At 35.6% G+C, this 72089-nt stretch overlaps 3 protein-coding genes and 1 long non-coding RNA gene across 4 annotated transcripts; 2 read left to right on the top strand and 2 right to left on the bottom strand.

Moving 5' to 3' along the window:
- Nucleotides 1-34855: 34855 nt before the first annotated feature.
- LOC113282456 (trithorax group protein osa-like) lies at nt 34856-39049 on the top strand. The gene is made up of 3 exons (XM_026531459.1): nt 34856-35284; nt 36184-36462; nt 37569-39049. Exons 1-3 carry the CDS (start codon nt 34979-34981, stop codon nt 38667-38669), a joined length of 1686 nt encoding a protein of 561 aa, XP_026387244.1. The 5' UTR covers nt 34856-34978; the 3' UTR covers nt 38670-39049.
- Nucleotides 39050-39975: 926 nt separating this feature from the next.
- On the bottom strand, nt 39976-42705 carry LOC113279467 (ubiquitin-conjugating enzyme E2 13-like). Its single transcript, XM_026528161.1, has 5 exons — nt 42690-42705; nt 42319-42357; nt 41788-41879; nt 40348-40497; nt 39976-40065 (listed from the first exon to the last, which is right to left on the bottom strand). The coding sequence occupies exons 1-5, from the start codon at nt 42703-42705 to the stop codon at nt 39976-39978; spliced, it is 387 nt and encodes a 128-aa protein (XP_026383946.1).
- A 1467-nt stretch (nt 42706-44172) lies between these two features.
- LOC113277718 (zinc finger CCCH domain-containing protein 27-like) lies at nt 44173-48307 on the top strand. The gene is made up of 6 exons (XM_026526737.1): nt 44173-44355; nt 44464-44582; nt 44754-46092; nt 46363-47145; nt 47429-47771; nt 47949-48307. Exons 3-5 carry the CDS (start codon nt 45631-45633, stop codon nt 47765-47767), a joined length of 1584 nt encoding a protein of 527 aa, XP_026382522.1. The 5' UTR covers nt 44173-44355; nt 44464-44582; nt 44754-45630; the 3' UTR covers nt 47768-47771; nt 47949-48307.
- Nucleotides 48308-58339: 10032 nt separating this feature from the next.
- LOC113277717 lies at nt 58340-60314 on the bottom strand. The gene is made up of 3 exons (XR_003325091.1): nt 60236-60314; nt 60020-60081; nt 58340-59945 (listed from the first exon to the last, which is right to left on the bottom strand). It is a non-coding gene; the product is annotated as an uncharacterized LOC113277717 (long non-coding RNA).
- Between the last annotated feature and the right edge of the window lie 11775 nt (nt 60315-72089).

The following is a 72089-nucleotide window of genomic DNA, read 5'->3' as shown; positions in this document are numbered from 1 at the left end:
ATATATTTTTTATATATGAAATTTAGTGATTATTCGTTTATATTTCTATAGAGTCTTTAAGGATTAATTTTTTTTTATTCATTAATGCATTAAGCGAGATTATTCATTTATCCCCTTGACCCAAGTCGGGACCGGAAAAAATTATTCATTTGGCGAGGTTATTCATTTATCGAACATTCGTTTATCGAGGTTCGACTGTATTGCAGAAAGTGGTTGGAGGATCTACAGTTGAGATACTTACAACACCCTTACTCGACAACTTCTTTGAGTACTTTATAAAACGAAAAGTTACCATCAGAGCATCTACCCACATATATCATGAACTTTTTATAATGATCAACGCATTTTAAATAATTTTTTGCAGACCAACCATTACTCTTTTTACATTTCATAGGCGAGAAATTCTAGAAAACAAGTTGAATATACTTGTTCGGTCGTCCAACCCTTCATCTAGTAGCAAAGCATGACATCTAAATTGTTCCACAAATTTATTCAAAGTCCCCCCAGATGAAAGTAAGAGTTTTCATCATCTTTCCACAAGAATACAAGAACATCTGAATAATACCAGGTTTCAACTCATAATTAGCCGTAATGGCAGGAAATTTAATGCACGATGGTCGGTTGGACCTAGTTGGGTAATAAAATCTTTCACAGTTGCCATTGCTGGCATAGTCGAAGTACTATGGGTACTTCCTCACTAAGAGACAAATTCTCAAACCTGAAATTTTCAAAAACAGGGCTCTCAAAAGAAGAGTCTTCGAGTTTCCAGTTTCCATAAGAAGAACTACTAGGATTTTTACTAATTAAATGGCCTAGAGTATCTCTTTTCCAAGCCCGCTCTCTAACGACCCCAGGAATACACTAGAAAAACTAAAAATAAATATCCTAATTGGAAGGAAAGTTCTAAGCAAACACAAGCAAGGAAGACTCAAATCAAATCAAACCTATTAAATCTAGCAAAAACAAGCATGATGGTTCCACATAAATTATTTCTAGGCAGCTTCTACTCCCCCAAAATGCAACCAGTTACAATTTTAGCAAACCTCTTAGAACGATCTGAATTAAAGTAAGTCGAAGAGAAGCAGGATAAGATTTAAGGAGCTTGAATAACCCTGCCTCTTTGACAATATTTCCTCGGGTTACAAGGCGTCTCTTATCGACTTACAATAATCTTCCTGTTCTTTGAGTCAAGCTAACAAAGTAACAAATAATTAAAATTCTTTATGACTTTCCAACAAGCTCACCACCCTATCGATCTCGTTTTAGTCAATATATAAAGGCTTAGGTTCGCATTGGGAAACAATGATGAAATACGAGGCGGGCAAGAGGGAAACAATGATGAAATCCGAGTCCTTATCTTATATAGCAAATCATTTCCCTTTACTAGAAATTAAAACTGTTTTCAGAACCTCAACATATATGCATACAAAGACGTCCAGTAAACCCACTAACAGGGGATTCGTGAGTGGTTAGAATTCTTACCTTCCGTTCCATATGGGGGATGAACCGCTGAGATCGACTCGGGCTACCGATTCCTATATCACCGTGCGAACCCGAGGAGCCGAGACAGTATAGTAAGATTCCTAACTGTCGTCCTTCTCTATTGCAGTTTATATTCAAATTTTAGCCTTCCTTAGAGTTTTAAAATAATAAAGTCCAGTTTCCAAAAGTAAAAAAAAAATATAAGATTTCCTAGTATAGTTTCTAAAAATAAAATCTAAAAAAGTAAAAATAAAATCTAATTAAAAAAAATCTTCGTTTTTTTCTCCGTTCTTTTAGCTTTAACATTAGCCCTAAGTTTTTATTCACCAAAATCTTTGGCTTAATTTCTTTTCGATCTAAAATCCAAACCTGTAGCTAAAAATATACAAAAAAAAAACGTAAAATAAAACAAAGAAAAAATACTACTAAAAACGAGAATAAAAACTTAAAACTCCAAATTAAGACAAGTCCGCGTCGAGGCGCAAAAAATTGATGTGGTTGGGATAGTGGTAAGAGAAGTTCAGTGCTCAGACTTGTAAAAGTTGATTTTACACCTAATTTTAAAACTAAAAATAGTAAAACTCAGACAACGATGATATCAGGATTAAAAGAATACGTGGAAATTTCTGAGGAACCCAAATTTGGTTCATCTCTCTTTCAGAAACCCATCATTAAGATTGCATATATGTGTAGTCCAAAAAGTAAGATCCACGGTTAAAAATGATAGTTTTAGATTAGATTTGTATTTTCACATTTTGGAATGGACTAATTTAACCTTAATTAGTTATGAATTATTAAAAAACAAACTTTTAATAAAATTCAAGAGTCACTTAGTCATGGACGTTTTTATGGGCATTTTTTCCGTTGACTATTGACGGTAATTTGATGCCATTATTTGTGGCGGAAGTTACTCTTTTTTTTCTTTGTATACCAATAGTTATGACAATAAATCTATTTCTTCATTATGAGATCCAGAGAGAGAAACGGAGATCTAAAATTTAAGTTCCTAACAGTTGTGGAAGGTCTGATTACCAATGTCAATACGGAATTACGGATCACTAAAGAAGAAAGAGGCAAGATTGTAAAAGATTACTAGTATATAGTTGTTTCACTTATGTAAGCAAATTAAATTGCATGACCAAATTCTTCTCTCTTGCTTTTATCTTATTGTTACTCTCTGTTAGGGATGATTGTGATACATCCTTCTGTTACTCCCGTAGAGGAGTTGATTCTAAAACACTGTGTTTCTGTTAATAAAATCCTTGTATCTTTTTCAAACTCAATCTAATCTTGTATTATTTTAGATGTTGTTTGTTGTTTACATCTATCCTTATTTTCTGATTATTGGAAGTAAAATTTGATAATTTGGTCTTTCACCTTTTATATGGATGAAGATTTGATTTTTCACGTTACATATGGATTATAATATGAATTTTTACATGAAAATTAGGTGACAGTTGGAACAACATCCGTTTCGGAGCATCCCGATTCCTTTTGAATAACAACTACCTATTGAGGAACCTTACTCTTTGTACGCATCATACTATGTACAGTGTACTACAAGTTTTCTCTTAACTGAAAAATACAACTTTCATCATCCATTCAAAAGTCAACATTCAAACTTTCACTTTTACTCATGTGAAAAATCAAAATTTTATCCATTACTTAAGCAAAAAGATCAAATTTACAAACATGTTGTGTGCATCTTTGTGTGCATCTTTCTGTTGATAAAAAGATAACTTTCCCCATTGTATTGAGGTCCTGTAGTAGCTTTTCCCTCTGTAAATTCGATTTCTAAAACAAACACATCGATCATAATCCTTTATAATTCTGAAACACTCCTAATTCTCAAACACATCGACCATATTCCTGTAGTAGTTTCATCCTATTCAACACATTATAAGAGAAAATGGAGCAACAGTAGAACAAACCTTGCCGTCAGTAGGAACTGGTACCGTCAAGGCTCAAACATCATGGGTGTGAGCTCTTACATAACCAACGTAGACCCAATTCTTCACCACTTCTGTAGAGGAACTAACATTGCCGGGACTCGATGGTGTCACTAGAGACCACAGTTCGTCACTTCTCTATTTGCGCATATTTCATGTGAAAATTTCAATCTTCACCATTTTTTTGTGTGTAATTTTCGATTTTCACCGTTTTATCATTAGGAAAATTTCGTTTTTCACATTTGTTATAAGCGAAAAAATAAGTTTTCAAATTTATTTTGGGGTGAAATTTTTTGTTTTCAATCTGCCTTAAGGTTTCGAGTGAATAGTTGTTTTCTTGACCTGTATTTGGGTTGAATGTTTTCACATTTATATGTCTTATGATGATATGATTTAAGGATGAAACATATATCCGATTTTTCACCCGGAGAGAGAAAATTTTTTGTGGAGGGACACAAGAGAGAGGCTGAAAACCAAAATAGTCGGGAGTAATTTTAGGAACATGAAAACCGAAACTAATTAGGAGTAATTTTAGGAAATGAAGACTTTTATAATTAAGAATGGGTAATTTTAGGAAAAATAGAGTTTTATTAGTTGTTTTCACGACCGTTTTCTTTAACTAAAAGAATTAAAATTAATTTCTAAATTTGAGTAAAAGGTTAGTTTTGTAACTAGCCTATAAACATAACTAACTTTGGGTTTTCAATATATGATATCTTATTGACGGGTTTCTAATATAAAAAAAAAGTCTTTTGGGCTAGAGAAAATCTTTCCCATATCGAGGCTAATACCACTATTTATAAATTTTCAAAGTGATTCTAAAATAGTGCAACAAGTAGATTTTCATAATAACAAATGTAAATCGAAAGCATGGGATATCAAAAACCCTAAACTAAGCATATACCGTTAATAGAAATCACAACTGCTAAACAAAAATCATTAAATCGATGTTTTAACCATAGCAAATAATCATAAAAGAATTGCACAAATTAAATAAATAAAATATACAACCTTTTATTGAGAAAATAGCTTCCTCTGTCGCCTCATCAATGGAGTTTAGCTCCTCATGTTGGAAAAACACTCAAAATATGTATTCATGACTCAAAAGTGCTTATAAATGATGAAAAAGAATGAAATAACGAAAAAACAAGTGTTGCAGTTACAGAATCCCAGTTACAAAGCAAGTGTTGCAGTTTGAATATAAACGTTGCAAATAACGTGTTACAGCTACTGTTGAAAAACAATTGGTTTTAGCAGTCTGTTCTTCGTGTTCTTGAAGTTCTTCCTGCCAGTGAATAAAAGCTCTGCAACTCTCAATTCTTAGCTTTGTTCTCTCGAAAACTTCTCTGACGTCTCCCTTACCCCTTCTTTAACTCATGTGAAGCCTTTATATTCACTACAACACCTCCATCTCTCTCCAATTAATCTGAGCACGCTTAATATGCAGCTCAATCACTCCAAACACGTGAATACTAATCTCAGAAGATGTTGAACACGCTATAGCCTCAAGCAAACCCTCCAAAGATAAAGAAAAATCCCAAGAATATCTTACGGGAATATATCCACCTTGTTTTCTTCCAATTGAGAATATATCCTTCCTTTTACGAAAATAAAACACTTACCAAACATGTTTTGCTGAAACCGGATGGTATCTTTTTTTTTTTTTGAAGCATAGGATGGTATCTATCCAAAGGAACGATTTAATCTCACCAAAACTCTTCAAAGATCTAAACACAAAAATGTGCAGGTGACTGGTTTTTTTCACATGAAATTTTCCCGCCAAAAACTTTTTCTCGTGAAGAAGGGGCGCCCTTAGAAATTTTAGGGGTGCCCTGAGTAATAGGGGGGTTATCACTCTTTCCGGGTGCCTTGAACACTCTTTTCGAGCCAATTTTTCCAAAATTGTTTCTTTCCCAAAAATACCTACAGACACATTAAACACCATAATGAATACAAAAATGAGCAAAACAGTATACATAATTGAGACAAGTCAGACACAAAAATGTGTCTATCAATACTCTGCTTGTAAGATATTTTGAGAACTCTTTGAGGCATAAAACCTTATTGTGGTCATGTTCTCCCAATGACTCCATAAAGCGCGAGACATGTTTACGAGCGTTTCCGGTTAAAAAGTACAACGAGAAAGGAGAAGAGGTGTATCCTATGGATATCAAGTGGATAAGGAGGCCGGTGTTGATGAAGTAATAATATCAATCCTTCATTTTTTGTCTTGCAAGAGTCTTTCTAAATCCTCGAGAATGACGAAGCTAGATTGTGGACGCTTCCCTTTCTCAGATATGATAAAATAAGAGATTCATCGTCATTGCGAAAGTGTACCCTAGAGGGAGTGACATCATCGGCCGTCGGAGTATCTCTAGATTTCTCCATATGTGGTTGTACTTTTTTAGGTGGTAGATGTGCTGTCAAAGTCTTAAGAAAAGTGAGAACTTGCTTTGCGTATTCGTTATATCAACCTGACTTCTAGTGAGGGATTCTTCTCCTTCCGCCAGACTTTCAAAATTGTTATAAATTGTAAAGTTCAAACAACAGTCAAACATGTTTGAAGGATCTAATGCTTGATGTGGTTGTGATAGTGGTAAAAAGTGATTCGATTCTCAGACTTATACAGATTTGATTCTAAATTTAAATTCTAAGATTAAGAGTAACAAATTCAACCAAAAGTTTGTATCAAGAGTATTGAGAACAATGAGGCTAGGATTTTCCAATTTTTATGCGATTCAATATTAATAATTATCGTGCAATTCATATATTCAATTGATTCTAAAATATTACCAATGGTAGATTTTCAAAACACTAGTTGTTAATCTCAAGCATGGAACATCAAGATCCCTAAGCTAAGCATGCACCATCAAGTGAAAACACAACGAGTTAATAAAAAATATTATTTCAATTTTTGATTCAATACAAATAATCATAAAAAGAATTGCAGAAATTAATTAAATAGATATTACCATTTAATTGTTGGAAAAATAGCTTCATCTGTCGCCTCAGCTAAGGGGTTTAGCTCCTCATATTAATCACTTGCTCAAAATTGGTGTTCATAGATCAAAATTTGATTAAATGAAGAAAAAGATATAAAGCAGTGGATTCACAACAAATAAGTGTTGTGGAACTGACTGTTACAAAGAAACATTTATATGTGTTGCAGATTTGAATTAAACGTTGCAAACTTTAATGATGCGTGTTACAATTCTTTGTCGTTGTCATTGTTGATAAACGACAATTTGTTCTTCGTGTGATTCACTGCACTAGCAGAAACAAAATTTCCTACAACTTGATTTTACGCTCCGTTCTTGCTTTAAACCTCTCCAAAACTCTACGTACCTTGTCTCTGACTCCCAACAGCTATTTATATTGCAACAACAACCCTAAAAACTCGATTTAATTTCCTTTTTCCCTTCGCACCCAAGTCATGGGATTTTCTCTGCCAACTTCCTTCCGTGTTTCAGTTCTTTCCAAACTCTTCATTGATACCCTGTAAGGAACTAACTGAATATCTTGTCCCATTCCAGCACGTAACTTCCAAGAATAACTCAACCAAAATCTCATAACTTTCCACCTCCTCTGTTTTTCCAAAAATAAGATAAATCTTATTTTTTAATCAAAACCTTCCCTGTTTCGGTGCATTGGATAATTCCAAACCAAATCTGTAGAAAATCAATCGCCCAAATCTTTCCCAAAAGCTCACGTAATTTCCACAAATAATTCAGCCAAAACCGAGAACTTTTATTTCCCTGTTTGATCCCAAACTCGATTAACTAGCCAAATCTTGTTGAATCAATTCACTATACCAAGCCTGTCTACTCAATTCAAGTCCAGCCCAACCGATTCTGGCGATTGAAACTCGTTAAATCCTTTCCAAATTTCGAACCCTAAAATCTATTCTTTTGCTGCCATTTTTTCCCGCCAAAACTGAAAGTAATTTTCCTAATCCATGCCTAGGATCCCTTTAGTACATGCCCTAGGGTGGAAATAGTAATTTTCCTGGATGCCTTTATCAACTCCTCTGGGTGCCAATAACGCATTTCTGGGGTGCCTTTAGTAATTCCTCCAGGGGGTGCAAATACCACTTTTCAAGCCAATTCCTCCACACATATTTATTTCTCGAAAAATACCTACAAAGATATAAAATACCAAAATAAGTACAAAAATGGGTACTAACAATATAGAAAATCGAGATCAAAATACAAATAAATGCGTTTATCAAATACCCTCAAACTTATTTTTTGCTAGTCCCGAGCAAATCAAATCTACAAAATAAAATCCTAACTCACTGTCGCAGGCATCGCAATTAAACTTAGCGTGTGCAACAAGCCTTTAAACCTCTAGGTGGCCCTAGTGGCCGATTTATACTCTCGGGAGGGGTTTACTAGAGATTTACCCATAAAACCTTTACTCCAAACCCCAGATACCTATGCAAAACCTTGGAACGACACTAAAGAATCTCCTTGGTTGGCATACTCTCATTGACTACAGGAGGAGCACCTCGATGTGAGTGACAAAGCTCTACTCAGATAGTTGCATCCAAATTTGGAATCAAACAAATCACATGGATAGATTAAGAAGATGGATATAGAGAAAAAATAGACGTTTTTCGATGTTGACTAAGGTGAATGGTGTTTCCCATATCTGTATGAAGGCCACTGCCAAGATGAACCTATCCTAATGGACTGAGATACTAGTCTGGACTAATATCAACCCAACTGGCATATACAAGGGAACCAGTGGTCGATAATCTTAATTCTAGATCAACTCAGCTGGCATATACAAGGGAACCAGCAGTCTGTTTATTCATTGAAAATTAACAAACATTTTTTTTAAAGAACTAACAACATGATTAGATCTTGCGGATCCAAGCGCATGCTTCTTGTCAGCAGAATTACATGGTAATTCCCGTGGATCCTGCATTCCACGCTTGTTTAGGCGATGGAGACAGAGAAAACACACACATATTGCTATCCAAGTGTTAGTTATTTATTTTTTTAGTTTTTTTTTTGATAATTATTATGTTTGGTCTGATTGGTCTGGTATCTTTATTTTATTTTTAGTAACTCAATCATTTTATTTCATCCCACTGGTGGTAACAATTCGATGCGTGTACCCCACTAAATCACTTAGAGAAACATATAAGTTTTCAAAAATAAATAAAATAAAAATAAGTGATAAAGACTCAACGATATATGGAAAAACTATCATGTTATTTCTAACACCCGAGCTCTGTGCTTTTAAATTCTATTTTTGGGTTCCTCAACTACTACAACCAAGATGCTTCCATCCACTTAGATTGGTTAGTGTTGTCCTTAATTGACACAAATTTCTAGGCTCTGGAGTTTAATAATGTAACTAAAAACTTTCTCCCATACCCCCAAACTTAAATCTAACATTGTCCTCAATGTTCTAAAGATAAAATTAAAAACATGAACATGGAGAAACTGTTACCACTTGAAGCAAAAGAGTTACGGAAAGATATTACCGTGTTGCATGAGCATGGGTTACCTCCCAAGTAGTGTTAAGTTTTAAAGTCTTTAGCCAGACGTCAAATACCAATAAATGACTAATTTCCTTTAAAATCATATATTAATAGTCGAAACAATTGTGGGTCAACAAAACCAAATAAAACTACCACAATTATGAGACAACTGCACCGGATTAGATAAATAAACAGACATAGCACAACCCGATCTACAAATTCTTGCAAGATAACTGGGTTTATCTGTGGCGCTTACTTGGGATTCATATAAGTGTCTTGACAAATTTATTCATCCGAACAACGGGTCTCTAATAGATGGATTTCCTCTTGGACAGTATCAGGAGGATCGGGTTGTGGAGTCCGGAGAGACTCAAGTAATACCTCAGGCACACTAGGCTCGATTCCCAAGTTAGGGACTTCTAATGGGGATACTTGACCATCACTACCCCCAAACTTAGGCTAGTCAGTATTCTCAGACAAACCTTTAATTATTGTTTTAATTTACGGATCCTCTGGGTCTTTAATATACTCAAGAGTTTCTTCTAGATCACTACCCCAAACTTAGGGTCATTATTACTCTCCATAAGACCTAGCACTATGGCTTGAATTTTAGGGTCCTCGGAATCTTTAAAGCATTCGAGAGCCTATTCTAGTTCTACAGTTTGGTCACCTATCTTACTTAAAATAATTTTCTCATCAAATTCATCCAAAGAATCACCCAATAAAGTGTCGTCCCGATTATCCTGAACTAAAGTATTAATCATATTCACTTCTTCTAAATCATCAGAAGGTTTTCTAGTCACATTAAAGATATTTATTTCAGTGGTCATATTCCCAAAGCATATGTTCATAAGTCCGGTCCTACAGTTGATGACGGTGTTAGATGTAGCAAAAAATGGGCGACCTAAAATCAGTATTTGAGCACTGAGGTCCTGAACATGCTGGGTATCTAGAACAACGAAATCCACTGGATAAATAAACTTATAAACCTCATTCAGAACATCCTCTATGACACCAGAGGTACTTTGACAGACCTATCCGCTAACTGTATGGTCATTTTAGTCAGTTTCAACTTACCAAGACCTAGCTGGTTGTAAACATGATACGAGAGTAAGTTAACACTAGCTCCTAAGTCAAGCAATGCCCTATCAACTGAGTGATTACTGACTATACAAGATATAATGGGGCATCTAGGGTCTTTATACTTAGGGACTATTTTGTTCAGAGGATTGAACTTAGCTGACCAGCTAAAAAGGCTTTCTTATTAACATTAAGCTTACGCTTTCGTGTATAAAGGTCCTTAAGGAACTTGGTATAAGCAGGCATTTGCCTAATTGTTATAATAATGGGATGTTAATGTTCACCTTCTTAAATGTTTCTATTGTCTCGTTGAAAGTTGACTCTCTCTTTGTTGGAGCTAACAACTGTGGATATGGGGCTCTAGGAACAAAGTTGGACCTATCAGGAACTGAATTGGCATCACTAGAAACTTTGTCAGTCTCTTAAGCTAGTGGCTCCTCTTGGGAACTAGAAAATGGATCTACAGTATGTCCACTACTAGGTTTGTCTACCTTGTTTTCTACCGTTTTTCCGCTCCTAGGGGTTGTGACAGAATTCACTTGATTAAATATTTTATCTCCCTTGGGATTAGGATTGGTTTGACTATGGAACTTTCCGTTCTCTCTCTCACTTAGAATATGAGCTATTTGACCTATTTGAAGTTCTAACTTAGCAAGAGTCTTGGCATTAGTTTGAGAATTTTGCTCGGTTTCTTTTTGAAAAATAATATGTCTCGTTGCTAACATTTCTTGTGTCTTTGTTAACGTACCAAAATATTCCTCTAAACGAGTCATTTTATTCTCAAGAGGGTTTTGAGAGTAAGTTGGCTCTAATGGGTTCTTAAAATAACTGAACCCTGGTGGATCTTGGAAATTACTAGTGTAACCTTGATTTTGACCCTGGAACCATGATAAATTCGGGTGCTTCTTCCAACCTGGATTATAGGTATCTGAATATGGATCAAATTTTTTATGGTTATCAAATCTAGAGTTGTTATAAAGAGCATATATAGGCTTGATCTTCAGTAATCTGTCCTTCGCAAAATAAGTTATTGGGGTTTATTCCACAACTAGAGACTTGAGAGGTTCTAATCCTATCATCAGTTTCAACAAAAGCCTTATGTTTAGACTGACTCAATAAGGATTTTAACCGTCTAGATAAGGAAGCGAACTTAGCATCTGACTCAAAGATTAAGTCTACCATATTGGTAGTGTTTCTATTTACCAAAAGTCTTTTAGGGGGTTCTACATATTATTCCCACTGTAGGTATTTGTCAGCTACTTCTTATAAAAAGGAATATGCTTGATCAACAGTTTTATTCAAGAACCCACCAACACATAATGACTCAACCATGACTTTGGTGGAGTAGTCTAACCCGTCATAAATAATCTGTACTAGGATTCATTTTCTCAAACCCATGGTGGGGACACTGCGCTAAGAGTTCATTGAATCTTTCTAAGAACCTATAAAGACACTCTCCTTCTTGTTGCATACTGGCACCAATTTTCTTCCTAATACACGCGGTTTTATGTTTTGGGTAAAACTTTTGGAGAAAAGCAGCAGTAAGTTCATCCCATGTTATTATGGACTCTGATAATAAATTATGAAGCCATGACTTAGATTTATCTCTTAAAGAAAAATGGAACAATCTAAGTTTTAAATTTTCTTCACTAAGGTCTTTAATTCTAACTGTTCCGCAAATTTTTTCAAAATCCCTTATATGAAAGTAGGAGTTCTCATCATCTCTCCCTAAGAATACATGGATCATCTGAATAATACCAGGTTTCAACACATAATTTGTAGTAGTGGCAGGTAATCTTATGCACGATGGTCGGTTGGACCTAGTTGGGTACATATAATCTGTCACAGTTGTCATTGCTGGCTCTATAGGAGTACTAGGGATACTTTCCTCACTAATATGCGGACGTTCAAAAACAGGACTCTCTATATTAAGATAGTCGAGATCCTTATTTCATAAAATAGAACTCATAGGTTTGTCACTGATAAATTGACCTAGAGCGTCTCTCTTACGTACTGGAATAATTCAACAAAAACTGTGTACATGCAAATGTTGGGCTAACTAATTTAAGTAAGCTTGGGTTACCTACATCAAAATATACCTACAGTCAAAGACTGTCACGGGTACAAGGCTGAGGTTTTTGGACTTTCAGCTGGTAACTCCCATAAGGCCCACGACACGGGTTCAACTTCCTAATCCACGAGTTTTCCTAAATTCGGTAGTCTGTCGAAGATGCAATTGGTGTGTGCAAGTGTTTTTTTTTAATTTTTTACAATAAATAAAATACTAAAAAGAAACAAACAAATTAATAAAGATTACAAAGAAATAAAGAAACTACTAAAAATAAAATAAAAGTCCTTAAAAACAAAATCTTCAGTTTCTCCCTTTTTGTAAAAGTCCTTAAGAAACTACTAAAAATAAACAAACAACTTTCCACGTTTTGCTTCAAGCCAATCCTGCACAGCAAAAACAAAAATGCCAAAGGCGTAAAGTAGAACAGAAACAATCTAACCAAATAAATAAATATAGAAAATACTACTAAGAACAAAAGTACAAACCCTTAAAAAAATAAAAAAATAAGTCCCCGGCAGCGGCGCCAAAAATTGATGTGGTTGTGATAGTGGTAAAAAGTGATTTGATTCTCAGACTTATAAAGGTTCGATTCTAAATTTAAATTCTAAGATTAAGAGTAACAAACTCAACCAAAAGTTTGTATCAAGAGTACTGAGAACATTGAGGCTAGGATTCCACTATTATCCAATTTTTATGCGATTCAGTATTAATACTTATCGTACAATTCATATATTTAATTGATTCTAAAATATTGTCAATGGTAGATTTCCAAAACACTAGTTGGTAACCTCAAGCATGAAACATCAAGAGCCCTTAGCTAAGCATGCACCATCAAGTGAAAACACAACGAGTTAATAAAAATCATTATTTCCATTTTTGACTCAATGCAAATTAATAAATAGATATTACCACATAATTGTTGGAAAATAGCTTCCTCCGTCGCCTCAGCTAAGGGGTTTACCTCCTCATATTTATTTGCTCAAAATTGGTGTTCATAGCTCAAAATTTGATTAAAAGAAGTAAAAGATATAAAGCAGTGAATTCGCAACAAATAAGTGTTGCAGAACTGACTGTTACAAATAAAACTTAAGAAGTGTTCCAGATTTGAATTAAACGGTGCAAATTTGAATGTTGTGTGTTACAATTCTATGTCGTTGTAATTGTTGATAAACGACAGTTTGTTCTTCACTGCACCAGTAGAAACAAACTTTCATGCAACTTGATTTTATGCTTCGTTCTTGCTTAAACCTCTCCAAAACTCTACGTACTATTTCAATCTTGGCGAACCGTTGTACCAATTGTCCTGACAATGTTTAGCAGATGCTCAAAGACTTATTATTTTAATATGTTTAGCATTGTTAAAACTCTCTTAAACACTTCTAAGACTTCATTTTGTTAATTAAAACACTTAGGTGTTTGAATCATGATTAATTTCTTAGGTGTTTAAATGAACATCAAATAGCTTTTAGTTTTATGGCTAACTTGCCAAACCGTACAGTCATTATATACGGTTACTGAACTTGCTCTAACCTAAACTATGTGTATAGTCTTCTATTGTCGTTTGAAGACCTATTTTGTTTGCCTGATTCTCAAGTTATCTTAGCTTGACTTCTAACCTAACCCTGGTCTTTGAAATCTATAAATAGAGCATCTCTGTCAACTGGGAAAATCAATCCCTGACACTTTGTGTCCTATTTGATTCTAGAGTCGCCTCTAATCACCTTTTAGGTCTACGACTAAAAAGACTTCGCTTGGGGATTTGTGAACCCAGATCCTACTATCTTTACCTTGATAGTTCGTGAATCCTGATCTTGCTTTTCTATTATCGAGGTATTCATAATCTCTTTGAGGCAAGATAGATAATAGTCACAAAGTTCTCTTCGTCTCATACTTTGGATTCCTCAAGATAGATATCTAAAAACTGATCTTAGAGTATCTTTCGACGATTGTTCTTGAGAGGTGGTTAAGAATCTATGCTCCTCTTCGGGAGTCGTAAGTGCCGGATTTTTGAGGTTTGCTAGCTTGCTATTGCAAAAAGATTTCCACACCTTAATCTTTAATCTAAACGTAAATCAAATATGCTTATCTGTTATAGGAAGATTGGTATCAAAAGTACTCACTTCGGCTGAGGCAACTCTGAGGATGTAAAGGACGTTATCTAAGGGAATCAAGCGCGTAGAACCTTGCGAGGTTCAAGAGAGGTAAGGGGCGCGACTGTAACTGAATCAATTTGAAGGTGGATTCCGTATCAACTACATTCCAGTCTGAAGTCTGAAATTAGGCTAGTGTCTGTAGTGGTTTAATACAGTGCGGTGTTCAATTTGGACGAGGTCTCGGGATTTTTCTGCTATTGCGTGTTTCCTCGTTAGCAAAATTTCTGGCGTCTTGTGTTTTTTCTTTTCTGCATTATATTGTTTATCATTATAATTGGATTTACATAGGTTTGTACGTATTCAATATAGGTAGATAAGTCCACTTAATTGTAATCGATTACGAGACTGGTTTCTCGTAAAATTCGTATCTTGAAAGATAAATAACAAGTTTAACAACTTAACAGAATTCCAATTGGATTATTTGGATACGACTAGATTGATCTTGGATATTGATTTTTGAGATTGTCCAAGTACTCTGCTCAACAATCAGGTTCAAGGACTTTGTGTCTATATACAGACTGATTGAGTAGAGGTTGAGATATTAACTCTGTACATATTTTCTAGGATCATTAAGTTGGTATTCTTGCAATTGTGTTAACTTTTGTCTATACAGGTTGCCGAACAAAAAAGTTGGGTGTATTTGGTATTTCCTGCGTTTCCAGTATCGACATCAACGATAATATCATCCTTCCACTTGAGGTTAGTAATTTATGACTTGACTTATTTCCATTTCTGTATCGTAAGCTTTCAATTCGTTTGTGATTGAAAACATAACATGTGAAGTTATATATGTGAAACTCTAGTATAATAGACTTGATCATCATATTGTGATCAAAATGTCAAGGAAAAATATATCAATAGTAACAAGTGTTTTATACTGGTATATTGATTTACAAAGTGTAATGCTTATCTTTTGTACTTCGTAACTACGACATCAGCATAATCTTTATAACTCGTTACTAGATTGTGTAGTGAACATATGTTTGATTTTATACCTAGAAAATTATGTTTAATTACATGAGTTTAAGAAAGTAGACGTAAAGGATTGAAGGTCCGGCTTTCATTGAAGATCTTAAGGTTGGACTAATCCTAACCTATATAGGGATTCAAGGTAGAACCAATCCTAGCTTATATTAGGATTCAAGGTAGAGCCAATCCCAACCTATATTGGGAGTCAAGGTAGAATCGACCCTAACTTGTTTTAGGTATCATGGCAGAACTTTAGGGTTTGTGTGATTTGGAAATTGGGTTTTCAAAATAGGAAAGTTCAAGATGTCGACATAATGAGTCATTTGAATATGTGCTGAAATCTTATTTCTCAATTGTTCAAAGATATTCCTTGATACTCAAGGTGAGATACCATATCGAAATAGTGTAAAATCTTTTTGAGATTTTTGAAATTAATATGTTTTGTTTTACCAGCAATCAAAACATATCTATATATATATATATATATATATATATATATATATATATATATATATATATATATATATATTAGTTAAGTGCTAGCTAATATTGAGTTGTCCATGAAGATTTCGGTAATACAGTTGGATATTGGTTGGAATTCATAAAATCAAATTTAGGTGCTTTATTGCATATCTTAAGAAAATTTTCGGTTATGGAAATTCCTTGGTGTCTAGACTACCTTGGCCTATAAATAGTGAAGTTTGTTCTTCTTATAAACTCATGAGCCATGCAAACTTCGTCTTTTGTTTCTAGTGTAGCCTACTAATAGTATTCTCGTAATACTATCTTGGAGATGAGAGTAACCTAATTAGGAGAAATATCTTATGTCCGCTAGTTTAAAGACTTCTTTGGGATCAAGAAGCGCCTAATAATAACGTTAGTTGGAAACTAGAATTGCATTGTTATTTAGTTGTCGGTTATTGATTTGATTGACTAACGGTGGTTAACTCTTGATTTGCACCTAGTTTGATTATTCTTGAGAGCCTTATCTTCTGACATAAGGTCACTCAAACTACATCAAGAGTTTAACATTGACTTGTGATCATCCATTGTTAACAGACTCCGTTCTGTGCATGATCGATCATAAGTCAGGAATCAATTTTGTTTTTGTGCATGTACAAAACACTATTGAAGATTGAAGACAAGAAGATTTTTCTTATTTGTTTGTGTATCTTTGTGATTCGCTTCGTGCACAAACTTGATCGGTTGGGATCCTAATATATCTAGTTTATCTTTTGATTAAGTTAGTATTGACTAGTCGTATTTAAATCTACAAGCTATCATTTGGTGGTACTCTTCAATATCCGAATCTGGTAGTTCTGTTTGACTCGATCTGACTAACTTGTCTAATCCAGATCTTGGAAGATCTAAACCCTACAAAGTAATTTAATTGATTTTAAACAGAAAATCCTTTGTCACGCTCAACATACATATCTCTGATTGATCTCCTGAGACAGGAGAGTGGTTACAAAACATATTAGTCCTTTACTGTTTGGAAGACGATTGAAAGGGTTGAGTGCTCAAAGTCTTCAGAGAGAATGAAACAACTTAAGATATTAGACTCTATCTTAGTATTCATGTGTGTTGTACAGATTGGTTGTAGGTGCAGGGATACTTAGGAAACTAGGTAAATAGGGGTAGTTTACTTGGTCTCAACTATTCAAAGTTGAAAGTGTCTTTGTATAGTGGCTTAATTATGAGAGTATTAAAAGCTACTAGGTCCCGGGGTGTTTCTGCATTTGCGACTTCCTCGTTAACAAAACTGCTGTATTTGTGTGCTTTTACTCTTTTCACATTAAAAATTATTTAATTATAAAAATATCTCTCTACTTGTATGCTTGAAGGCCCTTAGATTCGAAAATGTTGTGGTGTACCTGATACCCTCGTCAATTTACCTGAGATTGGAGGATTATGTATTTTTGGTATCAAGTTATCCAAGTTTGTGAAATCTTGAATCGCAAAGTGACTCATTTTATAATTTTGAGAATCGAATCGTATATTGAATCGTGAATGGAGATTCATGATTGATTTCTATGCATAAGGTGAGAGTTTATTATACCTCGATAATAAGGTAAAGAGAGATTTATTCAACTATATTTATGATTTTTATATAATATATTTAGTAATTGTTCATCATATATCATAAATAAGCGATTAGCACACTGGTTAAGCTAATGCACAATGGTCAAACTAATGCAACTAAGGTTTGCAGTTAGAACCTTATAGTTTTTTGAAAAAATGTCTAAAAAAATGAAAACTGTTGTGTTGAGTAAAAGTACAATTCAAATTTACAAGTACGATTCACTGGAAAATGCGATTTCCCATACGAGTAGATTCGATTTCCAAATGTTAGTGGTGACTCGTACGAGTCCATAACCTTGTAGTTATCTTTCTAAATACCTACATTTCCTTTATCCCTGTCTCCTACACATAATTTCTTTTGACAATATCAAGTCCATGCCTGATAGACACATTTTTATGTGAGTTAATTAGTGTTTGGGTCCTAGATTTTGGTATGTCTTTGTGTTTGTGTCCTAAGTTTGTCCGTTATAGTGTTTGGGTCGTTGACTTGTTAGTCAAACGAAGTCAACCAACGATTTTTGTCAAGTTGTTAGCTATAATTAACTTCAGTTAGTTAGCACACGACCAACACCTTCATCCAGATTACTCTTTTTAATCTGCTGCTGCTGCTTCTTCTTAATTTTCTAAGCAAATTCATCCTCCTCTTTTGGCCATTTCCATTAGATTATGACAATGCTATTAATTCTTTTGCATCTTAATTTTGTATTAATGTCCCTGTTATTAAGTATCTTGTAATATGAAGAAACCAATGTCAATTCTTGCTTTTAATATTCAGTAGATGTTATATAAAAACATAATGAAATCCTTAAATTTTTATATGAAGCTTGATATTAAAGCCACCAGATCCCATTTTATTTTGTGTTTTGAATAGGCTTACTTACACTCAATAACTGAAGTTCAGCAGATATAAGAACTGACGAGGTTTTTTCTCAAACAGTTGGTGTGCAGTCTTCATTGTATATGTTAGAGCATAGCTCGGTCGACCTCGCATGCGTTGCTATATCAAGCATGTTTGTCAATGTTAGTGTTCAAAACTATGAGTCTTGATTTCTAGTCTACATAGCTAAGTCTCGGACTAGGATATAAAAGTGTAGTTGAGCTCAAGGACTTCATGGCGATTCATCGTACAACAACGAAGATCTACTCAAGGAACCGTGAAACTTCATCAACAAAAAGGTATGTGGAGACTTGAACTTATCTATCACTCAAAAGTCTATCTACTCTATCTCCTACTTCTTATGAAACAAAAGTCGTATGCTATATAGACTGGATCATACACATTTGATATTTCGAACCGAGTATATCTCGCCTACCTATATCTCGAAATCATGTGTTGGTAAAGCGTTTCGCTTTCATCGGGTTTATCTTCACCTAATGACGAAAGTCATAATGTTTCAATCACTTTGAAAATCGCTTTGACGAGAGATAGTATAACAACTATATAACGTCCTATAAGAATGTTTCAATGGTTGGAATGAGAATTTAGGTCTATATAACCAATGATGGATGTAAGCATTGTATGGTAACACATATGTGCATAAGTCCTATTTCTTAATCCGAAGTTTGCGAACTTTGTTGATTGAGAGAAACCGGAGGAATTGGCTTTGCCAAGTCCGCGAACTCAGTTTGCGAACTCAGTCCGCGAACTGACGGAAGTTCTCTTACCGAGAATTTTTGCCGGGATTTCCAAAAACTCGTTTGCGTGTTTAGTCCGCGAACTGGCGGAAGTCTCTTTGCCGAGATTTTCTGCTGAGTTTGGAAACTCTGCCGGTTGTCTTAAGTCCGCGAACTTGTTTGCGAACTTGAGTGGGTTATGATCTAAAGATGTGCTCTGAACATGAAAATTAAATTACTAAGGAATGCAATATGCAAACCGTGGCTATAAAGTTCATGAGCCGATTCAAATCGAATCGAATCATCTTTGTTTCAATTGTGTCTTGTGTATTTACATAAGATCTCATAACAATTGAAAAACTCTCTAACTAGTTCATTTGAGTCAATTGAACTAGTTATGATGAAGAAGAACAATGTTAATATGAAATGCTCATATGTTAACCTTTTGGGTTACTATGTTGAACCAACATACACGTACACGTTTGGGCACGGTTTTCACAAACCCAGTAAACGTATATCTCAAGTGTGTGTGACAAGCTAAGTTTTCGATCTAACGGTTGAGAAATATTAGCTTGAATCTAAATCAGGTTTTCATCTAACGGTGAATATTGATTGCTTTGTACCTAAGGCAAAACCCTGATTTGAAGACTATATAAAGGAGACATCTAGCATTGGGCAAAACTAATCCCCACACGTCTGTGTGATACTAGTGCGCTCGCAAGGGTCGATTCTCCTCTAACCTTTGGTTTTCTTCTCTAAAACCAGGTTAACGACTTAAAGGCTTCATTGGGATTGTGAAGCCAGACCGATACTACTTTTATCGTAGTTGTGTGATCTGATCTTGCATCTTCTATCGTACGAGTACAATCTTATTGATTGGCTTGAGATTGTGAGAGTTTTTCGATAGGCAAGATAAAGAAGTCACAAACATCTTCGTCTCACTGTTTGTGATTCCTCGATGTCCTCTTGTTTATACAAGTAAGACTGTTGAGAGGTGATTGATTAATCTAGGCTGTTCTTCGGGAATATAAGACCGGATTATCAATTGGTTCATGTTCACCTTGATTTCATATCATAAGACGGAACAAAGACCTAGGGTTCTTCTGTGGGAGGAAGATTTATCCTTTGATAGACTTTTCTGTGTGAGACAGATTTGTTTATTATAAAGTCTGCGATTTTGGGTTGGAGCAACTCTTAGTTGTGGGTGAGATCAGCTAAGGGAATCAAGTGCGGAGTGTCCTGCTGGGATCAGAGGCGTAGGGAGTACAACTGTACCTTGAATTAGTGGGAGACTGATTGGGGTTCAACTATAGTCCAGTCCGAAGTTAGCTCGGAGTAGGCTGGTGTCTGTAGATGCTTAATACAGTATGTATTCAACCTGGACTAGGTCCCGGGGTTTTTCTGCATTTGCGGTTTCCTCGTTAACAAAACTTCTGGTGTCTGTGTTATTTCTATTTCCGCATTATATTTGTTATATAATTGAAATAATACAGGTGTTGCGTTTGTGAACATCAATTGGAAATCCGACCTTTGGTTGTTGATTGATATTGATTGATCCTTGGATATTGGTCTTTGGTACCGTCCAAATATTCCTTGTGTTTGATTAGGACTCGCTGATTTCTATTAGCTTGAGTAATATCAAAAACAAGAGAGAGATATTAACTCCTTAAGATACTTTTATCTAGATTGAGTCTGACTGTCTAGTTGATTCTCTAGCAAAGTATTTCGGAGTTAGTCCATACAGATTGCTAAGCGAAATATTGGGTGGTGTTGTTAGACCCCCGCTTTTTCAATTGGTATCATAGCAGGAAAACACGTTTAAAGACCTCAAAAGTCTGTTTTTGTAGCGATCTGACTATATGGACCATAAAGTCTCATTTGACGCTTCACCAGGGTTAAAAAACAACCATAGAAAAAGGTCTTATAAACTGGTTACTCTTAAAAATAGGTTGGAAGAATAAATCCGGATCTATTGTGGTCTCGTTGCAGAAATTGCAACTCTTAAGGATTTGATATCTAGCAAGAGTCTCTCGTTGAATCTGAGAGAATCCAGTTGTTCCTTTCCACAGAATAGTCATTACTCAGATAATGTTCAACAACCGATTGTTGAGAAAACTAATGTGACCAGGAACCACTCAGACAAATTTCAAGGGTCTGGCTCATATGGATGTTCATCCGATCATCCTCGACGAGCCTGTATGTCTTCTTTAAAGAGTCTGGAGGCTGCAAGTAATCCTTCCAAGAATACTGTGCAACCTTGTGTTACTCAAAAAGGACGTATAATACTATCAGGAAATTCCAAACAGAAAAATCATGATGGTATGGGTAATCTTACTTTTTGTCCTATCTCTCCCCGTCAATGGTGTAGTGACAGTTGTTGTACCCCTTTTATACATGTGTTAGGTGATTTTTCATTGTGTGTATCATCTATCATCTCTAAACGTGGAAAAGACTCTACAACCAAAACAGAAGGACATCTTCCGATTGGTTGTTATTCTTCTCAATTAGAACTATGAAATATTGATATAACTCTGAGCAACTCCTCTTGGGTAAAAAAACATGGATGATGAGTTAGATCAACTTCGTAGACATGTTGTGTGGAACCTTGTACCATGAAAGTTCAAAAGTCTATAATATCGGTTCTAAATGGGTATCCAGGAATGTGGGAGATTATTTAGACACTTTCAGAGATAATCTTAGGCTCATTCCTCAAGGACGCTCATGAGTTGAAGAATTTGAGTGTAAAGAAACGTTTGTTCCTATTGAATGTTCTTTATCCATTCAACCTACTTATAACTGTCGCAGGTCCTACATGACAAGCGTTTCAGGGGACAAAAGTAGAAGAATCTCTGCTCATGTATCTAACCTTGAAAAGTCACAATGTGATAAACAAGGAGAGATTTTGGATCCCATTGTCTCTATCTAACCTTAGACGTTTGCATCCTCATCTTTATCTTGAGAATATGGGGATTTGCGTCTTTTTAGCTCAAGAAGTGTATTTTTGGTTATTTTTTGTTTATATCTATATAAATCTCTAAAAATACAAAATCTTTTGTTTGTATAGGGTTTCAGTCGTTCACGAACGGTGTGTCTCAAAAGCTTCTGTTCCATGGCACCTGTTACTAGATGCAACACAAGCAGGAATGCAACTCTGGAAGCTAACGTACGTCGGTGTACTGGAATCCCCTCCACAAGTTTGAAGAAAGTGAAGGCTACAATTAATGGTAAAAATCCTTCCTCAAACTGGTTCTTGGCTTCTTATCAAAGTGATGAAAACTTCAGGAACCTTGTAAAAGAATTCATCAAAAAAAGAAACAACTTAAAATCTCGGATCGCTGCCTCCTTAGAAGATATAATTCACTATGAACAAATGTTGTCTCAATCTACAAACACTGTACGAAAATTAGAAAAAGAACTTAGTAAGCTGACAGTGTTTTCAAAAGATTTGGAGGTGTTGAATGATCCCTTTGTCAGTGGATTTTTCAATAACGAGAAGGAGTTCTCTGAAGAAACTTTGGAAGAGATCCTTGATACCTAGTATATCTTCTTTTTGAATTAGTTGGAAGAATAACTAGTGTTTTGAATAGCAAAGATTGTGATTACACATAACTATTTTTTTTTTTCATCTTCTTGTGTTATCTTTTAGGTTTATTGGTTTTTAAATTCTAAAAATATTTGGAGGATGATGTTATTGCAGTATTAATCTGTTTGATTTTGAAGTATTGCAATATTTTTATGGGATATGTATTGTTTGCGTCTGTGAACTTGAAGGTCCCATATGTTGTCAAAAGTAAAGTCGTTCATAAATTGGTATTCGTATTGATGAAAGGACGAATGGACTTTTGACAAATACAAAATTTATGCCTATGCAGTCATTTATTTGATGAAAAATAGGGTAAAATCTTTTTTATGCCAAGGATAAAGTCTATTATGTCGTTATGCAAATAGTGATGGAAAAATAGAATAGATCCTTGTATGTATTCCACAGTAATGATCATCTATGTATTACTGTGAGGCTCCGTAATGTGTCTTATGTCGAGCACGATACAACTAAGTTGATTATTTTGTGATTAGCTTTGTTGGTTGTTCCGTAAGGTACTTTATGTCGAGCATCTTTGAATTAAATTAATCATCTTGGTTGGTTATTTAGTTATTTGCTCCGAAAGTCTTCTTTTGTTGAGCAAAACAATTGACAATTAAATTGATTACTTTTGTGATTAGTTTGGTTGTGTTTTCCAATTAGATTAATTATAGGTTCTCTAGTAATTAGTCTAGTTGAGTATTCATATAATCCACAAGTCCTTGTGTTGAGTATATGAACGTCTATACTAATCATGTTCTATTGGTTAATGTAGTCGTATATTCCGTAAGGTTTTCCTTATGTTGAGTATGTGAACGATTAAGTTAGTCATCTCCGTATGATTACCTTAGTCGTAGCTCCGTAAGTCTACTTATGTTGAGCATAATCAATTAAATTGATCACTTTTGTGGTTTTATTTAGTTGTGTATTCCAATTAAATTAATCATGGGTTTACTTGTGATTAATTTGATTGAGTTTTGGATATAGAAAATCATTCTTATGGTTTTTGGTGTCCAATTAAAAATCCTTCTTTTCTTTCGAAATTAAGGTCGCTCTTGTTGTTCTTTCGGGAATGACATCAAATGGGGGAGAGTTCTTTTGAACTTGTGCTTAATGGTAATATCTTGCGGGGTATGCGGCTGTGGAATTTTATAGGGGTTATCTTGTATCTTAAAACTCCTTGATGAATGCATTTAGCTTCGGCTTTATGATTGCATCTAAATTAAGTTGGTATATATATTTTTTCTTTTAGTCTATGAAACGTCTCTTCTCGGAAATTTCATTAGGATCCCGTTCTTGTACCTTTGCCAATTTTATTGACAAAAAGGGGGAGAATTAATGTGTAGTTCTACTACATATGCATGTGGTTTTCGGATCATTGTGTAAGGGGGAGTGATACATATCACCGTAGTATTATTGATAAAGTCATGATGCAATTGGACTTTGATGTTACATAATAATACTACGTCACTGTATAATGATGATCGAGAATCTCGATTTCTCTCATTGTTATAGCTGCAGATCTTCAACAAAGATGATGTAAACTTACAACCTTTGGGATCATTGGAGTACTTGGAAGGACGAATATTTCAGGGAACGTTGAAGATTAGACTATGGAATAGGAGCCACTAAATTTTATCTTTTTTGTATTCCATATGTATTAATAGTTTTGTCTCTAAAATTGACAAAAGGGGAGATTGTTAGAGCATAGCTCGGTCGACCTCGCATGCGTTGCTATATCAAGCATGTTTGTCAATGTTAGTGTTCAAAACTATGAGTCTTGATTTCTAGTCTACATAGCTAAGTCTCGGACTAGGATAGAAAAGTGTAGTTGAGCTCAAGGACTTCATGGCGATTCATCATACAACGACGTAGATCTACTCAAGGAACCGTGGAACTTCATCAACAAAAAGGTATGTGGAGACTTGAAATTATCTATCACTCAAAAGTCTATCTACTCTATCTCCTACTTCTTATGAGACAAAAGTCGTATGCTATATAGACTGGATCATACACATTTGATATTTCGAGACGAGTATATCTCGCCTATCTATATCTCAAAATCATGTGTTGGTAAAGCGTTTCGCTTTGATCGGGTTTATCTTCACCTAATGACGAAAGTCATAATATTTCAATCACTTTGAAAATCGCTTTGACGAGAGATATTGTAACAATTATATAACGTCCTCTAAGAATGTTTCAATGGTTGGAATGAGAGTTTAGGTCTATATAACTAATGATGGATATAAGCATTGTGTGGTAACACATATGTGCATAAGTCCTATTCCTTAATCCGAAGTTTGCGAACTTTGTTGATTGAGAGAAACCGGAGGAATTGGCTTTGCCAAGTCCGCGAACTGACGGAAGTTCTCTTACCGAGAATTTCTGCTGGGATTTCCAAAAACTCGTTTACGTGTTTAGTCCGCGAACTCAGTCCATGAACCTAGTCCGCGAACTGGCGGAAGTCTCTTTGCCGAGATTTTTTGCTGAGTTTGGAAACTCTGCTGGTTTCCTTAAGTCCGCGAACTTGTTTGCGAACTTGAGTGGGTTATGATCTAAAGATGTGCTCTGAACATGAAACTTAAATTACTAAGGAATGCAGTATGCAAACCGTGGCTATAAAGTTCATGAGCCAATTCAAATTGAATCGAATCATCTTTGTTTCAATTGTGTCTTGTGTAGTTACATAAGATCTCATAGCAATTGAACAACTCTCTAACTTGTTCATTTGAGTCAATTGAACTAGTTATGGTGAAGAAGAACAAGGTTAATATGAAATTCTCATATGGTTAACCTTTTGGGTTACTATGTTGAACCAACATACACGTACACGTTTGGGCACGGTTTTCACAAACCCAGTAAACGTATATCTCAAGTGTGTGTTACAAGCTAAGTTTTCGATCTAACGGTTGAGAAATATTAGCTTGAATCTAAATCAGGTTTTCATCTAACGGTGAATATTGATTGCTTTGTACCTAAGGCAAAACCCTGATTTGAAGACTATATAAAGAAGACATCTAGCATTGGGAAAAACTAATCCCCACACGTCTGTGTGATACTAGTGCGCTCGCAAGGGTCGATTCTCCTCTAACCTTTGGTTTTCTTCTCTAAAACCAGGTTAACGACTTAAAGACTTCATTGGGATTGTGAAGCCAGACCGATACTACTTTTATCGTAGTTGTGTGATTTGATCTTGCATCTTCTATCGTACGAGTACAGTCTTATTGATTGGCTTGAGATCGTGAGAGTTCTCCGATAGGCAAGATAAAGAAGTCACAAACATCTTCGTCTCACTGTTTGTGATTCCTCGACGTCCTCTTGTTTATAAAAATAAGACTGTTGAGAGGTGATTGATTAATCTAGGCTGTTCTTCGGGAATATAAGACTGGATTATCAATTGGTTCCTGTTCACCTTGATTTCATATCATAAGACGGAACAAAAACCTAGGGTTCTTCTGTGGGAGACAGATTTATCCTTTGATAGACTTTTCTGTGTGAGACAGATTTATTTATTATCAAGTCTGCGATTTTGGATTGCAGCAACTTTTTGTTGTGGGTGAGATCAACTAAGGGAATCAAGTGCGCAGTGTCCTGCTGGGATCAGAGGCGTAGAGAGTACAACTGTACCTTAAATTAGTGGGAGACTGATTGGGGTTCAACTATAATCCAGTCCGAAGTTAGCTTGGAGTAGGCTAGTGTCTGTAGCGGCTTAATACAGTGTGTATTTAATCTGGACTAGGTCCCGGGGTTTTTCGGCATTTGCGGTTTCCTCGTTAACAAAACTTCTGGTGTCTGTGTTATTTCTATTTTCGCATTATATTTGTTATATAATTGAAATAATACAGGTTGTGCGTTTGTGATCATCAATTGGAAATCCGACCTTTGGTTGTTAATTGATATTGATTGATCCTTGGACGTTGGTCTTTGGTACCGTCCAAGTATTCCTTGTGTTTGATTAGGACTTGCTGATTTCTATTTGCTTGAGTAATATCAAAAACAAGAGAGAAATATTAACTCCTTGAGATACTTTTATCTAGATTGAGTCTGACTGTCTAGTTGATTCTCTAGCAAAGTATTTCAAAGTTAGTCCATACAGATTGCTAAGCAAAATATTGGTCGGTGTTGTTAGACCCCCGCTTTTTCAGTATAAACAGGCGTTGGTCGCAGATGTTTGGATCCTTTTATAGCTTGTTCTTCCCCTGAAAATTCAAATTGGACTAATAGCTCATATTCTTAAAATTACCAGGACTCCAAAACAAGTCTTAATCTTCACCATTCAACAATAGAAATCGACGGTGTCATAAATTTGGTTTCATCTTCTCACTGGTTCCTCATTCAACTCTTCGGAAAATCTCGCCAAATCCCAAAAGAAATTCTTCTAACAGATCTTACAGTGTTCATGACTTATCTTAATACCCAAACCACCCTCTTAAATCTTCTATTCAATCGACAAACTCACGTCATCAACATACTTTTTTTCTGTCCATATCAATAATTATAAACTGATTCTAAGCTATCTAAATCTTACCATCATCAAAGGAACATATCAAAGTGATTGATACACTTTAGAAAATCCCATATAAGTTTACTGTGGTTCAAAGTTCTTAGAATTTCGAACGGAAAGGAGAAGATAAACAAAATGAAAAACGTAAGGGAATGAATTATATACTCATCTACGGAGTACTCTGACTGTCGGTTTATTGACGTGGAACACTATCAACTGTTTCTTTCAAATTCAAAAAGGTTCTAACGGGTGTGGCAAACTTTGTAAATGCTAGAACTAATTGTCGTTAACTATTATCACAGCTTGAAAAAAATCGTTGGTTGACTTCGTTTGACTAATAAGTCAACGACCCAAACACTAAAACAGAAAAATTTAGGACCCAAACACAAAGACATACCAAAATCTAGGACTCAAACACTAATTAACTCTTTTTGTGTCTAAGTTGTCCTCAATTTTCTACATTGTTGGTACTCGATTTTGTACTTATTATGGTGTTTTATGTGTTTGTAGGTATTTTGGGGCAATAAACATTTTTGGAAAATTCGGCTCGAAAAGTTTTTATTTGCACCCGGAGGACACGTGTTATTCGGAATCTCACTATTGGTTAAGGGGCACCTCAATTACTAAGGGATACCTTCTTTACTATTTACACCCCACTGGTTATTCGGCACCGACGGATTTGGTTAAGGGGCACATTCTTCTTCATTTCAAAAATCGGTTTTGGCGGGAAAGTTTTGCAGGCGACTGGCAGAATTAGGGTTCACCTTTTAGACGTGATTTCATGAGATTCAATAGCTGATTTTTGTTGGATCGGCTCAATTCAGATAGACAGGGATGGTATGGGCTTTGGAATCAGCTAAAATTGGTTGGATAATCCGTTCGGAGCAAGACATGGGAGTTTGATATTCACGGGATTTTTCAACATCATTTGGTCAGATTCTGTGTTGTGATTTGGTCGGAGTTGTTGCCTGTTCTGGATTGATGCCACCTTGTTACGACTAAACAGGATTGGTAAGAGCTTTAAATTCGATTGAATGAGAAGATTTCACATCATCTCGACAAAACAGGGCAAGCTTTCTCGGGAAAATTTCTGAGATATTTTGGGAAGGTTTGTGTGTGTTTCCAGCGTGCTAATATTCTTATGGAATGTGTGTGAGTCTGTTGAGAGTATGCAGAGTACAAGCAGACGCGGGAAGGAGTTGAGAAAGGAAATTATTCCCGTGACTATGAAGTAGAGAATAAGAGTAATCAATGAAGATTATATGGAGTTATTGTCGAGTATTTTGGTTTCTGAAGAGTATATAAAGGGTGCTGAGAGTCAGAGGAAGGTTACGAAGTGATTGGAGAGACAACAGGGTAAAGAAACGAGAGTTCGAGAGATCTGCTGCTGCTTCCATTGAAGAGAGCTCGAAGAACATAATACTGCAGAAGATAGTCGCAAAAAAACTGTCATCTATTCATAGGATTTGCAACAGTTTCGCAACAACAGTTGAACAGTGATAACGGCATTTCTCCTTTTTCATTCTTTGTAACACTGATTTGCAACAATAATAATTGTTATAAATACCCGGTTTTAATTATTTCTCACCTATTCATCATTTGTAAACCACATTTTGAGCAATTAAATCAACTTTTGAGCGTGTTTCAATCATGATGAGAGGGTAAGTACCCGGTGACTAAGGCAACAGAGGAAATTATTCACTCATGCTTGATTGGTAATTTCTTTTACAATTTCTTTAATTATTTATTTCATTTAATTCACTAGGATCAACATAAAGATAAAAATGGTTTTCTTAATTAGTTGTGAATCAATTTGATGTATTATGCTTAGAATTAATTCTTCGATAATTCATGCTTAGGGATTACAATTTAATATTTGGACACCTTAAAGATTAATAGTGAATTAATGAGAAAAGAGTTTAATAATAATTTCTGAAATATCATAGTGAACCAATCAACTAGAAGGAATAGTGGAATCCAGAGCCTTGGTCTATTTTTAAATCTTGAAATCACTTTTTATTTTGAGTTTGCTATATTTTTAGTTTTAAAATTAAGTCTGAAATCTGCTTTCACAAGTCTCAACGAACCTATTACTACAACATTATTGAAAACCCATCAATGACATATACCTCTCCATACCCAATAACTCCGTCTAGACATAACATCATTCAAATGGTCAAAGTTACTAAAATACTTGTTTTTTTTTACCCACAAATCCACTTGTTGATTAAACATTCTCCAAGATAATTTTGTTAGAAGAACCCGATTAAGAGTGATAGTTCTTCTAATATTCAAACCTCCCATAGCCTTGGGAAGAACAATATCCAACCATCTTTTAGGATAGATGCCACATCCAGTCTCTTGTTTTCCCCACTAGAAATTCATTTGGATAGAGTCTATTTTATTTGTGATCTTTTTTGGCATATGAAAGATTGCGAGATGATGATTAGTCTTATTTCTCAGAATAGATTGGTCGAGGATACTTCTACTAGAGGATGCACAATATCTGTTCTTCCAAACAACTATGCACCTTTGTAGTTGTCTATCAAATAAGTGACCAAGGTATTTTTCATGCAAAAACATTCTTTTTATCTGCAAATATTGATATAAAATTCTTGATAACACCTAGAGTTCTAGGTCTAAAAGCTTCAATAAATTTATCAAAATTTACAGCTTGACCTGAGAACTTGATAAATTGTTCAATTGTTGATGCTAAGTGTTGCTTCTCGAATTCTAGCTTTGATGAATATTGAGCAATCATCAGCAAATAGAAAAAAAAAAAAAAAAAAAAAAAGAGGGAGATGTGTGAACTATTTTTTGTGAACCTGAAACCATGAATGAGGTTTCATTTTTCAGCCACTTAAGGACCTAGAGAAAACTTCCATACACTACCACTATCTTTAACTTAGAGTCGATCGTGTTATGGGACAGTTACAATATAATCCTGGATAAATCTATCAAAGATGAATATTTTTTTAGTAGGAGCAATATTTTTGTGTAATGGTCTCCTAACTCTTGAAGTAAGAAGCTTACAGATTATTATATAAGTAACATTGCACAAACTAATTGGCCTAAGTCTATATCACTCAACAAGTTGGTGAAGGAGATGCACAATGTAGAGGAAGTCGATATTCCTTGGTTGTTCCTGGGACAAGGTTTTTTAAAATTGAATTGTGATGGCGCTTCTAATCAATCTAATGATGTTGTTATTGGGGGAGTGTTACGTGGAGATGATGGATCATTTCAATCTTACTATGCATAGTATATCTACAAGAACAACAATAATGTGGCAGAGGTATGGTTCTGTTAGAGATGTCTTGTTGGTGGCTATAAATATGGGAGTGAAGAAGCTAGAGGTGGAGAATGATTCGATGTTCACAATGCAGCTGTGCAGAAAGAAAATTGTTGTCCCATGATTTTTTCACAGTATGGTGAAAGATATTGAAAATCTAATGATGTGCTTTGAGGAAATTACTTTCATGCAAAGATACCACGAGGAAAATTATGTTGTAGACATCTTTGCTAAATCCGGATCAGCGCAAAAGATGGAAGCTTCATGGCTAGTCCATCCACAATGAAATCAGGAATTTGCTTAGAACCGATTTGGTAGGAGAGTTATTAAATATAGGAGTTAGTTTGTGTGCGTGATGGGAAATTTATCCAAAAAAAAAAAGAAAGAAAAAAATGTCTAGCCTATAACACTCTGAGCCTCCTAGGTGATCCTAGGTGAAATTATGATCGAGCTGTTTCAAAAAATATGTTTCCAAGTTTAATACTCCCTCCGTCCCAAATTAGATGAGCTAGTTGGTTTTAAATTTTGTTCCACAAATATATGAGCTATCTTACTAATCAAGAGGATATTTATAAAACTACCTTTTTAATCGATTATTGTTATTATTAGAAATATGTATCATTTGATAGTCATGTTTATATTCATTATGTAGGTGTTTTAAAATGCTTTTCAACGGTTATAAAGTTGTGAAAAATACTAGAACCCCCTTGCTATATGGGTTCAACATATAGAAGCCCCACTAAATGGATCATCCACTGTCAACTCCATACTTTGAGAAAATGATATTGCTAGGCCCAAAAAATCAATTTTTCTTCAGATCTAGCCCATAATTAATTATTACGAATTTTAATAATCCCAAGACTGCCATTTTGTATATAAACAAGAGAGAAATCATAATCTATTATCCGATTTCATTTTCACTTTCACTTTCTCTCACTTCTCTATCGTCTCTGCCCTGAAGAAAATCATAATCTACTTTCAGAGATCTCAAAACTTTAATTACCAGCAACTGATTCAACAACACAAAAATAAATCTAGATCGACATAGCTAATCAATCGTTCAAACAACAAATCCAGTGAAAAACACATCAAATTCTCACTGGATCTTGAATTTTAATGGAGTTTTTGTGTTGTAATGGAGAATAATTGAGTAAATACGTCATCAACGAAGAATTCTGAAGATTTAATCAACAAAGACTAAATTAAAGATAAGTTTCTTTTGCTGTATCCTTTTCATTTTTTAGTTTTGAAATTTTTTATTAAGATTTCAAAACCTAAAACTTCGATTTCAGTTCAGTTTTATCATCTGATTTATGATTAGCATTCAGATATACTTTCGTCTTTTATTTCTCTTCATTTTGAGTTAGAAATTTCGGATTTTTTTTTGAAAAAGAGTTTCCAAAATATTTAGGGTTCTTCGTCGAGAATCCGTCTATATATTCTATCATTTACCTGATTGAAAATTAGAATCCATATTTGTAATCCTCATGTGTGAATCTGTGTTACCCATTTAATATTTTTGTAAACGAAGTAGTTTAATTTTTTTCTACCTGATCTGATTTGTTGATTTTGTAGATTTCTTTGTGTTGGATTTGAAACTAGGAGTCAATTGATGAAGATGTTGCTTCTGTTCGGTTAATTAAAGTTAATGCAAGTTGTAAGGACGAAGGTGAATTCATTTATTGTTGTGAGAATACGCATATACTTATGTTGGATGAGTAGATGTGAAATGTTTTTGATCATTAATTGTTGTTGTTCAATTTGTTTAAGCATATCTGAAGCTGTAACAATTTCTAAACCAAATGAAATTGTGAATAAGAATCACAAATCAAAGAATTTTTTTATGTGATTATTATGCACAACATGTGTAACTTTCGTCTACACATCCAATTTGCATGTGTAACTTGCGTCTTCACATCCAATTTGCATGTGTAACTTGCGTCTACACATGCGATTAGCTTGTGTAAATTTTCTCTACACATCCAGATACCTTGTATATAATTGTGTAAATTAGATTCATGTTACATAAATAAACTGACAATGTTGTGAGCTTACAATTGTGCAACTATATTGGTTGACTTAACAATGCTTATTGTTACAGGGGTTGGGAACCAGTACGTCCAAGGAAGGGAAGGAGTACATTTTGGACATTTGGAAGCATAAGAAAGATTTTATGTGGGTGGATGAACAGGATGGCGAGGCTATCGAAATGGATTTTAGCGAAAAGAAGATTGAGGCCAGAAAGAGTTGCCTCAAACAATATGAGGTGATACATCAGTTGAACTCATGCGTAAACCTCACAGAGAACTCATTGTTTATGGCTTGTCATCATAATTTCTTGGTTGTATTCGAGATGACGAGTACCTGAGATTTCATTTACCTCTTAATTTCTTGTGCTTTTGGAGAATAAGTTTGTTACGATTCTAGGTTCAGAAGCTTGTCGTTATTTTATCTTTTTAAATAAATATTGCTACCATAGGATACCGCATATAAATAAGTTCTTATTTATTATCATGCTGTGGATAAGTATGCGACTTTCGTACTTACATTTATAGGAGGGTTCAGGGCCAAAAAGTAGTTACATAGATAGAATAATTGTTGCTTACCTTCTAGTTACACAAGCTAAGTGGATGTGTAACTTCTAGTTACACAAGCTAATTAGATGTGTAATTTCTAGTTACCCATGCTAATTAGATGTGTAACTTTTACGTACACATACTGATTGAATGTTTAACTTCTGGTTACATAGATTTTACTTACATATAGTAATGGTTGTTACTGATTGAAAATGTTGCATTCTTTTCATTAAGGTTGCATTCTTTTCATTCTGAAACGTGCATATAATATGTGAATGATTGTATGATATGAAAGTGGATGTGTAACTTCTTGTCAGTTCATAGCTTTGTGATAGTGAAAGTTGTAGCCGATGGTTGTGCGGGTGGTGGTACTACTGGAGGTGTGGTGCGAGTGGTGGAGAAATAACCGGAGGTGTCATATTAATTTGTGGTGGTGGAATTTCAAAGTGTTGCAGAAGGCAAGGAACCCCAAGTACCCACGTATTAGTGCATCACCAAGGAACAAGCTTGAGCATTACCAGATCCTGAAATACACACTCACCACAGAGTCCGCAATGCAGAAGATTGAAGACAACAACATTCTGGTATTCATTGTTGATATCCGTGCTGACAAGAAGATAATCAAGGATACTGTCAAGAAGATGTACACCATTCAGACAGAGAAAGTGAACACCCTTATCAGGTAAGCCTTCTTGCTTATCATACAGAGAAAGGTAGCATATGGATATATAAGTGAGGATATAGGTCGGGAATGGTTTCACTTAGCATGTGTAACTATACATTTCAAAAGGCATATAACATAGATTTGTTGACTTTGGGTTTTGTGGTTCGCAATTCATGTAGTAATCGTGAATAAAGAATGGTGCATGTTTTTTTCTCTCAAAAGTATGTTGTTTGAAGATGTTGATAATATTGTGCCTTTCAAGTGGAAGGTTCAATTTATTACTTGATCAAGAGTTGACGAAAGTTGCTGTAAGTGATGAGGTCAGAGCTTCTATTGTATATAAGATTAGCAGGGAGCGCATTGGCGAAGAAGTATGTTAATTATTTGGTTATTTTTGAAAAAAATGTGGTATGCTTCAAGGTATTTGTTGTTTCCTGCTAAATCTTTGTGCAGATTGATCTAATTGATAAACAAACGAATTATTGTAAATGAAAATTAAAGTAATACCTGTATTTTCCGTATATGTAGTTTTGATGTATAATTGATGCATATGGATGTGTAACTTGTAGATACACATACATATAACATGTGTAATAAAAAGTTACACATGCATATGGATGTGTAACTTTTAGATACACATGTCTTACACATGTGTAACTTCTGGGTACGCATGTGTAACCGTTTCTTGCCATACGCATATGTGAGTCCACACATATATATATATATACAAGTGTAACTTTGCATTACACATGTCATATGCATGTGTAACTTCTGGATACACATGCCATATGCATGTGTAACTTCTGCTTACACATTCGCACTATACTTTTATAATTTTGGGCATAAATTTAAATTTTATTTAAATATGGGCTTGACAATATATAAAAGGTTATGAATGTCCTTTAATAATTCGGGGCCTAGATTTAAATTTCTTTTAATTGAGGGCCTAATATTATGGGTTGGGCCTTAGCCTAATTTTTCCTATAAAGTTTACGAAAAACCGTGATATAGTTTAAGAGATAAATCATCTCTAAGTTTAACTAGTTATTATCCATAAGGGTATATTTGTAAAAAATACTTAAACATATTCCCCTTTCCCTCATTGCCTTAAGAATTGTGCAAACTACAACTAGCTCATCTAATTTGGACGGAGGGAGTATATTATTTTCATGCTTCCAAAAAGGAAAAACAATAGTGTGATATTCACACGTGGAATAATCCTATCGTTTAATCATCATCATAACCCAAAAAAGATAATCCAACGATTTATAGCTAATCTGATATCTTACACGTAAAAACCGGAGGCATATTTTTCTGAATTTGGTGCGAAATATAATCCTGTTTTATAGTCTAGACTAGAGATTCTGTGAAACAACAGCTCATACTATAGACCCCTAAACAGTCTTTCTCTCTTAAAAAACCATTTTCTCTCTCTAAAAATCAATTGTGTTGGATTCAATCAAAGAGATCAATGAATTCATCTAAGTTCATGGACAAACAAATCATGGATCTAACAGCATCACAAAACAACCCTAATAACAATAACAACATCTTTGATATTCTAAATCCTTCTCCTCAAGAAGAGCAACAAACTAGTAGTAGCAGCGTTGTTGGCGTGAAGAAAGATCTCAAAGAAGAGATATTACCTAGTTATGATTTTCAACCGATTCGACCTACTACTATTTCTTCAGTGAATCTTGATGGTGGGAGTAATACTAATCCTGATGGAGTTAGGGTTTGGAGTTCTGCTGATTCCAAAACTAATTCATCTGTTAGAGTATGTTCCTCTTTTTACTCTTACACTTTGATTATCTTTTTCTTTTCTTGATTTTTTTTTTTAATTTAGGTATAAATTTTTTACGATCATAGAGTTTTGTATATCGATTTTGCATGATGTTGCTTTGTCAGTTTGGGGTTTCAGTTTCATTTTTGAGGAAGGGGAAACTGAAATTAGGGTTTGTTCACCATTTGACAATTCTTGATAATTATGTTAGAAATAAGTGATTGGAGAATCAACTTGGGAGTGGGGATGCAATTAGAGGAATTGTATTTCCACCTCAGCATCTAGGAATCAGTTAGTCGACTTAATGCCACCGACTCGTAGCTAATATAGGTTGTAACCCTGTCTTGTTTGATAATCACTCTGTAAGAATATGGTATGGTATTGGAGAATCTTTTGGGGTGGATGTGACATCTAGGAATTGGTTGATTGACTTAACACGACACTGGCTTTAGCTAATTATAAGTAGTGTACAATTCTAGTTTGATTTGTATTTTATGAAGTCGAATGTGATAGAAAGAATGAAATTCTTAGTTATCGGGGTATTGCTATGTGTTGTTGGTGATCAGCGTGAAGGATATGGGAACTAGTGTATTTGTTAATCTTGAAGAACATATGTAACTGTATGCATCTTGCGTTAAGTTGGCTTCGGTGATTGTTGTTGTTGTTTTACCTAATAATCTCGCGAGGATGAAAAGTGAAGACCAATTCCACCTATTTCTGCAATGCAACTCTTTCTTTCCTGTTGGACTTCTGTTGAACATTATATTACAGTTATCTATGGACTTTTACATGGTTTTTGAGAAAAAAGATTACTGGTTGTTGTCTTTTACATGTTCTTAATGCATCATGCACAGATTTTTAACCCTTCTTTTGGGTTTTGATGATGTGTACAGATTTATGGCTCTGTTGATGCCAATGAATCTGCAAAAGTCACCCAAGAGAAAGATCGGAAGTCTTATGATGCAGCGGTAATGTCCGAGATTGACCGAGCAGTGAAGAAGCATGCTGACGATCTGCTTCATGCAATAGAAGGTGTCAGTGCCAGAATATCACAGATGGAGAGCAGAACTCGAAATCTCGAGAACTCGGTGGATGATTTGAAAGCGTCAATCGAGACCAATAATGGCAGCACTGAAGGAAAATTGAGGCTGCTGGATAATGTTCTCAGAGAGGTACTCTAGGTTTCTGGTTACTGTAACTGCACCTTTTTTTTGTCCTTTGTTCTTAAGTGTTAGATGATGGACTGGGTAGAATTATTTTTAATTTTCGTTGGTTCGTAGCAGTAAAAAAACTTCAGAGCGAGTTCATTTGCGACATGGTTTTTATTAAACTAACCAATTACATATATTAATTATAATTAATTAGCAAACACAATAAACATAGCATGTAAGTGCTGAAACTGTCCAAACCATTTGACTTTGTCAAACTAACTCAGGTTTCCTATTTGAGTCTCTTAACTTTCTATCGTACTTGGCTAGTTGGCTAAATTATTTGTTATAATAGTTGAAACCCTTGAATAAAGCAAATATGCAAGCTGCTATCATAATTGTTAATAAAACCTATTGATGCTATATTATTATTGGAGCTTGACTCTGCCATGCTACTGTGTTTGCATCATCGCTGCATGTGTACATTTCTGTTGTTTTGAAGGATAGAGGCTTTAGTAACGCCTTTGGAAATAATCCACTCCAGTTCAGCTTTGCCAACCAATCTCATGCTCCTACATCTCCCGTGTCTCCATAGAGATAAGACCAAACTTTTAATGTGAACTAAACCTGTTCCAAGTTTACCATTCACACAGCACACATCGATCAATATGATATCTTGTTGAGAAATTTAATACTAGGAGCAGTATGTGATTGACAGCCAAAATGAGGCACACTACAGAACTTAGGGTTCTTTTGCTTAAAAAGTTGATGGAGACATGGTTATTACAGTACTGAGTACATCTTCTGATTTCCCTGCAAAGATCAACAGGTGTAGGTTTAATCTGGTTAAACACTACCTTGCATCTATATTCCACGTTATCCACACTTCAGTATGACAACGGAAATTATAGGCAGATTTAATAGTTAGATTGGCATTCCTTGCGCAATACTCCTGATTCTTCAATGTCATTGCCATGCTTATATATATATCGGTTCCTTGGATCCACTCATATATTTTGCTTTGAGAAGGAAAGGATAGGAATAATCACCAGGGGATATAGGTCATTGCCCCTCGTTAGCCGTTTCACATTTGCTGATTTTGTATTGTTTTGTTTCTTTTCTTGTTGCAGGTACAAACTGGAGTTCAGTTCTTGCGAGATAAGCATGAAATAGCAGAGGCTCATCTGCAACTAGCAAAGCTGCAAGCCTCCAAGGGAGACAAACAACCTGAAATCCCAAATAGCATCACTCACTCAGATACTCTGCAACAACCGGCTTTTGCTTCTCAACAATCTCCCCAACATCCAGTTGTTCCACAACAACCACTTCCTGTTATCTCTCCTCCTAATGCTCCTCCACCCCCACCCCATCAAAACACATACCAAGTTCAGCTTCCTCCTCAGGCAACCCAAAACCAGATCCCCTCCATTCCTCAGCGAGAGACATACTTTCCACCACCAGGTCAATTGGCGGAGGCTACACAACAGCCCTATCAACTGCCTCCTGCTCAGCCGTCCCAACCTGGTGCACCGCATCAACGTTTCCAACCTGTCCCGTCTCAGCTTCCGTCTCACTACTCTCAAGCATCCCAGCTTCCTCAGCACCACCAACCTGTTGGTCCGATGAACCCTTCTCTTCCTCACCACCAATCTTCAATAAGCCACCCTTCCGAGGAAAATCATTATGCTCCACCTTCGAGCTACCCACCAAGTATCAGGCAATCTCCTTCCATTACTCAGCCACCTAGTGGTCCCTCTTCTTCCCAACATTTCTATGGTAATTCTCGCATGCATGAGTCCCCAGCAAGCCAAACTAATTCAGGGTTTTCTGCTGGGTACATCCCATCACCTGGTGCTAACTTTAACGACTCCTATGCGTATAGTGGATCCCCTTCTCACTACACTAACAGTTCAGCAATGAAACCACCACCCCAGCATTCTTCATCCCCTTCAGCCCCTAGTGGTGGTGGTGGCGGAAGCGGTTACCCTCGTCTCCCTACTGCTCAGTTATTGCCACAAGCATTGCCTACTGCCAGTAGTGTCAGTGGCGGCAGTGGGTCATCAAACTCTGGTGGGAGTGGAAACAGGGTCCCTATTGATGATGTGGTAGATAAAGTGGTATTGATGGGATTCTCAAGGGACCAGGTGAGGACTACTGTGAGGAAACTTACAGAGAATGGTCAATCTGTTGATCTTAATGTGGTTCTTGATAAACTGATGAATGGACACTGAGCAAGTTGCCAACCCTTGAATGGTAAATGGAGGCTTCTTTTCTTGATTTATTTGTATAGAGCTATAGAAACTATGCTCTCTAAACCAGCTTTCTTTATTGGGAAGAATATGTTTCTAATGGGTCTGACTGGTGAGAGTCGGTAGTGACACATAATCTGCATGTCTATGATTTGATTGTAATCTTTCGTTCTTTTTAGGTAATGACACATAATCTATGATTTGATTGTAATCTTTCGTTCTTTTTATTTCCTTTTCGCCTGTTATTCGAGTACATATTTCTGTAAACCTGGCTCCTTGAATCTTTGACTTCACATCGTGATAATTCGTGTTCCTTATATATAACAGCTTATCAGTGATTTATCACTGGCTTTGCATCGGTATATCTTCTTCTGCTTTAATTGCTTTTTTAAAGCTCATAGAACTAGTTCCTCGTCGTTGTTCTCCTTTCAGTAGGAAATATTGGCAAAGGTCTGTGATCAGTGGTGGGCAAACCAAACTGAAGTACTTCTGACTGTGAGGTTTAAAGGTTTTTCCTTCCATCTTACCTTTGATTTTCTGAACAATGAGGTTGAGGTAAATCACTGGGTGTGTGGTACTGACCTCAGTATTGTTGCGCTCTTGACCCAAGAAGAATCATTCTTGTGAAAAATACGGTTTAGTCCAAAATCACGTCCAAATATACTAGTTAGTCCTAACCCATTTAACTAGGTACAAATTAGTCATTTTTTATGGAAAGTACGTAAATAACCTTCCTGATTTACAATTTAGTCCAAATATTTGCAGTTTAGTCCAAAGTAACTTATCATGATGTCAGCAATTTTAAATAATATATAAAAAAAAATCAATTTATCTTTCGAACCGTTTGTCCAAAATTCACAAACTTTATATATTCAGAAAGCTCTTCCCGAGAGCTACAAAAAGAGTACCCATATGACTATATAATTCTCATTTAAAAGAAAAACTTAGTTTACATTGGTGTAAAAATATGTACACATCTACAAAAAATACAACCCGTTTACAGCCCAAACTCCGTACCAACACTAGCTCCAATGCTCAAGCACTCTTAACCCTGCTGCTGCAAACAACTACAACACTTCAACCATTCAACTCAAATTTTTTATCCGATTTTGTAGCTTTCCAATCTTAGCTGCACTTCTTTGCAGCAACACTACCCATCCAACAACAACATAAATTCCTACTCCTCAGTACCACCAACATCACACATTTCAGATTTCATCTTTGCAATTCCATCGACATTTCATATTTATTCACCAAATTACCACTTCAGAGTTATACCATTAGTTACTCAACTGCACAATTCCTTGTACTGCAACATAGAAGCAAACCCATTCTTCCAAATTTCCCATAGCATCACCTGCAATTGCTTCATAGCCAGCTGCAACTCATTTCGTTATTAGCTTACTCACTGCAACTCATTTCGTTATTGCTTCATAGCCAGCTGCAACTCATCACCTGCAATTGCTTCATAACAATACACAACGCTTCTTCATTTCGTTATTAGCTTACTCACTGCAGACTCTAAATTTTTGTGTAAAATTTTTTGGTAAGTAGTGATAGTAGAGAAGATTGATGGAAGAATGCAAACCATAAAATTTAGGCAAGGAAACTTACGGGTGGAGAGAGAAAACAAAGGCAGGAAATGAAATTTGAAGCTAACCTTAGAGAAGGTAAGAGCATAACTCTCTTGCTCTTCAAGGATAACCTTAGAGAAGGTAAGAGCAGAACTCTCTTGCTCTTCAAGGATGTCTAGGAAAATACTTCCACTGCCGTTCATATTCGGGTGAAATAATTTCGTCATAAATGCAACCTGAAATACAAAATAAGAAAACATGACCTTAAGATGTAAGACCAGAGAACATACAAGTTACTACAACTATGCAATGTAATGATAACCATACAACCATATTAAGAGAATTATAAACCACACACATGAGGTTAAGTTACCAAGAGTGCCAATAAAAATAAAAGAGTACCGCTAAGGGCTAAATCTCATTTTTTATTTGGGAAGAATTACGTGATCAATATAGCTTATGCGATATATGTCCATATATTGTGATTTTTGTCACATGTGCACAACAATGTACACTTGTATTACATGTGTGCTATTATGTACACATGTAACTTCGGTAAATGTGTACAACAATGTCCACTTATATTATAGGTGTACCAATATGTACACATGTAATTTATGTTGTAACCAAAAGTCACCGGCTCATATCATCACTGATTCGACATTTAAGAAATGAAAAAAGATTGTTCACTAAAATTTGATTAAGAGTCGTAGAGTGGCTATTATGTACACGTATAATCTTTGTCACATGTGTACCACAATGTACACTCATATTATAGGTGTACCAATATTTATACATGTAATTTTTGTCATAACCAACATTTAGTGACTCTAGCATCACTGATTCGACGTCCAATAAATGAAAAAAGATTATTCACTAAAATTTGATTAAGAATCCTATAATGGGCCTGAGCCGATTTTTGAAACTCATGTAACTAGCTATTACCAAATTTAGGCTTCAAGTCTTGTCATATTTCAGAAGAATGCCAATCGTTATATATCGCCTAATTTAGGCTCTGAATATTTTCCAATATAGACTTATCTACAGCATTAGCACAGTCTTGTTATTTGGGAAAGCTAGCTTACTATTTTACTCAAACTCCAGCTAATTCTCTGAATTGTGTCTAATGAATATTTTTTTCCTATATGGTCTCAAATCATTACCAGTAGACGACTACTTTTGGCAGTACTTTAAGTTACTTACCTTAGTTTCCACTATGACATCACTCAATTAAAAACGCTAAATACAATAAATGATAAATTAATATACACAGGAAAATTAATCTTTAACTATATATCGTTAGGTAGATGTGAATCCTTATAAAAATTGAACCCAAATTCACCCTAACTTTAACATCGTATAGCAGAACTCAAATTCCACTAAATCAAATAGACTGTGAACCAACAAAGTAATATTATCTTATTGAACTAAGACGAAAAATATAAACTTGGATTACGTACAGGTGCACAAATATGTACACTTGCACTACGTACGGGTGTACCAATATGTACACTTGCATTACGTACATGTGCAGCAATATGTACACTTGCATTACGCACAAGTGCACTAATACGTACAATCACTACCATCTCTAGTTCATTGTTGCCAAACAAAGCAACTAGAATCATGTATAGAATGATAAAAAATCAAATTTGTAAACATTTATCATGTACTCAAATATATATGTACTCAAAACAAAACCACTATTCAAAATATTTTTAGACTCTCATACCTATCACGTGTCCAAGTTTCTACTGAATAAGTTAAGAATTAGCACCAGGTACTATCCATAAACTCATCAAATTAAAAAAAATTGAAAAAAATGTTGTGCTCATTATTTTTCCGACCTAAGAAAGATTTAGAACTTAGCAAGTTTTTGTCTTATTAACACTACCAGAAGAATACAAGCAAAGGTGTAAGCATAGTCACTGGAGCACATGGTTTTCAAACAGCAAAATGAAAATTGATATCCCAACTAGTGACCAACAAGGATACTTAAGTATAGTTGAAAATTGAAATGTATATTCTTGTTAGACAGTAGGAAACATTTAGTATACCTGTAAATGGTGTGTCTTCACTTCCTTTTGGAACATAATCTGAAAAAGAAAAAACTGTCAAAAGTAAAAGCAATAAGCATAAAACAACAAGAACAGGGGGAAAGGAAGAAGAAAAGCAAATCTAGGCGGTCGACAACCAGGAGTACATACACGTGAAAAATGAACAGTCAATTTCATATGAACGTGACACCAAAATATGCTGACAAGTGAAAGCAACACTCAAGCACTCAATCCCATATCATAGGAAAATAATAGTAACAAAATGAAAAGTTAAAAAGAAATTTCTTCCATAATTTTGCTCTTTTTTTTGTAATTCATTTCAGTCTTCTACCGACTACAATTTCCCTTTGACGTAATAAAAAGGAATGTACCAATTGAGAAAGCCATTCATAGACAACAATAAAGGTAATAAAAAACCTCGGAGAACCAAATCCATATTATGTTAAGACAAGAAATGTCACTTAGTGAAGGCCGGGCAACAATGTGACAATGAATCAATCATCAATTTTCCCACATCCACAACAACAATTGTTAAAAAAATTAAGATTTAGCAAGCACAAACATGTGATAATGAATCAATCATCAGTTTTCCCACATCCACAACAACAATTGTTAAAAAATTAAGATTTCATTCATATTTTCTAGCACAAGGAAAAAGAAATGTATGCATTTACATTGACGACAAGCTACCAATATATAACAGATGACAAATAAGTAAACTACAGTAAAATCAAATGAATCCCAGCGAAGCAAAATAAATTGAAAGCTTGTATTTGGAGATTTTTATCTCAAAACAAAGAGATGCTCATAGATTTAAACTCTCATCATAAATCGAATAACAAATTCGAACTGAAATTAAAGTAATTAGGTTTTTAGACTTGTAGTTTTTTTTTTCCCTAAAATTGATTTCAAATCAAATCAATAAGGTAACAGTTTGATCAAAATAAGTGATAAGAATATATTAAACTTATCTTTGAAAATCTCTATCAATGATGAAATCTTCAAACAAGTTTGCTGAAAATTGAATTTATAACTTCCCCCTAAATCTTCTCGAAAAGTTAATGATGACGACGATCTAGGTTTCCCAAATTGAATCAAGTGTCTGTTTGATTGTTAGATTTGTTTGGGGATCGAAATTTTACTAAAACGAGATTAGGATTTCGTATTTCCACGGGAGAGAAAGCTGTATCGAGTTTCGGCATGAGAAAGAATGAATGAACATAAACCTTACGATGAAAAGGAACGTCACATTTTAGCTGATGGGTGTTTTGGGCATTAAAGAAAAATATATTGGACCGAATCGTTCTCAAAAGGATTGACTCGTTTAAAATATTGCAAATTTGGATCTCCTAGTACTAGGTTTTGGGAGGTAGGACTAGAGCGTTCAAAACCCAGTATATTTGGGACTAATCGCTTAATTGCTACATCATTCTTTCCTGTTGCTAGCTGCTAGCCTACACATCCTTGTCCTGGAGTTCAAACCCTTGACGCCTAAAATGGACTGGTGGAGTACAAAAGGTTGGAGTACGTCATCCATAAGAAAAGGGTTCAAGACTAGTTCTGGTGGTTGCCCCTATTGAGGATACGCATGAGTTTGCCAAGGATTGTTCTCATAGTGGCGGTTCCAACATAATGATGGCCTAGTTTTCTTTTTATTTCAACTCCGGGATCGGTGATGGTCCTGACTCCCGACGGTCGAGCTGCTCAGAGACGAAATTTGGGCGGAAATAAACAAACCATAGGATGACTAAGCATTCATTATTGCTTTTAGTATTTTATTTTTCTATTCTATAACCCGACTCTAGTTGTCCAAAAAGAGAAACCATAGGAGCGAATGAAAGAAACAGCATTTGTTTCTTAGCTTGAAGTGGTAATCACACTGCAAACCCCCACCAAACACCAAAACACCCTAAATCAAAATTCAATGCAACTTTACTTTACTGATTTCTAGGGTTTTATTTTCCACAGCATTTCCATAATAATGAAGCTTGAAGAAACCTCTTTGACTAACTATCTCTTGATCAATCTTGCACCCTTGTAAGTACTACTTTTGATTCATGTTTCTCTTCTCTCTAAAATCTAAATGTTGTTTCTACGATTTCCATTTCACTGTTTCATCTTAGTTGGTTTGATTGTGTTTTGCAGGACAAAGGCTGATCCTGCGATTCTTGCAAAATATGTGACTGCATTTTTAAAGAAGGAGAAACCTATGGAGGAGCTAAAGAAATTTTGTGCTGAGAATCTGGTGGATTTTCTGGGAAATGGTACGTCTTCTTCTCTGGCGTTATTGGCTTTGAGATTCATTCTTTTATATAAGTTTTGATAGTTCAGATTATCTGATTATGACATGTTGCAATAGGGATTGGAATACCCCAAAGTGTAATGTTCATATATATTTTTTTTTTTTTGGTTTGCTCCCATCTTGCTTCTTGTAGGCACAGAGTTATTTGTCTCGAACTTGTTCAAAGCCATAGATAAAGGTTCAGTTGTCACGTTACCTGAAAAATCGGATGTTATTGAGCAAGTTGGTGTATATCCTTGTCTTTCTACAAAGGATCTGCCCCAAGCGCCCAGACTGAGAATTGCATCTAGGAAGAGAGGTTGTTCCTCTTCTGATCACAATTTAGAGAAACAAGGTTGTGAGGATGCTGATTGCAAACTCAAGCATTGTAGAGAAGAGACCCATTTACAGTCTAAAGAAGCTCGTGAGGCTGTTGATCGCAAACTTAAGCACTGGAGGGAAGAGACCCGTTCTCAGTATGAAAAAGCTCGGGAAAACGATGCTCGAATACTTAAGCATTCTAGGGAGGATACTCATTATCAATCTAAAGAAGCTCCCAAGGATGATGACCGCAAACGTAAGCATAGTAGGAGAGAGACCCATCCTCAGTCTAAAGAAGCTCTCAAGGATGATGAACGCAGACCTAAGTGTAGCAGGAGAGAGACCCATTCTCAGTCTAAGCGAGTTCGCAAGGGTCGCAAACGTCTGCGTCGTCGTAGGAGGGAGACCAGTCTTTGGAGAAAGATGTGGCAGGGCAGTATCTTCAGAGGCCTCCTAGTAGAGTTCGAAGTGAAATTTTTAAAAATGGGAAGAGGTTATTGGGTAGTGATCCTCCATCAAGTGACAATCTAAAAACGGATGACTCTGGCTCATCAAGAAAAAACACAGAGATCAATGCGAAGCTTCCTAACCCTGCTTCATCAAGTGAAAGTCTAAAAGAAGATAACGCTGCTTCTTCAAAAAAATCGACAGAGATCAATGGAGAGCATCCTAGCCCTGCTTCAACCTCTAACAGTTCTTGGGATTTAGAGATGCAGAGCAGAGTGAGCCCACCACCACCCTATGCTGATCCTGGTGCTTGTAGTGATTTTTCTATGGGCCTAGGTTGTAATCCGTTAGACAGAGGACTCGAAAAGACTCCTGGATACTGGAGCCAGCATCATTCAGTATTTACTGAGTATGTATTTCAAGAAAGGGAGTTGCAAACACGTGGGATGATTCCATGGATGCCTATTGAAAGACGGCATCCTTTTCATCCTAGCAGTTGGCAAAGAACTCATGGACCGCCTATAAATCAAGGGAGGCCTACGGATGCTTTCCATCCTTTCAGTTGGCAAAGAACTCTAGGACCGCCTGTGAGTCACACACCGAGAATTGGCAATGGCATGCCTCATCAACGCTGTAGAGACTTCGAAGAACTTGGCTTTTGTCTCAAAGGAGATGTATGCCCAATAGATCATGGTGTAGATCGAATTATTGTGGAAGATATTCAGGTACTCTACTGTTTAAATACACAAGTGGTCTCTATGATAGAGAGATGTCATTAAGACGTTTGTTGCTGTTCTACAACATTGCGCTACATTTACCAGCAAAAATGTTTGCAATACATCTCAAAAATACTTGGTCTCTTATATCAAATGTCAGTCCATGTTTTAGGGTATTAATGTTCATCAACAAATTGAGCATCTGCGGTTTGTAATTGTTTTTGCATTTCAACATCGTTTCATCTGTTCTTGACGATTGATTGGTTTTGCTGCTTACAGAGCCTTTCACAGCTCAATCTCCCTGTTTCACTTTCAAGAGCAAACTTCACGGGAACAAGAGCTAGAACAGCGCATTTGAATTCAGAATGTCCACCTTCAGGTCTTTCAGCACACAGTAACCTTATTCACAGTAATACTAGTAGGCCTTTGATGACTGCAAATAGGTCAGGATTGCCCAAATTACCGTCTACGTCTACAGGTGCAAGTGCAGTTGACTTATATGATCCTGATCAGCCTCCTTGGAACATTGCCTGTGGTGAATCATCTAATGCATTAATAGTAAAACACACTTCACACCAGAAAACTTTACGCACTCTATATGTCAGCCACATTCCCCCAAAAGAGAACAAGATAGAACCCCTTCTTTCCCATTTTCAGAAATTTGGAGTGGTAGATGACATTTTTATAACAACTGATAGAAAAAAAGCCTACATCCAGTTTTCAAAGAGAGAATCCGCAGAAGCTGCAATAAGTTCACCTGATGCTGTGCTGGGTAACCGCTTCATCCGGTTATCATGGGCTTACAAGGATAGACTTCTTGAACTTGATGAAAGCAGTTCCAGTACTCCCCATTTATCGCCGCAGACATCTCTTGCCAGTAGACGAGAAGAAGACCTTTCGTTTGAACTCCAAGAGGTTAATGCTGCACCTGTAGCTGATAATCACAATCTCGCATCTTCTTCCCAAAAGAAGATAGGAAGCTCGGAAATTTTTATTGAGGAGCCTCGACTAAAGCAGGAGCTGATCGACGAAAACCAGAGTGACCTCAAACCTGAGGAGCAAGTAAGACCCAGTATTGACCTTTTGCCATCTTTTTGTTCTTTAATATTTATAACATGTTAGCTAAGGTTATATAATATTTTCTGTTTGGGGAAAATTAATCTGTGGATATTGAAGCATTGGTCTCATGGCTAGGAAGTACTCCGTAATAAATAGTTCAAGTTTACAATAACAAAAGTTAGTTTCTGGTTAGTTTAAGTTTATATGGAATAGTGAATAGTAGAGTGAAGTATCTGTATATGGTAAATCCTTCTACTGGAAGTCTGAAACATTTGGTTATGTACAGGTTTTATCAGTAAAGACTCAAGAAAATACTGAAAAAGCTGTTGAGAAACATGAAGTGGGAAGAGTAACTAAGGGTGCAACCAAAATCCCCACCAATCTTGTTGATTCTGGGTACCCGCAAGGGAATATGAAAACATTGGACAATCCAAAACTCACAGATCTTTCAGATGCAGCATTTCTGGCCGAGGCTGTAGTACCACCTGGGTTGTCTTCGCCACCATCAAGCATCATAAGATTGGCATGTAATGTGGCGTCTCAGGCAACAATTTCCACAGATACGGAGAAGCTGGTTGCACAGAGGAACATTAATGAGAATTGCCAGAACCTCAATATTGTATAGTGATGTAAGCATTCTATCTCTCTTCTTCATACCTTTTTTAATAAACCAGAGATATATTAAATATTGACTGAATAAGTTGAGACATTTCTGCAATCATGTAGCCTGCATTAATCTAGTCGTTTCCACGAGAGTTACCATCAATTCTTACCATGATTTAAACCTTTTTCCAATTTATATGCAGGATTGGCAGAGGCTCAATAATTTTAATGCTACTCCGAGAACAGTCTACTACTACTATGAGCCCAATATAGGCGACAACAATATGGATATCCTTAGTTATAATGCACCAAATCAATTCTCTAGAATATAAAGCCTGACGTGATTATTACTGGCTAAATGCCTTTTTGGATGAATCATTATAAAAAAAAAATATATATATATATATATTCGCACAACTTTTGGCAGCATATTTTCGAGCTTGTTGTATGCTATTATTCAGCCTACATATGACCTATCAAGATAACCTACCTATGTGGTAACTTAAGTGTACAGTATCATCTTTTTTTTTGGTTAAAGTGTGTTGTCAAAAAGGGAGAAAGTCAGATTAGCTTTCACTCACTCATACGGCCATAATGGAATCGGAAATGATAAAGGAACCGAGGGGAATTCCCGATTTTTATCCCGACGGAAGCAGAAAAGGGTGTGGGCTCCACCATTTAACGGACCCCCTGATTTTTCCTGGGAATAAAAATTGAGATAATCCCTGCGGTAACTGTATCACTTTCCCAATAGAATTCCATCATATGTTTAAAAAATTTATGGGGTGTATTGGATCAGGGTTTAAATGAATAAAAATAGATAAATAGTTTTACCAAAATATAATGGATATATAATGTTTCTTACAAGAATCACGTAGATTCTATATTACTTTGGATTATAATGCATTGAATTAAGATTAATTTAGATTTATAAAAGTTAAAATGAATTACCAAATCGTAATATAGTTGAAAAAAATCAAGGTTATCACGTGGCGTTGGGTGGTGGGTGCTGGTGGTGGTTGGCGGTCAGTGTTGGTGGGTGCTAGTAGTGGTTGGTGATCGGTGTTGGTGGGTGATGGTGGTGGTTGGCGGTCGATGGTGGTGGTCGATGGTGGTAGTTGGTGGTCGATGCTGGTGGGTGATGGTGTTGGTCAGTGCTGATGTAATGGTGGTTGTTGTTGTTGTTGGTGGTGGTCGGTGCTGATGTAATGGTGGTGGTTGTTGTTGTTGGTGGTGGTGCATGTACTGGTTGGTGGTGTGTGGTGGAGGTGGTGGTGGAAAAATGTAACGTGCAGTGATAAAAAAAGAAAACCAGAAAAAATAATAAAATTGTCCATAAGAATCCATGAAACTCATGTGCTTTGGATTGAGCTTAGTATGAGATAGTACCATACATATTTTCACTATAAATATCCATAAAAATCCTAATATATCTTGCTCATCAAGTATCCTAAGAACTCTTAAACGAATAGAATACCTAGGATAGTTGTGGAATCTAAAAAAATCTAAATTGAATACCATAGATATATAAATGATTCCTTGCATATCTTAATTGAACATTTAGGAGTTTTTAGGATTGTTAAATATCCATATAAATTCTAATCAAATACACCCCTGAGTTTCTTCTTTCGATCGATTAATAACTATCCGTTCTACTAAGACTCCACCGAGGTTGATGTAGGACATACATCCTTAATTTGGAAGTCATAGCTATTTTTGTATTTTGGTATTTCTTTTGTGTAAAATTAGTAATTTTAAGTATTAGTAAGGGCCTATATAATTCTTTTTCCACGAATCCTCTTTTATCTTTTATTTATCTCTTCTTTAATAGCGTCTACTCGCATCCATGTTCTTCCATTCGCATCTCTGGCAATCTCCTTATTGCATTCTTCCTTTATCGTTCTATATTAGTTGGCATCAGAGCCAAAAAATTTAGATTCTCATCTAAAATTCGATCCTCTTCCGCAAATCAAAAACCTAATCTTTCAAAATAAGACACTAGTTTTCTTTTCGTAGTCAGAAAGTTTTATTCCTTTTAAAATGGATAAGATGATGATGAGTTAGGTAATTATGAATTTGAAGAAGTACATAAATATTGTGGCGAACATTTTTTAGGAATGATTCATCCTATATTACCTTTGGAACCTTCTTTTTCCTAAAGAAATAATATTTTCATGTCAAGGTGTTTCATTGGGGGAAAGGTTTGTGATATGACTACTGATGGTGGTAGCATAGATAACTATATTGCTTCTATTGTGGTGGAGAAGTTAAATCTACCAGTTACTCCACATCCAAATCCTTACTCAGTTGGATGGGTTAATGGTTCTACTTCTCAGGATATTACACATCAATGTCTCGTGAACTTTTCTTTTCCTGGGTATGAAGATTCAGTTATGTGTGATGTAATCAACATGAATGCTACACATCAACTTATCGGAAGACCATGGAAGTATGATATTCGCGCATTTCACAATTATTATGAGAATACGTATACTTTCTTCCATAGCGAAGAAGGAAAATTTTAATTCCCTCCAAGTCTACTGCAATTCTCAAAGAGCACATTGATTGGAAGACTCGTGCTTTAGTAACTACCACAATCGGGTCACAACAATATCATATAATACATCAAGCAAAAGATCACGTATCGAGATTAAAGAGGATTCATCATTAACTAAAAACATTGTTGTTTCTGCTGCAAGAGTTGGTTAAGAGTGTTAGCGCATTTCTCGGTCGAACTCGTAAGTTTTTCTATCTCAACCTTGTTGTCAATGTTAGTAGCATAAAAATATAGCTTGATTTCTAGTTTACTAAAATTAAGTCTCGGGCTAGGTTAGAGTATAGTAGTTGAGTATCAGACATCACTGAATAACCCTCAAAGATTGAAAAATGAAGATCAAAAGATATTTGGAGAACTTCATGAACAAAGAGATATGTGAAGACTGAACCATTCTGTTTACTCACAAGTATAACCATTATATCTATATGAGACTATGTTGTATGACTTCTACTAGATATTGAAAAGAAGAAATTTTGAGTCAATCTTGTTTTGTTAAACATCTCGAAATATGATTCAAGCAATAGTTGTTTGTATACTTGACAAACTTAGTTAAGAACAATTTATTGTTTATGAACTATTTTCGATTCAAGTTAATCCATTGAAAATTTCTCAAGCAATGATGTTCATCATCTATGGCTATTGGGGGAGCTTAAAGAACTACCGAATTCTGGGTACAAGACAGTACACGTAACCAGTATGCGTATCGTCGTCATCTGAGTTCCGGAATAAGGGTACGTGTTCCTTATACACATACCCCTTAGTTCTAAGTTCCGTTATGGGTTGACGTACACAATACGCATACCTTGGCCATCTGAATTCGTGAACTGAAGCATAGGTAAGCGTACCTTCACATACCTACACAATATGAACTTAACAGATGTATGTGCATGTGATACATAAGCACTTCTGAGGCATCTTGATCACTAAAACACCTTGTGTATGTGCATCATGATTCAAGTCTTAGGTGTTTAAATGAACACGACTTTCCTTATAAGTTCGAAAGGCATATTTGCCAAGAACTATCGTTGAACACGGTCCCAGTACCTTGGACCATAGTGTATATTCTTCTATATGATTTCAATATAAACTTCTCACATGATTACATGTACTCCTAACAATAGTTTCATCCAAACAGAGAAAATGTTTGCTTGAATATCAAGTTATCTTAGCTTGAATTCTAAGCAACCATAATTTTGAAAAATCTATAAATAGAGAGACTCAAACAACCAGGAAATCCAAACCCTGCCACTTATGTGTCCTAGTTGCTTGCTAGAGTCGTCCTCTATGAACCTAGGTTTACGACTTAAAGACTTAATTCAGGGATTCATGAAGCCAGGTCCGACTATCTTTACCTTAATATTTCGTGTATCCCGGTCTTGTTTATTATGTTATCGAGGTTTTAGTAATCTTTTTCAGGAATGAGAGAAATCAAATAGTTCTTTTCATCTCATACTTGGTGATTTCTCAAAATAGATATCTAAAACTCTTCTTAATTGATCAGTTTAATATTATTTTTTTTGATAGATGGTTAATAATCCAAGATTCTCAGCTAAATAAATGTAAGTATTATGGATTTGTGAGGTTTGATAGCTTTGTCTTTTGCAAACAAATTTCCAAGCCTTGATCTATTGATCTAAAGGGATATCAAATAGGCGCATCTGTTAGAGGAAGATTGGTATCAAAAGTCTTCATTTAGGTTGAAGTAACTCTTAGTATGTAAAGGACGTCATCTAAGGAATCAATTGAGTAGAGCCTTGCGAGGTTTAAGAGACATAAGGGGCAAGAATGCAGCTGAATTGCTTTGAGGGTGAATTCGGTCTCAACTATATTTCAGTCCGAAGTCTGATACTAGGCTAGTGTCTGTATCAGCTTAATACAATTCGGTGTTCAAATCTGACAAGGTCCCGGAATTTTTCTGCAATTGCAGTTTTTCTCGTTAACAAAACTTCTGGTATCTTATGTTCTTCCTTTTGCACATTATATTATTTATCTTTATAATAGGAATAACACAAGTAGTACCTAATCAGTTCTAATAGATAAGTCCATCTCAATTGTGATCGATTACGAAAATTGTTCTTGTAGAATTCGTATCTTGAAAGATAGATAACAAGTTTCATACTTGGCAGAATTCAGATTCAATTATTTAGATAAGACTAGATTGATCTTGGATATTGATTTTTGAGATCGTCCGAGTACTCTTCCATACAATCAGGTTACCAAAGTTATTCCTCAAAAGCATGAAGGAAATTCTTTTTCACGTGAGGTTTGGCATGCTTCCCTAGCGTTTAATACCTACTTCAAATAGCTACGAGATATTACCGAGAAAGCAGAAATTAGTATATCAACAACTCCTTGGACCTATATTAATTCAGATCTGTCATGTGAGGGTAAAAACTCTAAACATGTTTCAATTCTTAAACCTGGAGTCAATTTTACTCAAAATGATGTTGTTAAAAATAAAAAAGATGGCAACGAAGATGGTGAAATATTGTCTATGATTTCAAATAAAGTCAAGCCAATTACCATCGGTACTGATAATGAAACTGATGTTTCACCTAATGCTATGAGTTATCAAATTAAAGGAGTTACAAGAACAAATAAAGGAAACTTCAACAAAATACTTCAATCCAGAATTGCTGATATGGGCTACAAAAAAACTTACAAACTCTAAGGAGTTATTCAACGAAAAACTATATGGTAAGGACTCTTTTACTCTTTGTTTTGATGATAATCAAATATTATTTGATTGGGGAGAGGATTTTAACCATATATATGTGTTTCCTTATCAAAAGCGTTGATGAAGAGAAATTTATGAGCAACTGGATAACAAGGTATTACTCGTTATCAATCTCAAGATGGCAGGTGAGAAACATTTTTATCGTCATCTTAACTATAGTCGTTCGTTACACGATCGTGGGAAGTGTGGAGATATCATGGAATTTCTGTGAGAAACTAATTTTTCGATTAATTTTTATATTTGGGTATCAAACGGATTTTGGTTTTGTAGATTCAATAGCTCATTTGTTTGTCATTGGTACTAAAATTTCTGATGTGGGTCATTTATGTGAAAATGCCACATAAAAAGATTATAATTGATAATTCTCAGTGGATGAGATTGGTAGAAATTGTGAAGGCACATGAATTATTTGATTCAATACTATTGCAGGAACATGTCTCATTGATTAATTAGCAAACCCTGTTTGCTAACACATATGAGATTTCAAAAGTACAAGGACTCATATCAGGGTCGGCCTTGGGTCAAAGTAGCCGAAGTTCAGCTTTGGACGTCAAACCAAGTGGGGTATCAAAAACTAAATTCAAGTGGAAGGAAAACTTAGTTTATATGTCGAACATTGAATTCAAGCTTCCAAGCATATTTTACGGGATAGTTATCAACCCCTTGTAACAAAACCATAATTTCGTACTTTCATTTGCATGATTACATACTAAAAATATTACTATCCTGACATATCACCATTACTGCCCTTTTTACAGAATACCCAAAACTAATATACCTTTGTTCATTTCTTTTTTTTCCACCTCAAATTTGCACCAGTGAATGGGCTAAAAGAAAAAAGTGGTAAACATTTTGAAATTATGGGACTACTATCAATTAATCGTTCTTCTATTTTTCTTACTTCTTTTTTGTATCAAACTAAATTTAGGATATAGATTTCTTTTTATAGGGCATCAATTTCTTTACACAGATTACTATAATTAAGTGATCAGTCTTAATCAATTGATTGATTACGAATTATGATATGTGTTTTTTAAGACTTGTATGGATGTATATAGGGCATCATTTTGGGGTTTCACTTTGGAGCATCGGTTTCTCAAGGCTGGCCCTAACTCACATGTCATATAGTTTGGAGTAGGAATATAAGTGAAGATGTTTCCACAAGTGTGAAAATGCTTTTATTTTTATTGTACTCTTTATTTCTTACACATAATGTTAATTATTACGAGAGAGGAAAAGAAATCTCAAAGACACCTAAGCATCTAGTTTGGCTTTTCCAAAATAGAAATATAAATAATAAACTGAATGAGTTATTCCAAGTAATGGAGCACCAAAAGGATGAATCAATTGAAAGTGCATTCAAAGATGTGGCCCAAAATTTCGGAGATATATTTTTTGTGCTCGTAGTAGCTGCTCGCATGATTGATTCCATTACCACAATTATTGATATGATTTTTGTGTTTGATCGCGGAAAATTTAAACACACATCTTATACTGCATTGAGTAGCGTTTCTTGTCTACTTATCTTTATGATCTCTAAAGCTACGTAAACAGTTGAAAGTAAAATCTATATTTTTCATGGAGGAAAAAAATTCGTGTTCTGTGATGACAACTTGGGGACGAGTTTTTCTCAAAAAGTAAGGACTGATGTAGCATATACATCCTTCATTTAGAAGTCATAATTATTTCCTTATTTTAGTATTTCTTTTGTTTAGAATTCAAGTTACTTTACGTATTAGTAAAGGCCTATGTACTTTGGCATATGGGATTATCCCAAATCATATGTTTTATCAAACATATTAGTATCAATTTTATTATAATTTGTTTTATACGAATTCTCTTTTTATCTTTTCTTTATCTCTTCTTTAATATCGTCTATTCACATCCCTATTCTTCCCTTGGCATCTCTAGCAATCTCCGTGTTTTCTTTCTACATTAGAGGTTGATCTCTAATCAATTGAGTTTTCGAATAATCGAAGATAACCAAGTCAAAATAAAACAATAACTATCATTTTTTTTAATAGGAAAAAAAATATATTAAGAAGTTAAACTGGAATAGTTCATTGTTTTTCTCTTACAAGAGAAACCAACAAACTTGTAAAATCATTAGCATAGCAGTTTCCACTATCAGTTCTACTTCTAAATTATTTGGCTACACTATCAGCTAATCCATTCAGTTCTCTAGGGACATGAGTAATACCCAAGAGTTAAATGTGTTAAGCAAAAATCTACAGTCTCTAATGACATTATGATTTGTCAATTTGAAAGTTCATGCACTACCATTTATTGATCTTACTACATTCAAACTAGCTCTTTATAAATGTAGTTTGGTTACCCCAAATTATGTGCCACCTGTATTGCCTCTAAAGTAAAGGTGTAAATTATGCCTGGCAACCCAAGGCCCAGTACCGTCCGTCCTGTCCCATGAAAATCCATGGGTGCCCGTGGCCCATTACGAGCTGGTCCGACCTAACCCATTTAAATAAGAGGGAGGGCACAGGCCACAAGTCAAATTTTCTTTCCTGGGTCCAATACCCTCCCTATTAACCCATTAATGTTACCCGCCCTATTAGACCGTCATTGGTATCCATTTACTTAGCCTAAATGACTGTTTTCATTTTCCTCGTAGTTCTCATATATGTTTCTTAACTTTTACTCCATATGAATCTAAATTTGTTAACCATATAGAGAAAATATTGAGCAAAATGTAAGGCAGTTTCCTTATCTGATGATTCAATTCAAGAAAAATTATAGGAAGTTTGGTTTATCTTGTTTCCATCTCAATCTCGTATTTGATTATTAATTTTAAATAATACTTGTATGTTATTACATTACTTTCTTTTTAGTTTTAATAATACATTAGAATGTCACCCTTGCTACGCACCGGGACCAGTGGAATCAGCTAATTTAATGTGGCGGGCTTCGCCCCGCACCCGTGATCACATGCATTAGATTAGTTTTGAACAATCTTTGATTAGGTTATTTTTTTTGAAGGGATAGGGAACTGTGATACCCTTTAGGTATCTAATGATTTGATGATTTAAATTTGATATTCTAAACATAAATTCATGTATTAATTTAGTGGGCAGATATTAAAATAATTAAAAATGAAGTTGACTCCATAAATTTTGGATTTAAACTAATTAAATTTTATATGCTTATAAGTATCAGCAATTGAACATAATTGCACGTTTTTTTGTCCAACCTTTTTTTATTAAAATATTGTACCTATAGTTTTATTTGTAAAAGTTTTGGAAGATATATATGTCACAAATTTATGAAATGCAAAACAAAATAAAAAGAAAAGTAAAATGCTATAAAGTACATGAAATATTAATGCAGAGACAATATGAAGTTTTCTTCTTCAAGTATGAAACTAAACACCATTGATTTCCCTATTGCAGTTAATATTTCTTCCATGTAGTCTGCTCGGTCTCTTGGCAAAGCAAAATTATTTTATTGCATTCTATTTCCTTTTTCCAAAAACTTTGTTTATCATAAACAATTTATGGTTAACGTTTACATCTACCTTTGGCAATGCCATCATTTTTGTTATCCTAATATTCTTATCTACAACCATTTTAACTGTTTGTCCCATTGGTGTGAATATACCACTGTCATCGTTACCGTTGTATACTATGAGTTGGAGAATGTAACTGTCACAAACCATGTATTTCTTTACTTACATTGGTCTTATAACATCCCATAAGAACTATCTACAACCACTTTAACCGTTTGTCCCATTGATGTGCATATACCACTGTCATTGTTACCGTTGTATACTATGAGTTGGAGAATGTAACTGTCACAAAGCATATATTGCTTTACTTACATTGGTCTTATAACATCCAATAAGAAATAGATGGATATTTGTAACTTAATTTTTATTTTTTTACCATGATTTTTCTTAGTAGGTGTCTGGAGTTGTTCTCTTTCAGGAGTTGTACTTACCCATTCGTTTTTGTTTAATATATGCTTTCTCCAAAGCATGCATTATCTCGATGAAGTATCTCATGTGCTTTTAGAGAGAGATATATGAAGTTTCCTTCTTCAAGTATGAATCTAAAGACCATTGGTCTCCCTATTGCAATTAATATTTCTTCCACGCAGTCTGCTCGGTTTTCGGCAAAGCAAAATTATTTCATTGCATTTTATTCCCTTAATTGTATTTGTCATAAACAATTATGGTTATCGTTTACATCTACCGTTGGCAATGCCATCATTTTTGTTACTCTAATATTCTTATCTACAACCACTTCAACCGTTTGTCTCATTGATGTGAATATACCGCTGTCATCCTTACCATTGTATATTGTGAGTTAGAGAATGAAACTGTCACAAAGTATATGTTGCTTTACAAAGTATATGTTGCTTTAGTTACATTGGTCTTATAACATCCAATAATAAATAGATGGATATTTGTAACTTAATTTTTATACTTGTTATTGTGGAATTGGTGCGTTTATTATAACTGCACATTTATTACACCATGACTCGCCTTTCATGAGTGCAGCACCCGGATTTGAATTACTTGATTTTACCCGTGCCACACATCAAGGGTGTTGATGATTGGCCCCACTATAGCGAGGAGGGGCTTCGCCTTGCACCTGCACCCATATGTTTTATTGGGAACCAACCTCACCAGTTACTATTTAAAATGTCCGACATTAAGAAACGTCGTTAAAAAAATCCATTAAAAAATATACGTTTTTTTTTTCTTTTCTTTTCATATAAGCGCCTATTTGTGAATAAAAATCAGATGAGATTGGATTTGAAGCTAATATTTTTGGGATATGATCTTTTTACAAAGCCCCACATACCTACCGAAAAAGAGCGCATTCAGAAACGTATAACACCAGCATCTACCAATCTTAATTTTAAAGGTTAAAAATATGTTAATTTCAACGACTCATTTTCAAAGTAGTAGATGGTGGTGTTATAAGTTTCAGAATGCACTCATTTTTGGTGGGAACGTATAGCTACGTAAGATGAACATATTTCCGAAATATTAGCTTCAAGTACGTTACCGTTTGGTTTTTAATCACAAAAATAACGTCCAAAATGTGAGATAGTGTGATAAAACAAAAATAAACACAAAATGATAACATCAACGAACTCTGCTACTTATTGGGTCATATGGGAACTGTTATTATTGCTGACATTTTTCGAGCTAAAAGTATTCAATTTCTTAAAATAATGAGTTCAAGAACAAACATTTGTCTTCATCTGTGGGCTCCACCGGGTCTCCACCTGTGATATCTATTCTACCTTAATTTGTCCTGCTTTGTTAGTCACTTAATTGAGGTTCTGAACTTCATCCTTCAGTTCATTACCATTCAATTTCATCTTCAAAAGAAAAATAGTCGAGAAAAAATACAATTAAATGAAAAGGACCATTTCAGTCTTATCTTCATATACCAATTTATGAGAGGCACACTGAAAATGAAGTTGAAGACCATTGTCTGCATGTGGTGGCAAGGGAGCACCAAAGCCAGCACTTGACCGGATTGTACACAATTTGACAAAAGAACAATTCAACCTAACACAATCTTCAAAACCAACAAATCTGAAACACCCATTACCATTGTAAGAAACACAAACACGAAAATCAACCCTGCTAATCAAAAATTTACATGAGAGTAATGTTTTACGACACCTGCACATGCATCGTTCACATGAGAGTAAGATGATAACAACATAGGCTTCAGAAAGTCAGTTGAGCAAATAAATTGAATACCTTGAGTGTACAAATATAAATACAACATATTGTTAGCATAATATGAATCATGCAGCCTCGTCTCCAATAAATAACGGCTAAAAACGAACCCGATGAGCATAGTTCACCCCTATAATGTGATTGTTAGGCTTTTGCTGACACATAGACAACTCTGAAACTGACTGACCAACTTGCCAAAGCTAGCAGAAAAATACACCTCCTTTAGCATGAACAACCATCAGACGGAGATACGAAACAATCAAATATTCAATGTATCATGGTCACTGATCCCCAGATACGACTTTCATCCACCAATTAAAATTACTATTCTTTTATGCTAATTATATTTCAACCTACAATGGTCTTTCATCTTTCATCAAAATTATATTCAGAATACTAAATATATGAAAACGTAAAGATTCTCTACAAACTATAGAAAATGCTGAAGTCTTAAAATGTGCCACACTGGCTATCCTTCGTTCAGTGCCAAGTATAGTTATATAGTGTCATCAAAAAAGAAAGGAAAAATGCCGAAGTCTTTAAGAGTGCGACACTGACTATTAATTATCCTTTGTTCAGTGCCAAGTGAAGTTATATAGTGTTATTGAAAAATAAAAGTTTTTCATGTATATAAAGTACAGGTCCCATACCCATTCACGTGCATAATGATGTAGCTCAATTGCTGGTCTTTTCTCTCACATGTATTTCCAGCCATTAACAATCGCCCAAGCGTCTCTTGTACATGAAGAATCCCAATAACTTGATTATATAACCTACTATGGACTTATATTGAATAACCACGAAATGAGTTTCTATGAAACTTAAATTCCTAGCGTTAATTGATGAATAAAACATATAAATATAGATAATAGTATTACCAAGCATCGTCAAAATCAAGGGCATAAGGATACTTGACTTGCAAGAAGCCAACAACGTCAACATAGAATCTATAGATTTGTTCACATATCTGCACTGCCTAGGTACATGATTTAGTGCCATTAATGGTAGTTGTTGCTCCCCCTCATCTCCTCTCCACTTCTTTTATTGTTTATCATATCCCCTTTCATTAGCTATTTCTCTTGTTTGGCACACCGCCGAACTGTTTTCCCCGGTGCAGCCACCTCTTCTCTTTAGCAGGAAACTTTCTTTCATTCTCTTTACAAACATCTTAACATCTATATTGCTTTTGACTGAAAAGAAGAAACAGTACACATAAAGCAAAATGAAAAAACAGTAAACGTAAAGAAAAGAGAGAAGAGATTACCATAAAATAAAACAAATCAAATTAGATGAAGCAAATAAAACCCATTCTTCGAATTAGGCTCTCTTCACCTATAAAATCAGATGGGCGTCAAAACATGTTCATAAGGTATCTTATGTTAAAAATAGAAACTCTTAACATAACATAGTTAGATTGAGATCCATGTAAATGGATGGAAAAACATGGTACTATAAATTATATTCAAGGTTTAGTAGTTACCGCAAGGCCAAAGATTATGATAACCTGCCTCTACATCGGCCACCTCCCAAGACGGCTGCACCAACCCCTGTAGTCCTTGCAATTTGTTAGAATCACCGTCTGAACTATTTACCTCCTTTTACATATATTATAATTTCTTCCGCTCTCCCGACCACACTGCACATTAGAACAACATTGTAAATATGTAATTCAGATGTAAGAAAGATATGTATGATACCATTCCCACAATTTAGGCAGTTTTTAATTCCGATGAAATTAAAGTTGTGATCAAACTTTGATACCCTGGCTATGTACATGCTCATTTTTTTTTGCGATTGCGTACAAAGATTCTCAAGCAATGAACACGAATATAAACTTGTGGAGAAGTATAATATACACAAAAGTGTAAAGTTGATATTAAATAGTTTATCCTAAGTTGAGCAACTCTACAGTCTGTCAAGAGAAGCTAAACTCTTTTTTCCTTAAACCATATGATACATAGACACAAACTTATTTCCAACCAAAAGAAAGGCAGGAAAACAGGAGATTTCTTTGCATAAGAGACACTGCAAGCAAGCGAGGACCCATCGAATAAGATTATTGTGTTGCAAGTTGATAACTGAGCCTCTTGAATATGATTCACTTATTTTTCTTGTCAAGTTTTAAGAATAAATTAACTCTGCATCAACAACTTTTATTATATTTGGGTACTACAACATTGTTTCATGTCACCTTCTTATCCATCAACCACATATCTTCAAACTTTCAAATTCCGTTGTCTATAAGAGAACCCGTTTACTGTACTGTATCAGACTTAGAAAAATGGCAGAATTGGGGAAAAAAACCCTGGTTTATACTGTTAGGCCTAAGTTCTTGGAAACATATAATGGACCTAAGTTATTAGAAGATTATTGATGGTGGTTTTTAGTTCAGGGATAAATTTGTAAAACCCCGCATTTAGTGTGCCGTCACTCTGTAAAGAAACAGAGCCATGTAAAAGTGACGAGTGTTCAACCTCTTCACTGGCACGTTTATTGATCAACTCAATATATTCACATGAAATTTATCCAGAATGGTGCATGTAGCAACAATCCCAGATATTCTGTAAATTTTCGCACCTTGCCTGTATTACTCAGCTAATATAAGTTTCTTTGAATGCTTTCTGTGCTATGTTCCCCGGCTGAACCCTTAATGTTGATATGGCATGACAATTTGTGTTCACTCGCAGCAGAGTAGCACGAATTTCCAAGTATCAAGGATAAGGTCTTTGCATAAAGTATTCAATCAGAAAGCATACTGCTCTCTGGCAATGAACTTAAAGAACTCTGTGTCAGCACATAGAATTCATTCAATTTTGTGATAATTCACAAGATTCAGATATTGTTAGAGCATTGCTCGGTCGAACTCGCATGCGTTGTTATCTCAAGCATGTTTGTTAATGTTAGTGATCAAAACTATAAGTCTTGATTTCTAGTCTACTATAGCTAAGGTCTCGGACTAGGATAGAAAGTGTAGTTGAGCTCAAGAACTCCATGGCAATCATCATATAAGACGAAGGACTACTCAAGGAACCAGTGGATCTTCATCTACTAAAAGGTATGTGGAGACTTGAACTTATCTATCACTCAAAAGTTTATTTATCTCCTATCTTGAGACAAAAGTCGTTTTTCTATATAGACTTAGATTATACACATTTGCTATTTCGAGCCGAGTTTATCTCGCCTATCTATTTCTCGAAATATGTGTTGGTAAGCTTTCGCTTTAGCCAAGTTCATCTTTACCAAGTGACGAAAGTCATGACAAGTTTCAATCACTTTGAAAATTGCTTACTTTGACGAAAAATAGTTTGTGAATAACAACTATAGAATATCAACGTCCTCTAAGAATGTTTCAGTGATTGAAATGAGAGTTTAGATTATATAACCATTAGAGGATATAAGCATTGTTGTGGAAACACATATATGTATAAGTCATTATTCCTTGAACCGAAGTTTGCGAACTTTGTTGATCAAGAGAACCGGAATAGTGGCGTGAGCCAAGTCCGCGAACAGGCGGAAGTTCTCGACCCGAGAAATTCTGCTGGAGTTTGTGAACTCCGTCCGGGAACTTAAGTCCGCGAACTTGAGTAGGTTATATCTAAAAACGATGTTTGTGAACTTATTCTTATATAAACTAAGAAATGCAAATTGCAAACCGTGGTTATATGGTTCATGAACCGATTCGAGTGAATCAAATCGTTTTTGCTTCGATTGTGGCTTGTGTAGTTACATAATATTTCCTTGCAATTGAACAACTCTCTAACTAGTTCATTTGAGTCACTTTAACTAGTTATGGTGAAGAAGAATATGGTTGACATGAAAGAGATCATATGGATAACCATTTGGTTGACTATTGTTGAATCAACAAATGTACAAGTTTGGGTACGGTTACACAAGCCTAGAAACGTGCATTTCATTTGTGTGTAACAAGCTAGTTTTCGATCTAACGGTTGAAAGATATTAGCTTGAATCTAATCAGGTTTTCATCTAACGGTGAATATTGAATACTTTGTTACCAAGATAACATTGATTAAAAACCCTGATTTGAAAAACTATATAAGGGAGAAATCTAGCAACTGGGAAACCTAATCCCCACACCTTCTGTGTGATACTAGTTGTGCTAAGATAGAGTCGATTCTCCTTTAACCTTTGGTTTCTTCTTCTAAACCAGGTTAACGACTTAAAGACTTCATTGGGATTGTGAAGCCAGACCGATACTACTTTCTTGTAGTTGTGTGATCTGATCTTGTTGTTTCTATCGTACGAGTACAATTGTAATAATTGGCTTGAGATTGATATCTCCGATAGGCAAGATATAAAAGAAATCACAAACACTTCTTCTCATCGTTTGTGATTCCGCAATATCTTTTTTTTCGCTCGATTAGGATTATAGTGAGGTGATTGATAATACTAGGTTGTTCTTCGGGAATATAAGTCCGGTTTATCAATTGGTTTTTTTCACCTTGATTTATCAAAAGACGGAACAAAACTCGTAGGTATATTCGTGGGAGACGGATTTATCTATTATCGTAGACTTTTCTGTGTGATACAAATTTGTTTATTAAAGTCTTCGACATTGGGTCGTAGCAACTCTTAGCTGTGGGTGAGATTAGCTAAGGGAATCAAGTACGTAGCATCCTGCTGGGATCAGAGACGTAGGAGCATAACTGTACCTTGGATCAGTGTGAATTGATTGGGGTTCAACTACAGTCCAGACCGAAGTTAATTTGGAGTAGGCTAGTGTCTATAGTGGCTTAATACAGTATGTGTTCAAACTGGACTAGGTCCCGGGGTTTTTCTGCATTTGCGGTTTCCTCGTTAACAAAATTCTGGTGTTTGTGTTATTTCTTTTCCGCATTATATTTTGTTAAATAATTGAAATATCACAGGTTGTGCGTTGTTCAATCAATTAGAATATCCGACCTTTTGGTTGTTGATTTAAATTGATTGACACTTGGATATTGGTCTTTGGTACCATCCAAGTTATCTCTCTAGTATTTGATAAAGACTCGCAGATTTCTGTTTGCTTGAGTATATATCAAACCGATAGATTGAGATATAAACTCTTTGATATATCTTTATCTAGATTGAGTCTGACTGTCTAGTTGATTCTCTAGAAAGTATATTGGAGTTTGTCCATACAGATTGCTAAGCGAAATATTGGGTGTGGTTGTTGCACCCCCACTTTTTCAATTGGTATCAGAGCAGGAAAACACGTTTAATACCTTACAAGTCTATGTTTGTAGCGATCTGACTCTATGGACAGAGGTGCTATCTCAATTAATGTACCACCAGTCTTCGATGGCTCTAATTACTTATGGTGGGAAATTTCTATGCGAGATTTTCTTCAAGCACGTGATTTTGAATCATGGGTATATGTTGTTAATGGGTATAATGCTCCCGTCGTGGCAGTTGGAGATGTAAACATTCCCAAAGATATTGGCGAATACACCACTGCCGAGATAAATGCTGCAATGCAAAATTCCGACGGTTTTAATGCCATCATACATGCAATTACCCCAAATCTTCAGCACCATGTGTCAAACTGCACGAGGTCTAAAGATGCGTGGGATATCTTAGAAACCGTATTCGAAGGTAACTCCAGTGAAAAGGAAGCTAGGATTCAAAACCTTCGAATGGCAGATGAAGATACATTTGATGAGTTTAATCACAGAGTGTCTGAAATTGTTAATGCATCTTTTGCATTGGGTAAGACTATTCCTGAAAAGGACATTGTGATGTAAATTCTCAAATCGCTGCCATATAAATACGATTCTAAGAAGCATGCCATCGTTGAAGGAAACAACCTTCCAGAAATACGCTGGTTGGGAAGCTTAAGATCTTTGATAACGAACATTCATCCAAAACTAAGGATGTTGCGTTCAAAGCACAAAAGGACACTAAATTACTTGATAAGAGTAAAAAAGTTTATATCTCCGAAGATGATCACTCTGAGACAGATTCATCAGATGAAGATCTTGACAAGTCGGTCTCGATGATCACAAGACAGTTTAGGGATCTTCTATTGAAGAGAAGTAAACGGTTCTCCAGAGATAATCCTAAAGCATCAGTTAAACCTCATAATCGTATTCCTCCTAAAAACAGGGAAAAAGATGAAACTGATGATGAGGATATGCCTCAGTGCTTTAAGTATAAGGGATTTGGTCATTTTTCAAACGAGTGTCCAAATCACAGAAAATACACTGGGAACAAAGGTATTGCTGCAACTCTTGATGAAATGTCTGACAACTATGATTCTAATGAAGACGAGAAATCAAGTGTTGCACTTCTTGGTGAAAATATTTATTTTGATAACTGTAGCAATACATACATCAATCTCGATATTCTTTCAGAAAAAAACCCAACTAATCTGGAAGAAAAAATTGACCCATTTCTTGGAAACTCTGTTTGTAATGTTTCAGGTTCCACCATGTGTCTAGCTGCGTGCACATCTCAGAATCCTAACTTTTATCCTAGTTTGACGTGCTCATATTGTTCTGTAAAGGGTCATGAACTTTTAAAGTGCTACAAGTACAAACACCAATTGAGGCACGTCAACAAACTTCAACGAAGAGAAAATCAATTAGCAAATAAGCTTAAACTTGCTCAGAAGACCGCTGAGGTATGTAGGATTTTATCTTCGTCTAAGAAGTTAGTTTCCAAGAATAAACCAAGACCATTAGAGAAGAAGGATGGTCAAGTCATTTTGATAGACAGAGGTCTGTGGATTCCTCTCAAGAGGAAAATGGTGGACAAATTGTTGTTCACCGCAACGCAACTTGATTGTGTTGTTTAGGTAATCTTTTCTCATGTGCCTGATCAAAAGAGACGATGATTTTGTACCTCTCAGGCTTTAGGAAAAGTTTTTTTTCTCTCTTTTTTTCTTAGTTTTTGTTCTTCCCCGTCTATCAACAAAAGAGGGTTATTATCGACAATTCTACTTTTTTATAGGGTTGTGAGTTGGACGTGTACGAACCTGTTTAAAGGTTTCGAAACCCTACATTCCTTATTCCTTCCTCAAAACCTCTTTTTATCTCAAGACTACTTGTTGAGTTCAATTTGTGATTTCCTCTCACAAACCAATACGTTATGGATACTCCAAGCATGATGTCTTCTGATGGAAAAGACGTTAATATGATTGTTAAGCCATCAATCATGAAGCAAAAAGAGAAATCTCCGTTATCTCCTACCTCGAAAAGAAAGAGAAGGAATGTGAGGAAGCCAAGAGCCTTCCTTCAAACTCTCAAAAGTTTTATGATGTTCTTGAAGAGTTGAAGGAGATGCGAAAGGAGATTCAACAAATAAAGGCTTTTTTGTATAAGACTCATGAGATTCAGAAGGCCCTGTTTCGACATCATCATCCAAGAAGGTTTATTGATATAAACTCATACCTTAATGAACCTTATGTCCCAATGGATGTTGACGACAAGGAGTTCGGGGACGATAAAGAATTCTTCAAAGGTCTTATTGCCTAGTAAATCTTCTATTTTTCTTGTTTTAGTTAGAAGAATAACTAGAGTTTGTAATAGCCATTATTGTGACTACACATAGCTATGTCCAACGTTTTCATCTTCATGTTTTAGATTTATTTATTTAAATTCTAAATTGGTTTGGAAGATGATTTTTGCAGTATTAATCTTTATGGTTTTATATATTGCAATATTGTTATGGGATATGTGTGTTTGCGTCCGTGAACTATGATTGTCCCATACCTTGTCAAAAATAAAGTCTTTCGTATGTCGATATACATATATTGATAAAATAATGAATAGACTTTTGACAAATACAAAAGTTAAGCCTATTATGTCAATTATTGATGGAAGATAAGTTAAAATCTTTTGTTTGCAAGGATTAGGTCTATTGAATATCGTTATGGGAATAGTGATGGAAAATAGAATGAATCCTTGTGTATTCCGCAGTATTGATCTTCCCTGATCCATATTTTATGTATTACTGTAAGGCTCCATAAAGTGTCTTATGTTGAGCATTAAACGACCAAGTTGATTATTTTTATGATTAGCTTAGTTGTTGTTCCGCGAGATACTTTATGTCGAGCATATTGAACTAAATTAATCATCTTGTTTGGTTATTTAGTTGTTGCTCCGTAAGTTGTCTTATGATGAGCATGACCAATTAAATCGATTATTTTTGTGATTAGTTTGGTTGTGTATTTCGATTAGATTAATTATGGGTTCTCTTGTGATTAATCTAATTGTATATTTTTGTGTCTCCATAAGTTCACTTATGTTGAGCACTTTCGATTGAATTAATCATGGGTTCTCTTGTAGTTAATTTAATTGAGTATTTTGGATTCAAATTCATACTTGTATGTGATTTGTTATGTCCAAAGAAATCCTTCTTTTCTTTCGAAATTAAGGTCGCTCTTGTTGTTCTTTCAGGAATGACATATTATGGGGGAGAGTTCTTAGTTGAACTTGTGCTTAATTGCCAAATCTTTGTGGGGAGTGCGGCTGTGGAATATTATAGGGTTATTTTGTATCTTTATAAAATCCTTCATGAATGCAGTTAGCTTCGGCTTTATGATTGCATCTAAATAAGATGATACCTGTTTCTTTCTTTTGGTCATGAAATGTCTCTTTCATTAGGATCCCGTTCTTGTACCTTTGCCAATTTTATTGACAAAAAGGGGGAGAATTAATATGTAGTTCACACTACAAATACATATGGTTTTCGGATCATTATGTAAGGGGGAGTGATTTCCAGGTGAGATGGTTTATTGACTAAGGGGGAGTGATAAATATCACCATAGTATTGTTGTTGAAGTTGTGATACAATTGAACTTTGATTATACACATTTGCTATTTCGAGCCAACTTTATCTCGCCTATTTATTTCTCGAAATATGTGTTGGTAAGCTTTCGCTTTAGCCAAGTTCATCTTTACCTAGTGACGAAAGTCATGACAAGTTTCAATCACTTGGAAAATTGCTTACTTTGACGAAAAATAGTTTGTGAATAACAACTATAGAATATCAACGTCCTCTAAGAATGTTTCAATGATTGAAATGAGAGTTGAGATTATATAACCATTGGAGGATATAAGCATTGTTGTGGAAACACATATATGTTTAAGTCCTTATTCCTTGAACCGAAGTTTGCGAACTTTGTTGATTAAGAGAACCGGAATAGTGGCGTGAGCCAAGTCCGCGAACTGGCGGAAGTTCTCGACCCGAGAAATTCTGCTGGAGTTTGTGAACTCCATCCGGTAACTTAAGTCCGCGAACCCAGTCCGTGAACTTGAGTAGGTTATATCTAAAAACGATGTTTGTGAATTTATTCTTATATAAACTAAGGAATGCAAATTGCAAACTGTGTCTTGTGTAGTTACATAAGATTTCCTTGCAATTGAACAACTCTCTAACTAGTTCATTTGAGTCACTTGAACTAGTTATGGTGAAGAAGAATATGGTTGATATGAAAGTGATCATATGGCTAACCATTTGGTTGACTATTGTTGAACCAACAAATGTACAAGTTTGGGTACAGTTGCACAAGCCTAAAAACGTGCATTTCATTTGTGTGTAACAAGATAGTTTTCGATCTAACGGTTGAAAGATATTAGCTTGAATCTAATCAGGTTTTCATCTAACGGTGAATATTGAATGCATTGTTACCAAGCTAACATTGATTGCAGACCCTGATTTGAAAGACTATATAAGGGAGAACTCTAGCAACTGGGAAACCTAATCCCCACACCTTCTGTGTGATACTAGTTGTGCTAAGCTAGAGTCGATTCTCCTTTAACCTTTGGTTTCTTCTTCTAAACCAGGTTAACGACTTAAAGACTTCATTGGGATTATGAAGCCAGACCGATACTACTTTCTTGTAGTTGTGTGATCTGATCTTGCTGTTTCTATCGTACGAGTACAATTGTAATAATTGGCTTGATATTGATATCTCCGATAGGCAAGATATAAAAGAAATCACAAATACTTCGTCTCATCGTTTGTGATTCCGCAATATCTTTTTTTCGCTGCGTCGATTAAGATTATTGTGAGGTGATTGATAATAATAGGTTGTTCTTCGGGAATATAAGTCTGGTTTATCAATTGGTTCCTGTTCACCTTTATTTATCAAAAGACGGAACAAAACTCGTAGGTATATTCGTGGGAGACGGATTTATCTATTACCGTAGACTTTTCTGTGTGATACAAATTTGTTTATTAAAGTCTTCGACTTTGGATCGTAGCAACTCTTAGTTTGTGGATGAGATCAGCTAAGGAAATCAAGTACGTAGCATCCTGCTGGGATAAGAGACGTATGAGAATAACTTTACCTTGGATCAGTGTGAGATTGATTGGGGTTCAACTACAGTCCAGACCGAAGTTAATTTGGAGTAGGCTAGTGTTGTAGCGGCTTAATACAGTGTGTGTTCAAACTGGACTAGGTCCCGGTGTTTTTCTGCATTTGCGGTTTCCTCGTTAACAAAATTCCGGTGTCTGTGTTATTTCTTTTCCGCATTATATTTTGTTATATAATTGAAATATCACAGGTTGTGCGTTGTTCAATCAATTAGAATATCCGACCTTTTGGTTGTTGATTTAAATTGATTGACACTTGGATATTGGTCTTTGGTACCATCCAAGTTATCTCTCTAGTATTTGATAAAGACTCGTAGATTTCTATTTGCTTGAGTATATATCAAATCGAGAAATTGAGATATAAACTCTTTGATATACTCCCTACGTCCTAATTTACTTGCTTAAAATGGTTTTTGCACACATATTAAGGAAAGTACAGAGAGAAATATTTTTTCCAAAATTACCCCAAAAATAGTATTTAAGACACATCTAGTTTTTTGGTCTAGTATTTAAGAATTCAAAACAAAAAAGAATTGTGTATGGGAATAAAGGATATATATAGAGACAGGAGAATTTAAGAAGTGTATGGGAAATAGAGTTACACAATTCTCAATACCATGACTTGATTCTAACATAGGGGTAGATTAGGATAAAATGGGAAAAAATATGAAACTTAGCAACTAAATTAGGACCAAAAAAATGCCCAATTTAGGCAAGTAAACTAGGACAGAGGGAGTACTTTTTATCTAGATTGAGTCTGACTGTCTAGTTTATTCTCTAGAAAGTATATTGGAGTTTGTCCATACAGATTGCTAAGCGAAATATTGGGTGTAGTTTTTGTACCCCCACTTTTTCAGATATTACCCTGACTAATTTGCAAAAATTAGGGTTTTGCGCCTTCGCAGTATATCATACCTTGCCTGTCGAAATTAACCCTAGGAAAACTGGGTAATTAATTCGCCATGGACTAGTAGGTGCAAAATCTTGCCCAGAATCTGAAAACAAGAAATAAAGGAGCCGCAGAATAAGAGCAGTAGCAAAGGGAAGCGTGGCCATTCCTTAGGCCAGCCGGCGCCCTTTGCCATTGGCCACGCCCCATGTTTCCTAAACCGACCTTATTTCCCTCGACCAATCATGTCTCCTTAAACCCTCCACACGCACATAAGTTGTGGTTGGGCCCATACTTGCCGACCCTTTTTCCCATCGATCAATCAGATTGCTTTAAACTTGCCACACCCACACCAGAAGTGTGTCCACGCCCGCGTTTGACCGCCTTTTCTTTTTCGACCAATCAGGTTGCTCTAAACCTGCCGCAGTATTAAAAAAGAGATGAAAAATTGCGCCAATACCAAATTGGCTTTCCAAAGTTGCGCCAATGCGCTAACTGGCACGTCAAACGTGCATTCCCAAAGTGTAGGACGTGCCACTTTGCCACAGAAGCATGCCGAACGTGGAAACATACCATAAATAATGCACTTACGTGCCAACCCACCTTTTGTTCGTGGTCAACGCCATAGCAGACTTCAATGTGGTTATCCTAACCAGAAACACGACCTTGCATGGTCGAAACCCTAATTTCCAGTCGTGACACAAATTATGCCACTTCGGGCCCCACCACATGCCACGAGTCGTGCGAGACCCAGGACGCCCTAATAAAGACGCCATATCATATCCACCCATGGAAATCCCTGCTCCTGTGGTCGTTTCCATATGATGGTCTGGCTATGGTTCCTTTGGTGTGGCTTTGGAACCATTTGCACAAAACGTCGATGCGCCACAGCCACATGCCGCATGCCGTATGAACTAATTAGGGTTTTGGCACGCCAAACCCTAATTTAGGCAAAGTTGCTACGCCAACCAAGCCAAGTAATGTTTCCCAGAACATTGGGATTGATGTGGCAACAGGGCCAATGTTGCCACGCCACATTTGGGTCTAACACCAATGTGCCTAAATCTAGCGGCCGTGGCTACACCAGACGCTACTTGCACCATCGTGCCACTTGCATGCGCTAACTATGTCAGCCGCACCACTGTGCCGCAGCGCACGTGCTAATTAGGGTTTCGATACACCAAACCCTAATTTAATTAAAGTCGTCATGTCGACTAGGTCAAGTGATTCTCCTAAGATCTTAAGTTTAACTTAGCAACAGGGCCAATGTTGCTGGAGCCATATTTGGGTCTAATACCAATATGCCAAAACAACTGCCACGGATATGCCACTGTCATTCCGCTATGCCATGGCTACGCCAGGCGCCACTATGCTAATGGCGCCACCATGCTAATGGCGCCACCTTGCTATACAACAAGATGTGGCCATAATCAATGGCCATCCTTTCTCATAAGCTACAATCTCAGTCATCCAAATTCGCCACAGAATTGACAGGCCTGTGGCAAGTCTTAGGCGACCAGCCAAGACAAGCCTAATAGCATCACATGCTATTCTCCTGTGGCAAGTCTCCTGACTTTGACTTGCCACACATAGCAACCTGCTACACGTTTTCCAGGAAAACACTCGAGACATCAAACATGTCACAAACTGGGGGATACTCATCAGGGTATTGGTCTGGCGGTTTACAGCATGCGGCGTGCAGCACGCCCACTATAAGAAAGTGTCAGAAAGCAGGGCAGTTAGTGGCGGAAAGAAGTAGTGGGTGTAAACTAACTCGTCTCCTTCATAATGGGAACGTGGTTTTCTGGCATTTACACACGACCCAACTTCTCCATCACTCAATCATTCTCACTTTCTACGAGATCATGGTGCGTTCAATATGACTTTTATAAATAGGTTCTACCTATTTCGACCAAACGACAACAGTTTGGTTAACAACAACACAATATCCAGAAAACACCAAAGAACTGATAGCTTACATTCCACAAGCCAGTTCCACATTCTGATACAAGTCATAAAATAGCCACACCTTCAGAATTAACCATTCTGGTCTCAACACCTTCTTCGCTTCCCTCCCTAAGACCAACCCTTCTCCTTCACTTTGTGACCGAAGCAAGCTTGGAACGAA

Source organism: Papaver somniferum, chromosome 5 (genome assembly GCF_003573695.1).
Source record: "Papaver somniferum cultivar HN1 chromosome 5, ASM357369v1, whole genome shotgun sequence".
NCBI lineage: Eukaryota > Viridiplantae > Streptophyta > Magnoliopsida > Ranunculales > Papaveraceae > Papaver > Papaver somniferum.
The sequence above is the reverse complement of the archived record's forward strand: the minus strand, read 5'-3'. Positions and strand labels throughout refer to the sequence as shown.

Bases quoted from the DNA above. Each gene is read 5' to 3' on its own strand.
- LOC113282456 (XM_026531459.1), top strand. From the start codon at position 34,979: ATGAATTCATCTAAGTTCATGGACAAACAAATCATGGATCTAACAGCA. The intron at 35,285-36,183 runs GTATGTTCCTCT...TGATGTGTACAG, and splicing joins AAACTAATTCATCTGTTAGA to ATTTATGGCTCTGTTGATGC. The intron at 36,463-37,568 runs GTACTCTAGGTT...TTCTTGTTGCAG, and splicing joins TGGATAATGTTCTCAGAGAG to GTACAAACTGGAGTTCAGTT.
- LOC113279467 (XM_026528161.1), bottom strand. The intron at 40,498-41,787 runs GTACGTAATGCA...TTTGTATTTCAG, and splicing joins GTGTACATATTGCTGCACAT to GTTGCATTTATGACGAAATT. The intron at 40,066-40,347 runs GTTAGCTTCAAA...AATGAGTTGCAG, and splicing joins ATGCTCTTACCTTCTCTAAG to CTGGCTATGAAGCAATTGCA.
- LOC113277718 (XM_026526737.1), top strand. From the start codon at position 45,631: ATGCAGAGCAGAGTGAGCCCACCACCACCCTATGCTGATCCTGGTGCT. The intron at 46,093-46,362 runs GTACTCTACTGT...TGCTGCTTACAG, and splicing joins TTATTGTGGAAGATATTCAG to AGCCTTTCACAGCTCAATCT. The intron at 47,146-47,428 runs GTAAGACCCAGT...GGTTATGTACAG, and splicing joins ACCTCAAACCTGAGGAGCAA to GTTTTATCAGTAAAGACTCA.